Genomic DNA, 72,089 nt, shown 5'->3' with positions numbered 1-72,089 from the left:
TCTAACTAGCTCTTTTGGCCGTTATTAAAGCAAATGCAAATATATTGAGTTCCGAAAATATGACCAGTCGGTGAGGACATTTCCTCTTAGCGCCTGTAATGTAAAAATAATTAATGGAATGATTGTGACATGAACATAATATTCCATAGCTTTGGACAGAAACTCACTTAAAAGCTTGTGTAGCCATATGATAACAGGCCATAATTGAAATGATACAGAAAATAATTACCGTAAGTAATCATTAAAAATGAAATTTAAGGGTTACCAAGTCTTCAAATTTGATTGTGAAATAAGGATCTGAGTAAGATCCCTTAAACCTAATTACTCTCAGAAGGGGTTCTTATCATAATTCATGAGTGTATACCTAGTGTTTGAAATCTTAACACGAAAGCAGATATATTAATGTTACTCGTGAGAAAGCCCACCTTTCCCTCTTCCACAGCCCTCAACAACTGCAATTCTATTTGCAGGGCTTGCATTCCTCCTATACTGACTATAGGCAAGCCATTTTCTAACCTCTAGGCCTAATTGTGAATATAATCGTTGGACCCCAAATGACCTTCAGGGAGACCTTGTAAGGAAAAGTTGACATCAGACCATAAAAACAACTTCAGAATCGAATTCCTTGACCAATAAAACCTCTAAAGCTGACTTTTCAAATAATTGTAACACTTTAAGGGTTTTTGTTATTGACTGGCCTTTAATCGTAGGTGGCAGCCATATTGGATTTTGCAAATATGCCGCCCCTGAGGGCGCCCTTCACAAGAAATACGCCTTTTTTCAGCCGTCGACAACTGCAATTCTACTACTAAGGCTGGCATTCCTGGAATATTGACCATGGGCAAGCCATTTTTTCAATAAACAGTTATGAATACAATGGTTTGACCCCTAAATGACCTTAAGGTGACCTTATAAGGAAAAATTGACTTCAGACCATAAAAACAACTTCGGATTCGAATTCCTTGACCCAGAAAACCTCTTAACCTGACACTTTAAATGATTGTAACCCTTTTATGTTTTCAAATGCAAGTGACCTTTAAACCTATATGGCGGCCATATTGGATTTTGCCAATATGGCCGCCCCAGAGGGCGCCCTTCTTGGCGCCCATCAAAAATCAAAATAGTATGGTTTGGGCTACATGTGTGCCAAATTTTGGTGCTTTTGGAAAAATTTGAACCAAAAATCCCTTGCGCCCCCCACTAATACCATTGTGACAGTCATTTTGGATGCCATTAATTGTTGGCTGATTTGACAAATTTGCTCTATCGACTTGAATTCAAGAATACGGATTATTGCTTTTAATCCCTCGCTTCACGTTATAGCACAATATTTCACAATTTATAAGAAAATATCAAGGAATTTCCGTTTATACAGGACATTTGTAAATATCTCAAAAACTCTAGCACCCTCGAAATAGGGTGAGACCATCAATTCATTTTCAAGTTTGCACTATTTAGAAAAAATATTAACATTGGAATGTCAATTTCTGCCAATTATTTTGGCGGTCATCTTGGACATCTCAAAACCCTTATGCAAAAATGGCAACAACAAAATCTCGAGGGTGCTTAATAGGGTCTCAAAATTTTCAATAGTGACAGTTATTTTGGCGGTCGTCTTGGAATTCTCAGAACCCCCCAAAACACAAGAGTTGCATCAACCAGGTTCGGATTCAGCACCCTAAAAATAGGGTAAAACCACCAATTGTTTTCAATTTTACACCATTTAGAACAAATTAGGGGGCCTACATGAGAATTTCCGTTTTTGACGGCCATTTGGGGCCATTTTGGCGGCCGTCTTTATTATCTCAAAACCATTAAGGATGCATGAACTGTATCCTTCATCTTCAAATTTAGCAAACTCAAAATAGGGTAAAACCATCAATTTGTTTTCAATTTTACACCATTTAGAAGGAAAACATGTGAGTTTCCATTTTTTATGGTCATTTTGGTGGCCATCTTTATCATCTCAGAACCCTTAACCCTAAAAAGACTGGGGGGCCTAAAAGCCCCCCTCCCCCCTCGACATTTCGCGCGATTACTCTGCAACACGCAACTCTGCTCTCGCCCCGAAATAGGGTAAAACCATCAAAAAACATTGGGTGGACGGTAAAACATGGTTCAGCCTTTGGCACCCAGACTAATTGCGTTCCTACTTTGCGCAGTCAACTTAACGAGGAAAATGGAGTAGACATTTTCAAGAAAGGAGAAAGGGCATACAAAACCAATGAAGGCTTGCATATGAGAGTGTAATCATGATTGTTTAAGGTTCTATATTGTTCTATGTTCATGATATTTGTATTCTTTGTTTTTCATCTCAATAGATTGTAAATTGTAAAGTCCAATCAGCAGTGCATCCAAACAACTTAATGCCAATCTAATCACATTTCTTGACTATACTGCATGCTGACAACACCCCAACACTAACGACATAATTACAATGCATCAATTTAAAGACAAACTGACACACAATGATCTCACATAGTTCCGCAAAAGTAAACCAACAAGATAGCAATAAACAACAAACAAGACGTATACAATGTTCATGTTATCAGTTTCAATGTAGTCGAAATTGTTTTTTTCCCCGAAGATGTCAATCAACCTTCCGTATTATGCTCGTTTGTATAGCCCTGTACAGTGCCTAATGTTTGTTTGTGTGTTTGCTTGTTTCATTTTTCATCTAAAGAAGATGGTAAGATAGCCCATATTCAGCTGCAATAGCTGGTTTTAACTCCTATGGAGTCCAGTTGGTTGTAAGATGGGACCACTTCACCAGGTTAAACACCATAATGAATAAATGAAATGGAATCTTTTACGTGCATGAGTTGTGAATCTCTCACACATGGGACCTCATTTTTTATGTCCTATCCGAGTGACATGTGCCTGTGTATTCCTTTTCGTGAAGCCCGAGTTAAATTTTTTCAATGAACAGGTAAACTTCTACCGCAAAATAAACAATCTTCATCATAAATCCTAATTTATTCAAAGCTAATGATAATGAAATGATATGATAAGGTCCATGGTACCATCTTCAGGGTTGACACTGATCTACCAGAGGGCCCTGCCATCATTATTACCCTAGCGTTGCCAGGTACCCATTTATACACCTGGGTCGAGAGGGACATGGTGGGCAAAAACAGCTTGTCCAAGGACGTAAGCACTGGGCGGGATTCGAACTCGTGTCCTCCGATCGAGAGTCGGGATTCTTATCCACTATGCCCCCTAACATGCTAAAATGGAAAAGATACACATACACGCCCGCAAACTAACTAAATTCAGGACTTCTTTTATGAATGCAGTTATTTGGAACATGGTTGCCTATTCACGAATATTAATGACCGACGAGATTCCGTCACCAGCTTGACATGAATTTGAATGCTCATTGCTGAAATGCGTGCTTCTCTCTTAAATTTGAATGCTCCGGTAGTGAATTTTGATTAATGCTCCGACAGTGAATGTTATTCTAATGACCGGATTTTGAATTTGATTGCTGATTCATTGCTGCGAGCGTGGAATGCGTGAAATTGAATGTTCGGAATAGGAACTTGAATGACAAAAGCATGAAAAATTAACGGGGAAAACCTATGAATAAAGAAGAGAGAAAAGCAAATGTAAAGATGGGGATCGCTTAGGAATGCTCTGCAGACTTATCAAAGAAAATATGTTGTATTTAATTTCTCTCAGAATGTCTTTACTGCAATAAAGCAAGGTTAATTCTGGCTGGTGTGACCTCCATGACGGCTAACAGCCATAATGATTATGAGAAAAAAATTTAAAGTTGCATTTTCCCTTTAAAGTCCGTATTTTAAAGCATCTAACTTGCTGCGTTGTCGGGAAGTCATCCCTATTGTCCTAGTTCTTGATTTTACCACTCCTGGTGTGATCCCAGGTGTGCCTGCATGCGTTGTTCGGCTATTGCCTATTCCGAGGCATTTCGCGCCCTTCCAGAGTGATTTCTAGGACACTCAAATATGGGATGTCTTCAGTCAGTTTACGGAGATTTCTAGGAATGTCCCAGGACTAGCCGATTCTAAAGGCCGTGTCACACCATTCCGGGCAAGCTACGCGGGCTTGTGGCGAGTAGGTAGTTTCCAGCACGTAGAAGATTTTCAGCGGGCGAACAAGAATGTTTGAAATTTTCATTCATGCCTTGTCATACCGTACGGGGGATTTTCTGCGGCTTGACTTGCGGGGAAACAAATTTACTCCCCGGAGCTCTCCGCAGTTGGTCCGCACCTGACAGTATCTAGCGCGTTGTTGCCCGGAGGTGCTCACGCAAGTCCGATTTAACCGCAGCCAAGTTTTGAGCATGACCAAAACTTTTTCTGGGTGAGTCGCGGGAATGCCTGTAGAGGTCCACGCAGAACGCCAGTAGGAGACCCTTAGACAGAATTTTCTTCCGCAACCCTTCCTAGTCCCATCAGGGCTGTAGTGGACGTCGGGCTGTAGTGGACGTCAGCCTGTGAGTCTTCTGTTTGTCTAAAAATATTTTATTTTTGTTTGTTTTTGGGTTTTTTTCACATCGGATCCCTGTCAGTAGAGTGAGCAATATTAGGAGTAATATGAGGTGGACCTTTCCAACAGTCATCATTCTGACCCTTGTGTGGTTTTGTCATACCATAGAAAATGTTTCCCTCTTTTGATGCTGATCATTCATTGTCACAATGTGGTGGCTTATTTTACCCTTGCAAAAGTTTCTAATGATTTTTTTTTAACCATTTTTATAATCTATCGCCATCTTCTTCACTGTTACTGAAAGCAGCACCGTCACCATTATAGTCCTTTGTTATGTGCACACACATTCACCTCTGTTCACACCTGAAATCATAATCTATCTATTCATTTTTTCTTTTGATCAGGCAATGTCGAAACACTCCCTGTAATAGCTGGCGTGATTGGATCTACCGTCCAGCTACCATGTGACGTTCCCGGGGAATTTACAGCCATATATTGGTATCGCTACAGCTTCCTAGGGGATACGGTCGTCGACAACGCCGAGCTTCTGGTCTACGAGACTGAAGGTCGGGCGCATAATGAGGGCGGTAAAAGATTTAGCTTGACGCAGACGTACTCTTTGGCGGTTGAGAACTTATCAGTAGAAGACGAAACCACGTATTCATGTCACGCGGCCCTGAAAACTGCCGGAGGATATGATCGTTACATAAACTTGACGGTAATCGGTGAGTAAAACAGAACAATTAAGCATACAAGCAAAATAATCTAAGGTTTCAAGAGGAAATATTGTTCAAAACTGGAAAAAAAATTATGTGCTTCAAAATAAGAGCTACAAGTCACCCACCTGCGCATGTTTAAACATGCGCAGTTGGGTGACTTGTAGCTCTTATATTTGAAGCACATAATGAATTTATTTGTCTTTTCATTGATTTTTGCCCCCCCCCCCCTAAGCTGGTGACGAACAAAGAGAGGTGCAACTCCTGAGAAGTGACGACTGTAAGGAGCTTATGTAAATGTCTGTCACCCTCTCCAATAGGAGTGCTGATTTAAATAGGAATTCACTTGTTAACCCTATAAAGCCCATGGGGGAGGGACACATTGTGCCCCTACTATCATTTCGTTTTCCACTCCTACATCGTCGACCCAATTTCAACCAAATTTGGCTGCTTTTCCTAAAATGTTAGTGGGAACAGTTTATTACATAATTTTACTACGTCCGATATTGCTGGTAGCCAAAGCAACCACAAACTAACAATCATGTCCTTCACATTTATTTTGCATACAGGTGTTTTACGTTCCACTTTCAGTTAGTAATATAGTAGATGAAATGGAATTGTCTTAGCTGTGATTTGGTGAAGGACCAAAATATTATGAATTATAATTGTGAATTATCCTGACATGATCTTCTTATGAATATCATTTTTCATGTGACGTAGGCATGAAACAATAGATATATTAGACATAATTGAAAATACAGTATTTTTCAAACACTACACTTTTATTTTGTGTCATTATGAATCTTTATACCCCCGCATTATTTATAGGAATCAGCGTATGGTCGGTCGGGCGGTCCATTGCAAATCTCTTGTCGCGAACTCCTTCTACAGTTTTGAAGCAATTGTGATGAAACTTGGAGTACCTTATTACATTAAGGTGTAGATGTGCAAGACATTTTTTTTTTTGTGTGTGTGTTTGTCGGAGAAAACGCTGCCATGGTAACCAACATTTTCTCAAACCTTGTGCAGTAGGCCTATACCACTCCCACAGTATCGAAGCAATTTATTTCAAATTTGGTATGTGTAATGATCTTTTGGTGTAGTTATGCAAAACACACTCTGTGTTTGTACCTGACAAGGCGTTTCCATGGTAACGACATGTTTTCTTAGAAATCTTGTGGAGTGAACTACTTCTACAATTTTGAAGCAATTGAAATAAAACATGGCATACATGGTGACATTGAAGTGTAGATGTGTAAGATGTTATATATATATATATATATATATATTTATGTGACCCTGCACCTCAAAACAAACAAAAAGTCGCCAGACATGAATTTTTATTTAAGACCACATTCTGAAAGAACAGACTTTAAGCTTTAAAATGATGTATAACTCAAATCAAATGGACTCTCCTAACCTATCTAAATATTGGAAAGAAAGTACAAACTCAGGAAAAATGTGAACTGTGAAAAGAGGCTCTGAAGTACAGTGTCTATTCAAGCGCTTAATCTTTACCAAACCGTGCTGGCTGTGCGATGAATGGGACAAAAAAAAAAAAACAGGAAGTAAACCACCAGAGTATCAACAATGAAGGGATTATCAGATTAAACTGAAATTAAGCATACCTCATTAACGCATTCTGTCCATAATTAACGCCAAGTTTCAAAGCAGTAGCACTATCCTTTCAAAAGTTATTAGAGTTGAAAGTGAAGAGTGTGGACAAGGTTTTTCAGAAATGAAAAAGGGATTCTATAAAGACACACCTAATCACACTATATTCTACCAAAAATGTTCGAGATAAACTTCTAAAAAAAAAACACTTTCCTAACCGTTTTATGATACCAAATTTTAGCATAATGTAAAAGAAGACCCGCTCTTTCAGAAAATGTGAAAACGTCAAGTTCGGCTAGGTTGACCCATTTCACTTATTTTCAGTCCTGACGCAAAATCAGTGTGTGCGACTTTATGTTCGTTTTGAGGTGCACGGTCACACACACATATATATATATATATATATATATATATATATATATATATTACGTGTATTTGATGGAGAAAGCGTTGCCAATGTAACCACAATTTACCCAAAACCTTGTAGAGCATCCCCCATTTCACATTTGGCATGTATAATTATCTATGGCTGTAGTTATGCAAGACACTCTGAGTTTGTACCCAACAAGGTGTTGCCATGATAACTGCATATCGCACTGTATCTTGAAATTCTTGCGTCGCGACCTCCTTCTACAGTTTTAAAGCAATTTTTTTTTTTTGGGGGGGGGGGAATTAAGTTTTATTGATTTTCATGATTACAAACAATATAGATTACACAATAATTATGAACATATGGAACAAAAATATAAATAACAATGAAAATAAGATCATCAATAAGACATAAAACGCAGTATCATTTTGTTCAATAAACAAATCTTTGTGGTAGTTACCAGTACCCTAACAAATGAGTATCTGAATAAAAGAACGACCCAAGTCCATGGGAGACCGTTTCGAGTAAACTTTAAAAAAAGTCATATTTTTTTTTTTTATTTGTCCAATAATATTGTATTTAACTGTGATGGGAAGGCAACATTATATATACAAATGAGAAAATATATGACCCTGCACCACAAAACAAACAAAAAGTCGCCAGACATGAATTTTTAGTTAAACGCATATTCTGAAAAAGCAGACTTTAAGCTTTAAAATGATGTATAACTCAAATCAAATGGACTCTCTTAACCTATCTAAATGTTGGAAAGAAAGCACAAACTCAGGAAAAGTGTGAACTGAGAAAAGAGGCTCTGAAGTACAGTGTCTATTCAAGGGCTTAATCTTCACCAAGCCGTGCTGGCTGTTAGATGAATGGGACAAAAAACAGGAAGTAAACCACTGGAGTTACAACAATGTAGGGATTATCAGATTAAAGTGAAAGTGAGCATGCCTCATTAACACATTCTGTTAATAATTCATGCCAACTTTCACAGCAGTAGCATTATCCATCCAAAAGGTGTTAGAGTTGGAAGTGAAGAGTGTTTACAAGGTTTTTTTTCAGAAATGAAAAGGGGACTTTAAAGACACACCTAATCACACTATTCTACCAAAAATGTTCGAGATAAACTGCTAAAAAATGAAGAGTTTGTTCGCAAAAACCGATAAGTCCATATTTACCAAATGGAGATATATGCGATTAATGGTCAAGAAAAATAAAGAGAATAATAAGAAAATTTTTGCTTCTTCTGACCATAACTTCAAAAATGTACCTTTATATGTAGTGACCACTATATCATTTAAAATGTATTATTTTGTACTTTATGACAGAGACCGTACTTCAAAATCTCCAAAAATGGACTTATCGGTTTTTTCAAACAAACTCTTCAAATACACTTTCCTGCACATTTTATGATCCAAATTTTAGCATAATGTAAAAGAAGACTTGGTCTTTCAGAAAATATCAAAAAGTCAAGATCGGCTAGTTTGACCCATTTCACTTATTTTAAGTCGTCACGTAAAATCAGTGTGTGCGACTTTTTGTTCGTTTTTTTGATGCACGGTCACATATATTTTTATGACAATTAACATTTACATTAATTGTGGAGAGGCCATTTTGTGTGATGGACTTGGGTATTTCTTTGAATCATATACATGATATTCAGCTATAGAGATGAGAGAAGGATGAGAGAGGGCGATATAATATGAATGTAAGAATGACCCAAGTCCTTCATTCTTACATTCATATAAGTTTTAATTCATTCATTTCAGGCACTTCCGGGGGTAATTAGGATTTATCATTTATACACAAGATGAGTCCATGCATAAGCTACAATTCCCCATGTCAATCTGAATTTGGCCAAAAATTTGACTTGGCTCGTTCTTATATTCAGGTCTTCAAATACAGTCTATGTTAAATCTTTACTGGGTTTTACAAATCAAATTTCCATTTCTTACAGTGAAGATGAAGTTTACCTCGTTTCTTATCCACATAATACTCTGTTTCTTTATTAATTTTCAAGTATAACTTAAAAGATTCAAAATTGGGTCTAATGTTTTTAGATTTACATATACAAATGAAATATTTTAACGACCAAACATTTTCTTGAAATTATCAACAATTATCAACAATCATACCAACAACATCATAGTCAGTATTTTCTACATTAGTGGATTCCAACCAAGAATTTGGTATACTATTCAACAAAAATGTATATTTCCTTCTATCTTTACGAAAAACATCAAAGTCTAAAATTTATTCTTCAAATAATTTGCGTCCAGGGAGAGGTGGGTTCAATACTGAAACCTTACGAACATTTTTTACATACCATTCATCATAATACAGATATTGTTTTAATTTGGATCTTATCTTTTTATTGAACCACAGTGACTGACAAGTCCCAATATCAGAGAAAGTCTTCCCTAAGATTTCCATAGAAGCCCCTTCCCTAAAAAATATACCAAGTCCGGAGGGAATCTGCCAACTAGATGTTATTAAGAGGTTTCAGAATGGATTCCGGAGCATGAGAAATCCACGAAATATCTATGTTTGCATGATTTTTTTTTAATGTGAGTTCAATTCTCTTCCACACACTGTCATAATTTTTTTGTCTAATAAGCATTTAACACATGTCATTTTTTGAGCAAGGGAATAATGTATAAGGATCAATCATACGAAGACCACATTGCGTATAATCATTACACGTTAATTTTCTTTTCACCCTATCCCTACCACCATTCCAAATAAAACTGTATTTTTTTTTCAATTCTTTGAAAAATAACAGAAGGGATTTGGATACCTAACTCCAAAAAAAGATACAGAAATTGTGGCTATACAAGAGTTTTTATCACACATATTTTCCCAATCAGTGAAAGATTTCTCATACGCCAACATTTAACAGTAAGTTCAACTTGTCTTAACTTTTTCTTATGATTAAGATCAAATGATATATATATTTTTTTCAAATGAAAAATGTATACTCAAAGATTTAAACTGAGTAGTTTTTCAAAATACTCCAAGCCCAGAAGCAGGGATATCCCTACTACCTCTTTTGGAAGCAATCCAAACAGCTTCTGTTTTACTCATATTAATTTTACATCCAGAAAGTTCACGGAAACAATTTAATGTCTTTAACAAATTATCAAAAGATTCTGAGGAAAGATCCAAAAAAACAAACTGTATCGTCAGCTACCAGGGACGTTTTGATTTCCTGATTATCAACATCAAATCCTTTAATATCTTTATTCTGACGGATTGAAGACGCCATCATTTCGATTACAAATAAAAATAAGTAAGGAGAAATAGGGCATCCTAGAATGATACCCCTTTCCATGTGTGTACGATCAGTCTTAAAACCATTATTCATGACATAACTAATTCTATTCGAATAAATAACTGTAATCCAATCTATAAATGCTTTCCCAAAATTAGAATGTTTCAATGCCCGGAATAAAAAATCATGTTTGACACTATCAAAAGTTTTCTCAATGTTAAGTAATACAATAGAACCTGGAAGATAATTTTCACTGACATATTCAATAACTTCTAAAATAATGCGAATGTTGGTACCAATAAATCTGCCTTTGAGAAAGCCGGACTGATCAGAATGGATAAGTTGACCTATAAGACGCTTTAAACGATTAGCAAGGCATTTGGCTACAATTTCATAATCTGATAGTTACGAGGGTATTGGGTCTGTAATTTTTTATATACATTGGATCTTTATCCTTTTTAGGGAGTAAAGTAATAATACCATTTCTTTGAGATTGGGAAAGCATTCCATGTTGCAATGAAAAATTGTAGGCATTAATCAGCAAGTCACTTAAATCAGACCAGAAAGAAATATGAAATTCAACTGGCAAACCATGATACCCAAGGGTCTTATTTGTTTTCATAGTCTTAAGAACATCATGCAACTCTTGTTTTGAAAGTGGCTGTTCAAAATCAAAATGCTATTTTCACATTCAGTAAGTTTGGGAGACTCCAATGAATTAAAGAATGTTTCAAAATCATTTGATCAATCATCTTGTCCTGAAGTATTTTGAACAGAATATAATTTACTGTAAAATTTATGAATATTTTTCAGAATAAGAGATTGGTCTGATATAACCTTTTCATCATCATCTATTATAGAAAAAAAATATGCTTTTTCTGCCCAGTTATATTTTCTAAATTACAAAAGTATTTAGAACCTTTTCCTCCTTCTTCCAACCAACGAGCTCTGGAACGAATTATTACGCCCTTGGTTTCAAAATCATGTATGTTATTTACGTTCTCTTCCAATTTTGCAAAGCCAAAATAAGTGTATTATCTTTATCATTGCTAATTTATTCTTTAATTTTATCTATTTCCAATAATAATCTCCTTTTTTCCTCTATTTCTTTCCTTCTTTTTTTTTCTAGATGTATATTCCATACAAATACCAGTAATTACACATTTTAAGTATCCCACAATATATTAGGATTGCATTTTACATCTTTGTGCAGTTCTTTAAATTCTTTTATTTTACCCTTAATGATATTTACAAAATCAGCATCATGTGTAAATAATGGCAATCTAATTTCTAAAATCATCTACCCTTTAATGGCTGGTTATCATTGAAATCTGAGGAAACCCTTGAATGGTCTGATTGTATTTCAGGTAGAATTTTGGATTTCACACAATTATTTACAAAATTATTTGAAACCAAAATAAAATCCAACCTGGACAAAACTTTTGGATTTTTCTGGTGTCTGGTATATCGTCTCAATGTTGGGCGGAAATTTCTCCAAATATCAGTCAAACAAAAATCTTCTATTTAAACAGATAACATTTCACTAGCTTTAATATTGGAATGATGAGGTCTGTTACCCTGGTAATCAACATTTCTTATAACTGTACTGAAATCTCTTCCAACAATTATAGATGAACCACTTTGTTTATCAATCTCACCAAATACTTCAATGAAGAAATCAGGATTATCGTTATTTGGGGCATACAAATCAACAAGAATAATAGGAATATCATTTAAACCGGATTCGTTATCAAATATCTACCATTTCGATCCTTAACAATATATTTTACTTGAATAGAAATTAAATTTCTAATCAAGATGGCCACTTCTCTACTATTAGATGTATAACTTGTAAACCAGGCTGATTCCCCCATTGAGTTTTCAAAAAAAAAATCATCACATACATCCGAGTGTGTTTCTTGCAAAAATATAATATTAGATTCAATATTTCTCATATATTAAAATACTTTTCTCCTCTTTACAGGGTCTTGTAATCTACGACAATTAAATGTACAAATTGTTAACATCATAATGAATGAAAAGTAAAAAAAAAAAAATACAAATAGATCAACCTCAAGAATGAAGATAATACATGTATTCAAATTAACCACGTAACTTATCAACAAACAATTGGCATAGACTGCATCTGTCAGGGCAAGTTCTTCAGAGACTCCAACTCTCCCATTTTCGACGGGAGATATCCGGCCGAAAACCCATTTTTGCAAAATCTCCCGTTCTCCCACCCTGGCTCTGTGTCTCCCGGTGGAAAGGATTTCTTACTTATTGCTATCGTATGTTGAAAAAAATAAGCCTTAGATAGCACCAGAGAGCATTTATAAGTTATAGAACCCTAGGAACTTCGCGCTTCGCACACATCAACTTGGAGTCTCCCGTTTGCTAGGGGTTTCGGGCAGGAGAATCTCCAGATCAGAAGGTGCTTGGGGTTTGGGTCTCTGGTTCTTTGTTGAACTTGATAGTGATACTACCACATTCACGAACAATTCTTTAGTATCATTGAATTCATGATGTGTTGCAAAACAATTGATTTGTATCAATAATTCATCGAATATACCTTGATGATCATTTAGGGAATGATGGATGTGTAAATCTCTCATATATAGTTATTTGTATTTTGAACATTGTTCTAAAAAAGTTAGCAGTAGTATACATTCCATAATATCAGCTCAAAACTAATGTTCCAATTCCCTGTGTATTTCTGCGCTAAAAAAAAAAAACACCTCTCGAATTCACAGTTGAATTCCAGCGCAAAACTAACGCTCGAATTCACTTTGTATTTCTGCGCTAAACTTATGCTCGAATTCACAGCGATTTCTGCACTGAACTGACGCTCGAACTCCCTGTGTATTTCAGCGCTCAACTAACGCTCGAATTCACAGTTGAATTTCAGCGCAAAACTAACGCTTGAATTCACTTTGTATTTCTGCGCTAAACTAATGCTCGAATTCACAACGATTTTCTGCACTGAACTGACGCTCGAACTCCCTGTGTATTTCAGCGCTCAACTAACGCTCGAATTCACAGTTGAATTTCAGCGCAAAACTAACGCTCGAATTCACTTTGTATTTCTGCGCTAAACTAATGCTCGAATTCACAGCGATTTTCTGCACTGAACTAACGCTCGAAATCCCTGTGTATTTCTGCGCTCAACTAACGCTCGAATTCACAGGGATTTACAGCACTGAACTAACGCTCGAATTCCCTGTGTATTTCTGCGCTCAAGTAACGCTCGAATTCCCTGTGAATTAACGATATCACATATTCGAATTTGTGATATTAATAATTCAATTTGTGATATCAGAAATTAGCATTTGATACGGTGAACTTGAAACTATTGAGCAGCAGTTGGGACACTCCCTACGCAAGACACAGTGGACGTCTGGTCATACTTTACTTCTGACATGATAATGCAATTTCGCCAGTATTTATATGAACATGGGCTCAACCATGATTACGAGTAAATTGGTATGATGCTTCACTCGTAAAAAAAAGGGTGTCGTTCATTCATGTCAAGGCATCAATAACATACATAACGGTTGAAAGAGGACTGAAGGAGTTGATTTATCAGCTCTTGCTTTGCTCATAGGACAGGTAGATATTATTCTAGAAACTATACAACCTGAAGAGTCAACTTATGAAAAGTGGGAATACGTGCGGCGCCACTATGCATGCTTTATTGAGGAAGCATTACGCTGGTAGTATTGTAGAAAGACAAAAACTTGACTTTGTTTATGATATTATGCTTCATTGTAAAATATGCGGGTACAAAGCTATTTCATACGGAATACCTAAAGGTAATACATGTATACCGTGACAAACAAAAATTTGTAAGGTGGTTGTGAAAGTCGATCATAATTACATTTCGGAAATTTTCATTCAGACTCTAAATATGAAGACCCGGTCACACTGCCCAAAAGTCGCGTAAACGCATGGATCACGTAAGAAATTCGAGCCTTACGTAATACATGCGCGATTTGCGCATTTCATTAGTTTGTCTGAAGTGGAACCTTCTTAGTTGTCCGCCGATGTGCGCCGGGTCGGTGCACCGCTTCACGCGATTCCAGGTTTTGAACTGCTCAAAACTCGGCTTCGCGTGAAGTTTACGCAATATTACGTAGTTTCACGTAATTTTTGCGTAGTTTGCGTAGTTCTGACGCGAATAATTCGCGAAATATGCGTGGAATATTTTAGTGATCGTCCGCGAAAATGTTGCCGCTATCGTGTTCATGCGCGAATGTGCAGATTATGCGTGATTATTGCGCTGTTTCACGGAATTTTTTGCGTATTTTGCGTAGTTCTGGCGCAAATGCGCGAAATATGCGTGGAATATCAGTGATCATTCGCGAAAATGTTGTCGCTATCGTGTTCATGCGCGAATCCTGTGCCATTTATAGGCAGTTCACTAGACATAATGTGCAGCTAGATTATGCGTGATTATTGCGCTGTTTCACCTAATTTTTGCGTATTTTTCGTAGTTATGACGCAAATGCGCGAAATATGCGAGGAATATCAGTGATCGTTCGCGAAAATGTTGCCGCTATCGTGTTCATGCGCGAATCCTGTGCGATTCATACGCAGTTCACAAGTGATAATGTGCCGATTATGCGTGGTTTACCGTGTACCTCAGTCGTCGCGCACAACCACGAATTCGCCCTATTTGGGGCCTTTGCGTGCCTATGCGCTGAAAGTGCGTGGTTTGTTAGTGATTTTTGCGTGATCTTTCCGTTATTCTTGCGCAATTCATCGATGATTTCCTTCGCGTAAATCAGCGAAAATTCTCGACGGACATGCACGCACAAAATTTCTTGCGTGTTTCATGCGTTACGCAACTTTTTGGGGAGTGTCACCCGGCCTTTAGCGGTGATCTATAGATGACGTCCCTTGATTTTATTTAAAAGAATGCTGTTGCTGGCACCATGGAGTAATATTGCAATTTCTTGCCAATCTGCCTTGTCCTTTTTTTAATTTTGATTTATGATGTGAAACACACTCACACACTCACACGCATACACATTACCAAAACGAAAAAAAAAAAACAAAACAAAACAAAACACGAGAAAGTAGGCCCTACTTGTATATATAACAATCACTTTTTTTATTACAAATTATATATATATTTTATAATTTATAAACCTCATGTCTTGTTTTGGCAGTATGGTAGGGGTTCCTACGTAGTTTAGGCTCTTCTTATATGAAAACGACATTTTCATCTTCTTTACTCTCCTGTGAATACTCATTGTATAGAATTGCATTCCATTTTTATTGTTATCATTATTATTAAATTCATCATGCTTTGATTGTAATACAAAGCATTTCCAAAATGATTATCACTGTTCTCTGTATGTTAAGCATTATCTTCATTTTGCGTTGTCATGAAACAGTATCATACCGCGATTTACGTGAAGTCAATAAATTACATGTTTCAAAGTCCTTCCACTCTCAGATTCAAGTATTACTCGATAGCCTAGTTCAATATTCGTGTTATATTCAGGTATGGAGCAACTTCGCGCCCTGGCTTGAAAACCAAGATCTCGGCCAGTGCAGGTCCCAAGCCCGGATAAAGGAGGAGAGTTGGGCGTCATAATCAACAGCCCCATACAGTAAAAAACCCTACAGGTGCGGAAAGAAAAAAAAAATCAACAATCAATCTGGACATGGGAGAGGATGGTTCTCAAGCTGGAGAGCTTATGGTGCCGCGTGGGGAAAGCCGATTTCCGGAACCCTCTCGGCCGATAACCGTTGTATCTTCCAGGTCTATACCAGGTGCTCTAACCTATGAGAACTACGCTTGAAGCAAAAAAGACAAAACAAGTTGCAGCAGAGATGAGGAAGTATCCAGATGTGATCAGCAATCAGGAGCTATGGGAAATGGCATGGAACACGAAACAGTAGAAAGCCGCTGGCGATGGCTAGGACACAACCTCTAAAACCAACCGAAAATATCATAAGAGCAGTATTCGGCTGGAGCCCGCAGGGCAAAAGTGATTGATGAACATTTTCTTTTTTTTTTCATAACTAACATTGCAAAAGACATCTACACTTTATGAGACAACCGCAATAATTGAGATTGCATTACTCACTATAGCATATCGACCTGCTGGAAAGAACAGTGTCCAACAGTGTGTAATAATTTTGGTTGAAATCGGGTGAATTATACGGAAGTTATGACATTTCGAAGCTTCACTAATTGTTCGGGAAACAGTTCTTGAACGGTCAATATGGATGTGCAAATGTCAAAGTTAGCATGTCATTCCCTCACAACTTGTCATACATAAAATTTGAAATTTCCAGTTTTTCATTCAAACGCAAATATATCCTAGTCTCAAATCCCGGTGTGTCTAATTGATCACTATTCTAAAGTTATTAAACCAGGAATAACAATAACAAAACTATGTTTCAGACTTTTATGACAGAAACATTGAATTTTCGGGTTTTTTTGACACGATCAATGGAAAATTGTGAGTGTATGGCATTGGTACCTCACTCATTTGCATATTCATATCCACAAAACTTCAAAATTTCATAACTTCTTTATTTTTCATCCCATTTCAGTCAAGATTTTACCGTTGAACTCGTCATATTTTAGTTTTTTATCAGACTAACTAATATTTTGACTGGATATCCCCTTGTAATACTATGGAAAAACCCTTAAGGAACTTGAGGTAGTCATCACACGAATATTATATATATATATATATATATATATATATATATATATATATATATACATTCATAAAACAAAGTGCATTTTATATTACTGGAAAGATTATAACCTTCCAGAAATGTATAATTCACATTCCTAGAGACTTATAAGTGTCTAGGAATATGAATGATTAAGTTTCAGAAATAAAAGACGAATGGTGGAGAGATGGTATTTTGAGACCCCTTTCTGATTCGATCTTTTAGGGGCCCGAAATTATGACGTCACGAAAAAAAAAAAAAAAGAATCAGCCCTGCGCTGATGAGCTGGTGTTACGTAGCACCGTTGTTCAAAGCGTAAATTCCACATGATCTGCGTAGGAGGTAAAGTGTCATCTTCACAGAATCAGGTACAAGGGTCGGTTAGAATTTTTGCAATTTTTTGCTTATTGAAGCAATCTTGCCTAGAATTACAAGTAAGTATGCCAATGTTATTTTTTTAGAGTTCTACTTGCTACTCGGAGACATATACCTCTGCTTTGACACGTTTCTCAAAGAATGATTTTCTTGATTTAAATATTTTTTTTCTTTGTCCTTTAAAGTCAAACTTATTAATACATTATTTTTGGTTTCTTTTGTTCCAGATCATATTTTCTCTCACTTCTTATTCTTTGCATTCTTGTTTTTTTTTCTTTTCTTTTCTTTTACTTCTACTTCCCTTTGCACCTTGATATTTTAGCTTACATATTGTTTCGTCATTAGTACTCTGTGTCCTATCTCCATTGCATGACAAATTTACATTGGTATTTTTTTTCCTATAGAACCTGCGTTTACAAGCTTTGCTTTTGCCGTTCCATCATATTTCACATTTTAAAGAGAATAGTCTTATGTACATGATGTATGCTGACACACATTCTATCCATGACTCGCGAACATAATTTTATATTCTTGAAAGTAAATGTGCTGGAACTGATCACTGTGTCTCGAGTGTAAGACCAGTGCAGTTTCAGTTGTTCTATTCTATTTTGTCTTTTTGGGTAATATGCATATTATGCTATTTGCATAAACACAGTTTGTCTCATTAGATGAATCATGATATGCACTCCAAATGCAGTGCTTGTGAAATAGAAAGTCTTTCAAAAATATGAAGTGAGCTCATACTCACATGCCAAATCATGTAATCATTATGCATATTTTGCTAAGATATGGAATGAAATTTGTGCATAGATTTTGATTTTTGCCAGATGTTCTTGGAATATTCCTACTATTTTTGGTGCTGTTATATCTGTTGATAGTATGGATACACGAAGGGTTCCATTGTGTGATTTATTCAGAAATGTATGTATTTCTCACAATAGAGGTTTGTGTGCTAATCTTTTACGTAATCATGTAACCCACCATGAACTGCATAACTGTTAACCCGTTCCATACGGGAACCTGGTGGCCTGTGTACTAAAGTCTATGGGGATTTCAGAATTCAGTATGGAACGGGTTAACTGATCCAGGTGAACTAACTTTGTACAAACATTTAGTGAAAGCAGACAGACCTCCCCTTTCCTCCTTTTCTTTCTTCTATCTCATCTCTACGCAAATCATTCATCTCTTTTTTTCTTCCGATGTGTATTATTAACGAGAGCTGCATGCTAATCAATGCACGCTTAAGCTGTAGCCCTTCTACATCATGCATTGTATTGCTGATACGTTTTGCTGTACATTGTATATAGACAGTTAAGAAAAAAAAAGTGTTTATCTTTATGTATAGCACAAAAAATGTACGTATGGATAAATGTGCATGTGCACGTACACTTTTTCAAGGATTTGTTCACTGTGTCTCGAGTGTAAGACCAGTGCAGTTTCAGTTATTCTATTCTATTTTGTCTATTTGATAAGTATTACATGCTTTTAATAATAATGATAATAATAGTAGTCGTAGTAGTAGTAACAATGATAATAATACTGATAGTAATTACAGATGTACTTAATTGCCTCATGTAACACCTGAGCATGAATATGCATGGCCATGAACATGTATGAGCTCAAGCTGCTACTTCCATGCACGCGCGACGCACATGTACATACGCAATAAGCATCAGAGGCTCATTAGTTATGGTCTGTCGGACAGGTAGATGTCGCCACCAGTGTGTCTCTATTGTGTCAACAATAAGTTTGGTTTGACGGTGTCCAGCCCTCGGACAATGCCATCAAAACAACCTGTGCCAAGTGAAACGTTTGTACTAAAAATGCAATTCCCCCTTCAGCAAGCCTGTTCATAATTATGCAGAATGGAATTCATGAACTTTGATGTGGATATTGATTTCAAGTTCAAACAAAATGAGATGTGTGATATATACGTTGTGTTACACGAAGAATCGTTAGCCCAGACAGAAATTGATTTTTAGTGTGCTTTAAGACTTTAATAGTATTTTTAACGATTTATCACCTGTTGTATACGCGCTTCAAATTGTTTGATAGTAATTTTAATTTAGCTTTTTTATGATAGAGAACTGTAAACGTGTAAACATATGATAAATGTTGTTACTCAGAGAAACGAAGATCGTAAATCCACTACAAGCTATTATAAAAAAAAAATCTGAAAGTTCTATGAAAAGTAATCAAAATCTGACAACAGTTTAAATGGAAATTCATTAAATCGTGAAGTTTCGCTCATTTCCGCAAAACAGTTCTCGTACAGTTGATATGAATTTTACACAAAGTTAATTAGTGAGCCAACGATGATACACTGTATCATGTAATGCGTGCATCAATGTGAATGTATACTGCAAATTGGGGGGAAAAGGTTTTTAATCCGTGTTAGCTCTTTGGGGTGGATGAAATCTGGTTAATGTACTGAGAACTGATGAGCCGCAGGTCCTGTGAGCCTGACAAAATGATTCAGAATAATAGCATACTTGAGCGAAATGGAAAATATATACAACAGTAGCGAGTAATGTAGAAACCATTCGAAACTGATTTGTAAATAAATGCAGAATTACCTTTTGGTTCCACGTTAACGAAGACCGTGACTACGGCATGTTATGTTTTGTTTTGGTTTTTTTTTTTTTTGCTTTTTTGTGTTTTTTCATATAGGCCTATTTTGATATTGGATCATTGTAGCGTGTTAGATGTTAGTAATTTTTAAAATGAGTTTTACACTTTCACCTTAATGAAAATTACTTGAGAATTCCATTGCAAAACAAATTAATTCCATTCTTGCCCATTAGATTAAACAAATGAAGCAAAGAATACGATATGGAATATGTCCATTATATATCTGCAAGAATATTCTTCAGTATGCAACAAGAAGTGACATGCTATTGGAGAGGATATATTTTTCACTAACTGATGACGGCCTTAATCAATACACAGGGACGCCAGTTTGTAGGCAAAAGCCTGAATTCAGGTCCTGATAGTATCAAAGGAACTTCATTTTCAAGGTGTAATTTAGGCCCCTTTTTCCATTTTGATAGGCATCCCTGTATACATTAAAATGTTAAACAATGCCACAACCTGTTTTGCAATTAAACTCTCTATTCACTATGACCAAGATGACAATGTCTTTTAGTGTATGGTGGTATATTATTGAATAAATCACGACTATGAATATGTTTTTGTAATTGTACTTGTGTATTTTGTGATAATTGTTTAAAATTGTCCAATGCATGTTGTTACGGTCAGGTTCACACAAATGAATGCAAGGCGATCTCAGTGAATTGAAATGAACAAATCTTCGGGAGCTTTATTAGGAATTTACTTAACAATCAGTTTCCAACCGGAATAGTGATAATTGTTCAAAACATTACAGCGAAATTAACCATAACAATTGAATGTTAGATCGGATCGTTTCAACAAAAGATAACTTGATTAACTTTAAGTTAATCAAAGACAGATTATGTGATACCTGGCCAGGGTTTTACCCTAACAGAACCAACGTCGGGGCCCAACTCATCTGCGACGTGACGGGGAGGCGACGCAAGACGCTATCACGTCGAGAGCGCGTCGATGCACGGGGAGGTCGTCGAACCAGCGGGCGACGCTATCTCGGTAAGGCTTGCCGCTCCGCGACTACGCCGGGCAGATGGGCGTTGGCTGCCAGGTGCGCGCTGCCACTTACACAGTCTCGACGCCCTGGATCGACCTCGGCGTGGCTCCCACTAGTTGCCGTGTAGCAATCACAGGAATCACAGGTTCGCCTGGCCAAGTCAGCGAAAACTTATCGACGCTGTCGTCGTCGAAGGGAAACGGGCTAGAAGCAGGTTGGCATCTCCTGGATTATCCTGCTGTTTAGCACTTTAACTCAGTTCGCAGAACACTTGTCCTAGGGAAAGCTATTTCTCCCAAGACCATGGACGGGACGTTGAGAAATATATAACGGTCCTCTCTAACCGGAGTCTGATTGTCGACTGACGCGACCAATGCGTTTTTAACATGAGCATTATTACATACATGGAAAATTCCGTCAGGCACGCCCAGCTTAATATATTCATAACATTAAACTCAACCTGGGCGAAGTGTGTAAGGCTGCGATTCGAAACGAATGACTCAAAAGGAGATTACGTAACCGGTGGTGTTTACAAACATTCGCGATCGTGCACGTGTGATCGCATACACATGATCATAAAACATGAAGACCACATTGTTAAGTGATTACATGGGCAAATTCGTAACAATGTCTTGTTTACTGTCATGATAATTAGTGCATGTATACTGCTGTCTACACATTCAGTCATATTCATTGTAATTTGTTTTGTAAATTCGTACTGCATTCTAATTCCTCTGCGAAGTTCTAACTGCCCATTATCCTACAAATGTATCCGATGGTACGTAAGTTATGATAATTTGTTATATCAAATGATTCAATGTTTCACTTTCTATACTTAGACCATTGCGTAATGGTTCTCTCATACGGTCCTTTTACATTTGAATTCTGTGACATGTGTGTTTCATTTTGATATGTTTTTGCAGTTTGGAGTTTCCGTTGATACTGTATCCCGACATGCAGTTTGAGTCCTGTCCACTAGATCATAATGGGATAATTTTTTTTTTGTTATATTGTGCCTTTTCAATAAAATGCCATTGCTATACTTTACTTTCACTGATCTCCCGAAGTCCTCCTTTCCAACGAGATCTATCTTTAGTGATCCTACCCATCAGTCATTTGTTTCTTGGTGGCTCGTTAGCGATCCACCTTACATATTCATTGATCTTGCGATTTATCACTTCGCTTTATGCTACACTTTACAGTCTGAGGCGTCTTTGTGGAAGTAGAGCCTAAGTATCTCATCGCTCAGTGAATGGCGCTTACAGAAATTCGCTAAATACTAGATTGGACTCCACCTCCTTCATCCATGCCATTCCTTCTCCTCCTTGAACAAATCAGATGGACTGGTAAAGAATAATTATTGCTCTGTAAAAGTTTCAGAAGCATGCCATTCTCGTCTGTGGCTCAGTATCTTCCAAGCCACCAGAGATCAGGAAGGAGATTAAAGATTATGAACTTAAGAAGGCATATCATGATAGAAAGAACATCTGCACCAATAGCGACCTGCTTCAAAGCATCCTACAAGCTAGACAGCCAGGAGTCATACTGCTCACGAGCTAGACAGCAAGTAAAACAGTCCCAAGACCTAGACCCTGTCAAAGGGGAAATCCAGTCCGAATATAGGTTAGTCTGATAAGAAAAAAAATCGCCAATTTTCAAGAAGCAGTTCTTGAGCGGTCAATATGAAGATGCAAATGGAAAAGTGAGCATGTCATCCACTCGCAACTTGTGATATATAGTTTGGACAAATAATTTTGGCTTTTCCAGTTTTTCATTCAAACACAATTATCAGCCCCCCCCCCCCCCCCCCGGCTCAAATCCTGGTATATCTATATTAAACTCTTTATGTGCCATGGGAGAAACCCGCCGTGCGCCACATTATTCTGATATATCAATGTAGTCATACGTTTAGAAAATAATGTGTTTTTCAACTCAATATAACATTTATGAATTTCTGTTAAATTGTAGACAAAGTTAGCAAAGTTGAAGAGAAAATGCCAAGCTTTGCATTGATGTAAATACCATTACGAATCTATAATTGCTTTTCTTTCAAATGCCCGGAGGGTAGATATATTCCTGTAAATGTATGACTTTTGCATACAAAGCAGTAACAGAAACTTATATTTGCATGCAAATCCAGTATGAAACACTGCTTGTTAGTCATTCACCACATAAAGTGCAAGCTACAAACGAGATTTTGGCCCTCTCAATTCCAACAAGTTTGTTTTTGCATTTTTTCCTCGCCAATGAGGTATGAAAATGTGAATGAAGCCTTATCTTACTCAGCAACATTACTGAGACCTTCACACAATCATAGAGAAGAGTTATTACTTATTGAACCAAGGGTAAGTTACCCTTATAATCCTTTCATGGTGTTGGGTCTTATTTCTTAATTGCACATATCATAAAAGATGATTCCATGACAATAGTATATAAACTCTACTGCAAACCACCATTTAAAAAAAATATATATATCTTCTGCATGTTATACTATTTCTTACTTCAGAAGCCTATTGAATATTGGTACAGGTGTATAAAAGCAATACATCATTTAACAAAATAACATGATTTAATTAAACAAATCACTAATGAATTCTGATATCGTACAGATACGCAATGAGTAAGGACCTATTGCACTACAGGACCGTATTCCGGTCCTTCTTATAGTTGGATGTATTTGATTGTTTATACCGCCTATATTTTAATGATCATTACGTTTCTTAAGGACGAAACTCGAATTCATAATTTAACATTGATTTGAGTACCAATCACATTGACTTGAATTATTATTGAGTTTATCAGCTGAATGACTATTCTGAACACTTGACAGGCAGTAGCCATCTGCGATGGTCAAATACCAGGTACGGTTTAAATAAAATGCTGATGACGTAACTAACGATTGAAGTAATTGGGTGTGAACAAAAGTGACGGAAATCAAAGAGAGAATGAAACCAGAACCTGTTGAAAGCCGGTGAATAGTAAAATAACAGTATCCATAGAGTTTAAATCATGTTTAAATTGCTTTATTTCAAGTTAAAACATAGGAACAACTTAAAGGGACATGACAATTTAGAATGAGGTAAGGATTAAGCTTTGACTTTTTTTTTCTTTTTCTTTTTTTGCTGGATATTTAGTAACCACTCAATGAAATGTTGCATTTCAAACAATGCTAAGAGGAAATAAAATTCTATTCAATTCCAAATCAATTCTAAAAGTAAATGTTTATTTGATGAAAATAGGTTTTGAGATAGCTGATATTTCCAATAGCAAAGGAAAAACAAAGTGATCGTAGTAAAAGGTAGGTCCCACATTTCATAGGGATCGCTTTGTTTAGGACATCTCAGTTATTAAAAAAAAGAAACAATTTTCATCCAGTAAACTTTGAATTCCTCAAGGAATTATTTGCTGAAGAAGACCCCCCCCCCCCCAAAAAAAAAAAAGAAGAAAGAGTAGATGGTAACTGACAATGCAAGCTGGTATATATGTACATTTTACCCATATGCACTATCATAAAGCACATTTGGATCATAAAGATGGTTTGTGAACAATAACTTTGTTCCTTTGTCAAAACTGCTAAGATGAAAAAATCATAAATGAAAAATTGGAAAAAGTATGTGCTTTTAATAGTTTCATTAGTCACAAAACTCCAAATTGATTTTAAGGGAACTTTCTTTCTTTTTTAAGTAAATCTAAAAAACAAGCATGTGATGAACAATTCTGAAATTTGTAAAAACAGAATACAGCAAAGACATTTTTAGCTCCATAATGGAAATTTCTTCATAGAAATGCACCATAAATGCTGAGTTTTTAGGGTAAATTCAGTAGCGGAATAAAGGGAGCTATTAACTCAAAATTAAGCAAAATCAACTACTCTCAGAATTCATGCTTTGAATTCCGCTTTGAATGCTTTCAACGTTTATTGAATTACATTGAGAAACCGCAGAGCTATCCACAATGTGGAACTTTGACTTTCATATGACAGCATTATATTTTATTCAGATTTGAAAAATAACATGTGAATTTATATTTTAAAGGTAACATCCTTTCCAGGATGTTTAACATATAGGGCCTATTGATCCAGTATATTTGTCTCTGTCATGTAAGAAACTACCTGGAAGCACTGCTGCATTGACAGCGGCGGGGATTGCATTAGAAATGTTTGGTTTTTTTTTTTTGTTTTTTTTTGGTCCATTTTCTGCTGTCAGTACTCAATCCCCGAAAATATGGCTGTGGAAATAGAAAATGGCATTTAGTTAAAAAAAAAGATATAGTTACAAATAGATTAATGGCAATTGAAGACCTGAATATAAGAGCGACCAAAGTCCAATTTTTGGCCAAATTCAGTTTGACATGGGAAATTGTAGCTTATGCATGGACTCATCTTGTGTATAAATGATAAAGCCTAATTACCCCCGGAAGTGCCTGAAATGAATGAGTTAAATCTTATATGAATGTAAGAATGAAGGACTTAGGTCATTCTTACATTCATATCATAGCGCCCTCTCTCGTCCTTCTCTCATCTCTATAGCAGAATATCATGTATAGGATTCAAGGAACGACCCAAGTCCATATGATTCAAAGAACGACCCAAGTCCATCACACAAAATGGCCTCTCCACAATTAATGTAAATGTTGATTTTCATTACAATATATGTTCTAATTTGAATATACAATGTTGCCTTCCCATCACAGTTAAATAGAATATTATTGGACAAATAAAAAAGATATGAAGCTTTTTTAAGTTTACTCGAAATGGTCTTCCATGGACTTGGGTCGTTCTTATATGCAGATACTCAATTTCAAATTTTGTTCCACTACTAATCTTATCCTGTATAAGATTCACTGAGAGAAATGGCACATGTCCCAATATTCAGCCATCCGTACATTTATTTTTACCCATATGAACATTTTCAGATCACACTTATAACAGAAAGAAAAAATTAGAGACAATACTCTCATTACAATAGGCCATTTCGACAATAAAATCACACATAGCAAATGAAAATCTATATTTTCAATATGTTTCATCAATCGTTTGACTACCAATCAATTTTAAGGAAGCTTTTCTTTTGAAGCGAAATGTCAGCATGAATAAAGTGCTAACCCACTCATGAAACTTTAAGGTGCTGGTGCAGACTATGAACGTTGCTTAATATTCTTATTGGTCATAAGGCACAATGCTTAAATGCTCCGAAAACCAATGATTGTAAAAGTGAAGAAACTGGTGAAAAATGTCATGATCTGTAGAATTAGCATGAAAATAATGCTAACCCCAACAGTACAAAAATAACAAAAATTGAGTATTAATTGCTTCAAAATTAATTCATGTTTAGCTCATATCCACTTTCATAACTTCCAGAAGAGTACGGGTTATATGATGAATCAGAATCACTCATTTTTTTTAGATGAAATAGTCTGCTTACTGTCCTTTTTTTAGGTCTTTTTCAGACACCCTTCTGTCTGCTACCATGGTGGTCGTCATCTTGAAAAGTGTGGCTTAGCACTATATTCCTGCTTATAAGATGTGATTATTTTTCGGGGCAAAAAGGAGCCTGCATTAATTGACCCGCTTATTGATTAAATTTTAAGATGATATTTTTATGGATTATAGAGGAGTGTTTCAGGACGATGTAAATGAATGTAACTCATTTTTTACAAAAGTGTGGGTTAGCACTATATTATTGTACCGGCCAAAAGTATTTACAAAAGATTGCCACTTTATCATCCTCCCAGAGCCCTTCGGAGGAGATTTAAACTGTTGATCCGTGGTTGCTTTCATCAATTATTTCATACAGTAGAAATATCGGTCTTTACTGGGGCTTCCTTCAAAGCACTCTGCATCTGTACTCTTACACGGGCTGAATAAACAAAATGAAGAAACAGAGAAATGAACATATTTATGCAAAACAAACAGAAATTAACAGACTCTCTTATCCGGCTCCAGCAAGTTGGCGGCTGACTGCACGAGGTAGGTCACGATCGAGAGTTCTTTCTCGACTAGGTCCCACTTCTTAGGATCGGGGTTGTTGGCGATGTCAAACATGGCGTCAACGATGGCGGCAAACTTCTCTCCGGCGTATGCGTTTTTGCTGCTGGGTGCGAACACCACGTGCCTGGCGATATGGATAGGAAGTCATAGATCCGGTTTAGCAATTAGAAACTGACACGAACACATCTGTCAAAGTTATTTTCAAAGGGAAATGAAAGAAAAAAAGACATCTGATACGTTGTTGTGTTAACACACATTGTTGTGTTAATACACATTATCTGGACATTATCTGCGCTTGTAAAACTGAGAAGAGAAGGAATGTCTATCCTTCTCCTTGTATTTCTTTCTTTATTTTTGGAGAGCCAGCAGTATAGTTTAACATGTCTATTATTACCAAATGCCAAATTTCAATGCTTTCCTTTTTTTTTAATTACCTCCAAAAAATTGTACACTAATCAGCTTTAGCGCATATCAATGCCAGTGTTATCTGATATATAATTTTTTTTTCAAATATTAAGGATCAAAAGTAGGATGTGGGTATGCATATATAAATGCGTGTGGGGGATCATACTAGCTATGATGCTATTTGAGATCTGACGTACTTGGTAGTTGGTCGTCCTGTGAGGCCCATGGGATCGATGAATGATCTCTCCAGATACATCAGTTGATCGTTCATTCTCCGAACAGCCAATATGCTGACAGAGGGAACACATTTTAACACTCCAAACATTCAGTTCTCTGAGATATGTTCTGAGGCAGCTGGCAACGTACTTCTACAAATAATTTCCTTTTGGGTAACTGTGAACCTCGGGTTAGTAAAATGAACCATATAAAAGAATGGTCAAAAATTATAAGCACAACAAAAGAAGCCCACTCAGTCACCATTAGAATATAAAGAGATAAAAAGTATTGTTACTGATTATTTAAATTCCGATGCTCGGTTAGAAGCTACCCAAATATGTATTTAAGGACAACCTGAATCAATAGCAAGGGTGAAAATTGATAAAAGTATCTAACCTTTTATTATCTTTTTAAATACATTGAAATCACAATATACACATTTTTTTTTGTGGGGGGGGGGAGGGATTCACTCATACTTAAGCTCACAAATCCTGGGTGTTTGCATTCAAGAGTGGCATCAGTGTAATTATTGGATATTTGTTAAAATTTTCCTTGACAATTTGTAATGACAACGAGGAGGTTTAATTACATCAGGGAAATCATCTGTTGTTTTTGTTCTTGTTGAAATCGTACTGAAGGGAAAGTTTGTCATATTAAAGTTAAGATTATACGTAAGAAAGTGCCACAATTTGATGTCTGTGTAAATCGGAGATGATTATTAGCTTATCTGTTCGAAATTGAAGTCCAAAATATATTAATGTCATGCACTCTTTGTGTCCTGATTTAAAAAAAAAGAACAGAAGTAATAACTTAAACCTTGGTTATCATTCCACAAAAAACAAACAAACAAAAACACGGAATGCATTTAGTACTCACTCATTTGTATCCAATTGTTCTAACCGTGTGTTGAATTTCTCGGCGGCAGAGCTGAAGTTTGAAATCGCAGAATCCATATAATCTACGATTTGGTAAGATAATCGAGTAAATCCAATGGTATCATTGGCATATATCATCACTATACCCATTACGAACCCTCAAACTGAGCAATGTCATTGAATTTGTGGTGTTCTTATTTTTGTTTATGATATAATACACATATTATATATCTATTTGTCTCTATATATTTATATATACATGTACATACACACACATATATATATATAATATGCATATACATAATATATGCATATATACATATATATATATATATATATATATGTATATATATATATATATATATATATATATATATAGATGTATATACACTTTAAAGTTATGGACCACCAAATAATTTAGACGTGCTCTTTATAGACAAATGTATTTTCAGTAACCAGTGCATTGTCGTGAAAAAACAACAACCATATTTTGTTTGTGTTGGATTAAACGACCAGATAATGTTTTTGCATTCATATTCTTCATATAACTATAAAGGAAAAAGCCCTGGAGCTATCAAAATAAAATAAAAAAAAATATCAGACGGAATGCGGTGTCTTTCCTTTTTCTTTACTTTCTTAACTTTCTGAGGGTAAAACTGTTGTGTTTCGGTTTTCTTTTTCGTTGTGGTTTTATGGGTACTGGTGGCCAAGCCAGGCAGGTTTGTAGCTCTTCGCTCGCGTGTGAGCTTGAAGTGGCACACCCCCCCCCCCCCCCCACCCTCCCGCCCCCGTTAGCATTATATTCTCTGACAGCTGCTTACCGAAGCTTATTCCTCCAGCGGCCATCTCACTCCCGATGTCGCCATCACGAAGGCTCGCCCAGTAACCCTCAACGGCGGTGGCATAGCCGACCACGTCCAACGGCAGGACGATGTCGTCGGATAGCCTCCGGAGGATCTCGGCGTAAAGACGGCCTGCGGCGAGAATGTACTTGAAGGCGTTCGGGTAGAGTTCGTCCACGAGGTAAAACGTCTCGTACACCGAGTGATATGTCGGATATGAGGCAATAGGGGTTTTCACCTGCGTAGCAAGCCCAAGAAATATAAGAGTAAGAATGAAACAGAATGAAGAACGAGAGCAGAAGAACGGAGAATCTAGGTGGAGGAGGAATAACGCTAGTATCTCCAGTGACTTTGTAATGGTGCAATGGTTTGTCTTCACGCTCAACCGAACTGACTTTGTAGATATTTCGTACCTCTAATACAAAAAAAAAAAAAAAATAGTTTTTGCAGTCACAACGACGGTTCTGCTGTCAGCCGCATTGATAGTTGTTGTTGGTTTATTGTGTCTTTGCGGTTAACTGCTGCTGGTGGACATTCATATTTTTGTCCTTTTCTTAGCGTGTAAAAAATAGTTTTCGCTTGAGAGGATGAAAGAGTGTAAGTTCATAAAGTTTCTCTCATAACAGCGTTTTCTTTTCTGCTCCTCCTTAGACGTTAAGCCTTCCCCCCAACAAAAAAATAAAATAATGGGATAAACGGTTATTTTCTACATTATCTTTAGTATCTCTAACATAATAAACAAAATTCATATTCTCCATAAATAGTCTACCAACATTTAATATTTCTTTGCCTCTAATATTACATCACGCGTGTGATGTGGCCTTTTTTCAGTTTCTATTTAAATGCATTCGCGTTGATAACATTTTGCTTCTATTTTAATTGTATTAATACACTTATTTTCTAACATAAACACAATCATCCAAAAAGCTTTTTTCAAACAACGTGACATACATCGGATGCATGATTGAGTTCAAGAAATACAATGTACAAAACAAACAAAAAGTCGCCAGATATGAATTTTTAGTTAAGACCGTATTCTGAAAGAGCAGACTTTAAGCTTTAAAATGATGTATAACTCAATCAAATGGACTCTCCTATACTATCTAAATATTGGAAAGAAAGCACATACTCAGGAAAAGTGTGAACTGAGAAAAGAGGCTCTGAAGTACAGTGTCTATTCAAGCGCTTAATCTTTACCAAACCGTGCTGGCTGTGCGATGAATGGGACAAAAAACAGGAAGTAAACCACCAGAGTAACAACAATGAAGGGATTATCAGATTAAACTGAAATTAAACATGCCTCATTAACACATTCTGTCCATAATTAATGCTAACTTTCAAAGCAGTAGCACTATCCTTTCAAAAGTTAGTAGAGTTGAAAGTGAAGAGTGTGGACAAGGTTTCTCAGAAATGAAAAAGGGATTCTAAAGACACACCTTATCACACTATTCTACCAAAAATGTTCGAGATAAACTGTAAAAAAACACACTTTCCTTTTATGATACCCAATTTTAGCATAATGTAAAAGAAGACCCGCTTTTTCAGAAAATATGAAAAAGTCAAGTTCGGCTAGGTTGAGCCATTTCACTTATTTTCAGTCCTCACGCAAAATCTTCCTGTCCCTGTCCTGTCCCTCTGTCTTCCTGTCCCTTTCTATCTCCTTTTTATCCTTTCCACGTGTATGTAAGAGAGCTGCTTTGTTACTGTGTTATATGTGTGTGCGTTTGAGTGCGTACTCGTTTTGTGTTCTGGTTCCCGTGGATTATGTTAAAATGTCTCGTGTATTACTATTATAAAGCGACTCCGAGGGGACTGCATTCTACAAGCTTGGCTTTTTAGCAGTCCCCTCCATTTCCGACCTTTTCTTTGTTATGATTCAGTCACATTTTGTCCTTGTACTTCTTCTACCAAAATATGTTTTTGTTTCATGTAAACAAATGACGTGTATTTAAATTTCATTTGGACATGTAAAAGTTACTTTGTACTGACTTTGTGTATATGCAATCTCATATTATATGGTTTGGCCGGAAATGAAATAAAAAATGAATGAAAAATAAAAAAAAAAAATCAGTGTGTGCGACTTTATGTTCGTTTTGAGGTGCACGGTCACATTTAATCTTATTTGACGAAGTGCAAAAGCAATGATGATTACTGTGACCTGTATGCCTTTAAAACGAGTAATATTTTCCTGCAATCATGTGACTAATTTGTCAGAAACAACTAAAAAATCCATGAAACCGCCATCATAATCAACAGTTGCCGATTTTGATGGCGGTAATAGGAAATGTTAAAAGATGTACTCATGAAGGGGAGGATACGTGGTGCCAAAAACGCACGCTTTGGTAAGTGGTTAAGAGAAAGCAAAAAAATATATAGATGAAATAAAGAATTAAAGGGGTTCCCTTCTGTCATCAGCACCCCCCCCCCCCCCCCATCACCACCAGCAAAATACCAAAGCCACTTCGTAAAATACGATAACATTAAAAAGGACGAGTCCACCTTCATATACATTTGGATTGAGTGAATGCTGCAATATTAGTAGAACTCATCATTGAAAGTTTTGGGGAAAATCGGACAATCTGTTCGAAATTTATTTTTTTCAAGCATTTGCGCAGTCACTGCTGGATGATAAGACTACTTCAGTGTATGATGTCATATGCGTACAACGTTTTACGGGAAATGTACCGAGAATTTCACAAAATTTTATTTCTTTTTAAAAAGTGCACATTTCATCGACTTGTCACTGACGTATGTTAAGGGTAATATTATTTTCTCTACCTTCTGAAAGAGGAATGTCAAGTGTTCTTTCATTCTGCGAGAAAAATGAAAGCATGTTGAATTTTATTCATATTTTCTTTATGTCGTTCTACATGACAGGTCTTACCATGTGTGGTAGTCTTCTAATCCAGCAGTGACTGAGCAGAACTTCCAAAATGTATAACTTTTGAACGGATTGTCTGAATTTCCTTAAACTCTCACTAATGTGTTCTACTAATATTGCTCCATTCACCCGATCAACATGTTTATGAACAGGGGCGGATCCAGGAATTCTGTTAAGGGGGGGGGGGGGGGGGGGGGGGGGGGGCGTGACTAATATTTCTGGTGCCATTTCCGGGTTTTGTTTCATTTTTTTATTTTTATTTCTTTTGTTTTTAACGAAAAATAAAGGGGGGGGGCGTGCGCCGGTTGCGCCCCCCTCTGGATCCGCCACTGATGAAGGTGAACATGTTCTCAAAAGTGCAGAGCAGCAAGTTTTAAACATAATGAATTGCCTTACGTTGTCGTATGTGTACACGAAATCGATGACGGAAATCCCCGCAATCTGTAAAAATGGTCGGAAGTCCGAGCCCGACCCAAGGGTGACAATTCTGCATTGAGAGAAAGAAAACAAACCAAATATTGTCAGGTTTCTCCCTTATTTCACTGGAATTTTAAAGATTTTACAACATATAATGTTACGTTATTAGTATACTCCTTCAATGATGCATCTTTTCAGCAGTCTTTCCAGGATACAAAATAGATCCTTAATTTCAAAGGCGTGTCGCTTAGGGTGTAGTTCCATTTGATTTTTGTAAAGACTATTGGAGTAAACAGTAGTCAACTTTACAGTAACTAAACAGGGCATACACATCCTCCCTCTTTTCTATCAATCTGACCAATGACAGAGAGCTTTTGCAAATAAGGGCATTAACCTTTAACGACTCCTCTAAAACATTTGAGGAGAGAACAAAATATCAAATTGTTCATGTAGCATCTCCCCCTCTCTCTCTCCCTCTCTTCTTTGTCTCTGGCAGTCGTAAATATTCCTGTTTCCAACATGTAGCATTAGTTTGTTGTTTGACCTCCTGCTTTCTCATCTTAAGTTGCAGATTTATTATTTTTTATTTACATCTGGTATATGGAGTGGAGTGTTCTAAAATGAAACAAAAAAAAAAACATGTGATATGAACATAATCAAATACCCAGTACAACACAATTTGTTGATGTTTGTTAATGTTTGTATTATGAGATGAATTTTGTTTATCTGATGGAAATGAATTCTACACGAAAACGCTCTATGATAAGTCTATGCTACATCAGTCTCATGGACCAGTGCGCGTAAGATGCCGAGCTTTCAGTGCACCGTAGTCAAGCAGTGATTTTCGATTTACGTTGGATCTTCTTCAGCCGGGACGGTGGGTCTCTGCCGGGCCTTCCACGTATCGTAGAGAGTTTCTTCCCCATTTTCATGTGTCGGATCCGGGTTAGGGATCTAGGTGCAATATCATAATCAGAGTTATGTGCCTTATCAACACTTTGAGCATTATACTCTCTTGCTTTCATCTATTTGTTGTCTGTCTATCCGAAGGTACACACAGATGAATCAACAGTAAATTTTAGATAATTTCCTTTATATCGTAACTTAAGGTAATTGGAAATGCAAAGCTTTTGCAAGTCTTGCTAGATTTGACCGGTGAGGGGCCATTGTTTTCCAAGCTCAATTTACTTGAAAGCATTGAATGGTATGCCATTAACACGCATGAATAGAATATGACGTATTTCCAGAAAGTTTACGCCAAGTGTTTCATTTTGTAAAGGTTTGTTCTTTCCCATTAGTGTGAATGCTTTCCGTAAACAGTGTTAAAAGTTGATATGACTATCTGCATTTATCAACTAATAAGATCAAAGCAATAGTTTATGTATCATGATTATCTGATCACATAGCATATAATTATCATAGTGATTACCTTTTTGGCCGCGTCGTAAATGAGTGTGTTCAAATTGGGTGTGGCTCCAATATCTGGGACGTAAGTACCTAGAGGAAAAACATCGTTTCAAATCCTTGAAAGAAAATACTAATAAATGAAAGGGAAGATAATTCGTTCATTTTTTCAGTGTGCTGATAGGGGCGCCGGAATTAACTTTATTTTTTAGTTTATATTAGTTTGTAATTCAAATTTCAATAAAATCGTGATTGGAAATTGATTTTATGATTTACACTGTCTTGAAATTCTGAAATGTGCGTTTTTTCCGCTCTTATCTTGTTACAGTGTTTTGTGATATTAAAGGACAAGTTCACCTTCATAAACATGAGGATTGAGAGAATGTAGCAATATTAGTAGCACACATCATTGAAAGTTTGAGGAAAATCAGACAATCCGTTCAAAAGTTATGAATTTTTGAAGTTTTTTTGCAGTACCCGCTGGATGAGAAGACTACTGCAGTGTATGAATAACTTAGATGTCACATGCGTACAACAATATAAGGAAAATATAAAGAGAATTTCACAAAATTCCATCTTTTGAAAAAAGTACACATTCCCCTGACTCGTTACCGATAAATGTTATGGGTAATATTATTCCCCCTGCCTTTAGAAAGAGGCAAGTCAATTGCTCTTTTATTATGCGAAAAAAAAATGAAAATATGTTGAATTTTCTTTTATATTTTCTTTATACTGTTGTACGCATATGACTCACAAGCTGTAGTAGTCTCCTCATCCAGCGGTTCCAACACAAAAATTTAAAAAATTCATAACTTTTGCATCGATTGTCCAATTTTCCTCAAACTTTCACTGATGTGTTCTACTAATATTGTTGCATTTTCTCAATCCTTATGTTTATGAAGGTGAACTTGTCTTTTAATTACATAGTTATTTTTAATGAATGTTACTGGGACACAAGTTGGATGCTTGGAAAGGTGTAAAAGTATAACTGATGATGTAATAATGAGAATATCAATGTTCTTAGTCTTATTAAAGCTTTCGAGGTGATGACACAAACGCACACATATACTCACACAACACTCACAAACACACGCATACACACACATACACACACATGGAGAGAGGGGGAGGGAGAGAGAGAGAGATAGATAGATAGATAGATAGACATAGTTTGTGTGTATAATGTATGTATTACATTTCGAGATTTACTGAGAACGAAATTCAAACCTCATCTGCATTGCAACTCACCATAAATTGCACTATCTAAATTGAGATACGCTACGGCTCGAACTCCAAGTATCTTTGCAAATTCCTGTTATGATATATTGAACAACGTAAAAGGTTATTATTACACACATATAATGAAATATGAATGTAACATATCATTCAAAAGTAATTTTCGAGTCAAATATACACAGATATTTCTCTTAGTGGCATAAAAAACAGAAGTAGTTGACTTGAAGAGTATGACATGTAATTCCTCCCGTTATTTTAAAAGAATCTGGCTCAGTCATTTCAACAGAACAGAATATTCAACAGAATTAAAAAAAAACGACAATATGCGTGATATATTTTGAAAGCATTGTATGGATCAACAATTAAAGAAAAAGAAATGACAGGTGCATTCACGACGAATGGTGTGTCAAATACACTTATTAATAGTGACCTGTAGAAAAAAGAAAAAGAAAAGAAAGGTCGATGATATTATAAGATGTAAAATCAATCGTTGCATTCAGGATCTGGATAACTGGAAGGATAATTGCAAGGGCGTCACATCTTACAAAAGACTAATGAAGTTCATCCCCAAGTGGTTGTGGTTCATACAGTAACTTAAAAATGAGACAAGTCTCACCTCGACCCATTCAGTTGATCCAATCAATCCGTGCTCTTCACCTCCCCAGCTACAAAACATGATGCTTCGTCGCGGCCGCCAGCCTAAATTGGAATATGGTTTCCAGTGGTGAAAACAAAGAAGCAAAGGTTGAAGACAACACAACTTTCTTTTCTGCATCCTTCATCAGATTGATACATAGCAAGCTATGATCATCTGATACGATTGGTTTCAAGACGTAAGTTATTCCATTCATTTCGTTTCGTTGGAAAGGTTATTCTGTAGCATGCTGTCATCACCTAACTTGCCAAATAAAAACTTGTTCATGTTATTACAATTACTTCTCACTTTTAATATTACTAATTTCTAATCAATACATTTTCATAATTATTATCGCACGATTTATCACATGATTCACTGATAGTACGTCGTCGCAGAATATTTTGTTTTGTTTATATTCTACTATGCAATTTTAAATTTGGTGAATCGTGATATGCAAAAATCATCATAATCATTACAAGAGTTGTCTTTCTTTCCGTTTGAATGAAGACCATTGTCGCTGATTGTCATTGGGATTAATCATTTCAATGCGCTTTTCTGATATTGACGCTGACCTCACGTGTGATAGAATTAGCTGCATAACATTTAAATCATTTCAAGTCAATTCAGTTTATATTTTCCATCCAACAAAGAGAGAAATGAAAATGGGGATATTTGTATGATATAAAGCATGCGTAAAACAATGACATAATTTGATTAATTTCAATCAAGGAGATAAATAAACACTGTTTGTGTCTTTGATAAATATCTTACCTATATCAAGTTGTAGGTTTAGGTTGATTGCTATAGTATATAATATGGAGACAGGTTAAATGCGACTAAGGTAATAGAAATATAATATGAAATATGAAAAGAGTACCATTCATCATCTGCACAGACATAGCCCTGCTGATTTCCAGCATGGCCGCCGACCCCGAGCCAGGATCCATGGCCCCGAAAGCCCAGGCGTCCCGATGGTTTCCGATCAGAACATAGCGGTCTGTTTGAAGATGGGAAGAATTGAGGAGTTAAAGACAAAAATTATGAATACCAAACTAATTTAAGAATTGTATATGAATATGTATATAGCAAATGTACGTGGACACTTAACGAAGTCGCTCTTATATTTCGCTATATCTATTGTATAAGTAAATTTGTTAAGTGTCTTTCCCATGTAATTTCATGATAAGACGCCTTAAAGTATATTTTCGTTTCTGTGTGTTATCGTATGTGTACATTATGTGTGTATCATAACAATGTATGTGTATATCTCTTTATTATATATAGCATATCTACCTCTACAAGTCATTTAATTCGGTATGGATCTATTGCTTTATTGATGCATGACAAATCGATTTCAAAAGAACGATCTTAGACACTTAGACTACTATGCTCTCGTATGACAGTTGTAGTTTTGCAAAATTTAGAAAGAAGACATCCTCCAGATATGACAATTTAAAAAAGCAAAACAACAACAACAACAACAAATGCAACTGTTCTGTATTAAGGAGTAACCTATACAAAGCCAAACCCAAGCTGTTTTTTTTAACACTTAGAAAGGAATATTGCAATGTGGGCTTTAATGGGAAGATACGTGACTTGCTCTATTATGCCAACGTAGTAAGCCATTATGGACGGATTTTCACACCGTTACGAAATTGGACTATTAAAGTTAACTCCGACAAATCATGATAATTTCATAATTATGCTATAGCTGACACTTTCCAAATGCGTTTTCGTGAAGCTCAAAGTGAACATGGGAGAAAAACTTTATCAGACCGAGAAAATAGCTCCTTAAAAACTTGGGAAAGCACAATTTTCTCACGCAGTACACTGTCGGGGATACATTTCCAGACGTCTAAACTGCGTGTACATTTGTTTACTTTCGTATAAATGCATTAGAGAATACATCAATGCATATCCGAGTACATAATGTATATTGATGTTTTCCTGCTTTCAGTTTCGACATTTTTTTTTTCAAATCGTGTATCGGTTAACAATAAAACTAATTACTGACAAGCATTAACATCTCGCAAGCCTATAAAATGGATGAAATTCAAGTTTGAGGACGAAGGAAAAGGTGAGTGAATATTCCAATTACGATAATAACTCTGAAACGCTCATTCATACCTGGCTCGATTGCTCCTCTTATCACCCCAATAACATTCCATATGTCCGCCATCTGATTTTTCGTGTATACTGCCATTTTCACCGTCCTGCAGGATACAGGAGGTGTGTCGAGGGGAAAAAACAATGAATGAGCAGTAGTTAACATAACTCTGGGAAAACATAAAGCATCTGATTGAATCCGTTTTCATGCACCCTCTGCCCGGATACATTCGAAACCGCAAATAACGTCCGACAACTACGTGTCGGCGAAAACGTCTTTCGAATGTACGCTCGTTCGTATAACTTTCGCCTCAAGTTCACATTCTCCGCCAGTGATAAATCTTTATGCACAATTTGTTACAGGGATTCTCGAAAATATGCAACCGGTGTAGCCTTTGGGCTGGCCCGGTTCGGATACATTTCAGCTCCATTAATCCATACCCTGCTGCGTCTTTTAAACAATCATGAAAACGCATTTCTTAGTTGCACAAAGAGAAAAGCCGCTATATAATAAGGCGTGGTGGTGCGTGTGTTCTTGTTTCCAGCTGAACGGAACTATACTTCCAAGCAGCTTACATGTTTTTGAAGGTATCGCCGAAGCCAGGACCGTATCTGTAGGTTAAGTTCAGATCGCCTCTCCAAGCACGTGGCACTTCATCTCCTTCCATTTTACTGCCAAAAAAAAAAGAAGGAAAGTATAACCAGAGAGGGGAAGGCAGAGAGAACGGTTAAGAAAACAGCAAATAATCAATGGAACACGACAGCATTATAGCGACGTACAAGAGAATGATATTACGTCAACCTGAACAGAAAGATTTGTCAGAGAATTTCAAACTAAATTTGTAGCTTTACCCGATATCCTTTTACTTTTCCAAGAATAAAAGAGTAGCTAAACTTTACTATAAATGTGTACTGCAATCATTAAAGGGTCACATCACCGTACGAAAAAAAAAAGTGTTCACCCTCAGACTTGAGTGATGTATTTCATGTTTCCAATCCCTTGTAAATTTCATGTGGAGAATAGCCGGCACCTGTTTCGTATTATAAATGCAACAACACACAGAGCATTGGCCACTCGTTTTTTTTTTTTTTTTGCATATTCTTGGCAGAAAGGCCAACATAATATATCTGCAAGGATTCTGATTCTAACGGTCAGTGATGCTGCCTGTCACATCAATTCTTATCCAGTCATCGTCATGTTTGCCGGTTAATCTGCTTAGATAGCGAAAACAGTGTGCTGGTTCAGCCAGTCATTCGAGCTAACCTCAGTAGCTGAGCGGCGTCATCGTAACCAATTGGGTGGATAGGGATCGTAGGAAGCATGGTAGACTCCTCCACGGGTAGACGGTAGGCACTCGCTGGAAAGGGAACCACATGAAGAGTTTGTTCGCAAAAACAGATTAAGTCCATGTTATTTGCCAGATGGAGAAATTTGCGATTAAAGGTCAAGAAAAATAAAGAGGATATAAGAAAATTTTGGCTTCTTTTGACCATAACTTCAAAAATGTACCTTTATATGTAGTGACCAATATATCATTTAAAAGGTATTATTTTGTACTTTATGACAGAGACCATACTTCAAAATCTTCAAAAATGGACTTATCGGTTTTTGCGAACAAACTCTTCACATATCCACTTCAAAATATTCATGCGAGAGGATGACCTACTTCTATAAAGAGGTAAATTTTTACTCATTTCCTTCAATGAGAAGCACAAACATAATTACATAAACAAGTGGGCCTGTAGTTTTGTGTTCCTTCATTTTTCTTCCATGAGAAGCACAAACGTAATTACATAAACAAGTAGGCCGATGATTTTACATTATCGTAAACAGTTTGGAGAGGTTTCCTCTCTTTCTAGTGAGAAAGTCATCTTAGATACAGATGTACTTGTTTAGTTCTGAGCTTAGAATACCTTTGTTAGAATTTTACCCATGCAGGTGTGAAATATTGTAACATTTCATGACCTGAAAAATACAATCCATGGCACATTCCTTCCTCACCAACAGAAGGGTAGACCTGCGTGAGCGGGTCTCCGTTGCCATCCATGCAGCTTCCCCGCTGCGTCCCCGAACCTGGAAGGAAGATACCGTTGGGATACGTCTCGATCGGACCATCCGACTTGGCGTAGTCTGCCGGATCGGAGTACAGGATCAAGCCCAGAGCTCCGTATTGGGCGGCGAACTTAGCCTTAAAGAAGAGCAACGGAAATATTATTTCTACTTTATTTCGGCTTGTGATACGTCATAATATATCAAAACGTTGACTGCACAAGACGATGTTTGAGACAAATCATCAAACAAAACATTCTGTAAAACGGCTAATTAATACAACCCACTTCAAGAATAAAGCTCAACAAGACAAAGGAAAAGTTTCAAATTTGTTCCTTTGGAATTTTCTCTGTTGCATTCTGATGCAAGCTGAAATGAAATGCATTATGCCCCCCCCCCCCCTCCCTCAGGCAGTCAACCATACACATACAATGTATGCTTGTTCCAGATTCCTAGAAATACCCCCTACTACCCAGTATTCGGAGGGGGATGGGGTTAGGATTTTGACCCCTATCACAGGCTTTTGGAAGGGGAGCCATCAAAAATTACCCCCTATTTTAGGGTTTTGGAAGGGAGGCCGGCAGAATTGCCTCCCTATCACATGCTTTTGGAAGGGAACTAACGAAATTACCCCCCTCAATGAAGGTAGTGCAGAGGTAAAGAGTGTCAACAATTTCAGCACTTGCATGCTGGGAATATATTTAGAGACGTTTTCATGCTAAATGTACCAGAGAAGAGAAGATGTACTTCTTTCAGCACTTTTAGGAGTTCACTCAGGGTCCAGGCTGGGATTTCTACAGATGGACATGTCTGAAAAATGTTGGAGATTTGTAAACTACCCTTAAATAAGAAATATTTCGGGGGAAATGATAAAAATGATAAAAGACCCCCTATTTTAAAGAATTTTCGGGGATTTTTCCCCCCGAGCTGAGCCCCGAAAATATACCCCTTTCGCGATAAATCGGGAACGCGCATGCGGTATGGATGACCACCCGAGTGTGTGTGTGTGGGTGTGTGGGGGGGGGGGGGCAGGGCATTATGTGATTATTTCTGTTACGTCATTAAATGAATGAAGCCATCTATAGTTTCTAGATACAAAATGACTACCGAGACAGACTATTAATACCCAGGCTTCATCGTCATCTAGTCTTGACCCAGGATTTTTCCCTGGTAATAGGGATGGTCGGATTTACCTTACTGTAACGTCAATCGTTTTCACACCCGCTCACTATCTTGTTCGATTTGGAGCGTAATCCTTTCCAAGCTCTATCTCTACACGTCTCTGTCAATTCTACTTCGATAATCTTCATGTTCTTGGTTTGTTCACTTTCTAAAATCCAGCACTTCCTTCCGTACGTGACGATCAACCTTCTTCAAAACATTCCATACCCGTCCACCCACTTTCCATTCGCCCTTGCCGGCTGTTCTACTCATTCCTTCGACATGAACATCTTTGGGGAGCACCTCCATCAGTTCCTCCTCAAAATTACCATTCTCTTTTCCCACAAAACATCACGTAAAAACAGCTTTGCAGATCTCAAGCAACTCCAGTATTCAAAGTCCTTCCTGTCATCTTTAAGGAGCAGCTTACCTCATAAAAACCTCTGCGTTCGCCGAATCCTATATTCAAGTAAGTCTTGATCTTGCTGACACAGCTCTTTCACATCCATCGCTTGCATTTTCCATATCCCCTGAGTAGCAAAACCCAACGTTTCGATAGATTCGCCAAGCTTTCTATCTTCTCAGATATTCAGCACTGAGTGCAAAATCTTGGTCTGTCTTGGAGTCCCGTAAAAGCGTCTTCTCATTTGCACATAATTCTGTCATGAATCCATCTCCCACTCTTCGTGCAGACGTAATCATCTCCATTTAATAGCAATTCTTCCCTTGCATCCTTTGTCACAAAATCGATTTCTATTAATTGTGTTGCCACAAACGGCTGACAACACGCATCCTTGATGACCGCCAACTGTTGTCTCTGATCATGGATACAAAACTCATCACTTCCCTCGCCATTTTCTCTGGTACATCTCTCTTTTTCAGAGCCAACTCAACTACCTTCTTCGGATCCCTACCAAATGCCTTCTCCAGGTCAACGAAGCACAAGATAAACACTGTATCTATCAGTCCATCTTCCATCACTCCCTCTCATACACCTTCCTCCAACACCTACTGCATCCTTTTCCATTGACTTCATATACCGCTGTACCTATAAAACTCTGTGTGGGTTATCATCCAACCTCCCCAACTCATCCATAGCATCTTTCCTCATAGATTTCACAACCACCTTCTTCGCACAATTCTTCATGTTCTTATACATGTACATCGAACCGTCATTTGCTGTAATAATACTATACATTATACTAAATACAAATTAGTCAGCCTCCTTATTCCTCTCTAATGCATCGTTCGATCACCTCCTCGTCACATCACCATCTATCTCTTCGATCTATCCTCGCTTTTTTCAAATCTCTTCTCTTTGTCTTCCCCTCCTCTCTTTATGTGCCACGTTCGCACGTCCGCCTCAGTCGACGGCGTGCCAACTTTGCATATTCTGCTCAACAAACAAAGCCGCCAAAACCGATCTATAAATTGCTAATCCCGCGGTACAATCAAAGCGTTTCTCGCGCTTTTGTTCCTCTCACATACGGTTTGCATTCTACGTGGTGAATGCCTATCAAGCGGTGTTCCCAACTAGATTTTGCATGTACACTTTAAGTTTCTGTCACTATTTTATGTGCAAAAGCCATTCCTTTACAGTAATGTAGCAACTGGTAATTCAAAAGAAAAATGGAAAATAGAATTGTCATACATTGTATATGGAAGTAAAATTCCTCTTTAACTTTGCTCACTATTATGTCCAGCTTAACAGAAACTTGTCGAAGTTATACAGATTGGAAAAACAGAATTCTTTCTCTAAGCATGACTATCTTCGTGTCTCAGAATAACGTGGCACACAGGGGGTTTCTACCATGGCACATAAAGAGTTAAATTGCCGCACCTTTCTTCTTTCGACAGAACCGTTTCTCAAAAACCTCTGGAGTTTCTTCTCATTCAGACTAACGGCCACCAACCCGTGCTGTAACTCCCCTGGCACTATCTTCTTTACTCAGATACTTTCTGTTTTCCTTACCAGCCAACACAAAAACAATTTCCGTCTCATTTTCTCCTGCACTGAACATTACCTTCCTTCCTTCCTTCCTTCTCAGAGATTTTTTTCTTAACCATGATTGCATTCGCCACACAACTCCTATTCCTCGCATCCCTCTTTCTTATTTCCCTCCCACATTCCGTTTCCTCCATGCACACCCTCAAAGCCCTGGATTCATTTCCTAACGTGTCCATCAAAATCATCAGTGCACAGAACTGATTCATCCATGGAAAATATCCCTGTACTTACTCGCCATTTTATTTTTTTTTAAAAACACAAAAAAGTTCTTTCTTAGTGTTGTTCTTCCACTTTACTGCCCATAGCCCCAAATCATATCCTATAAACTTTATTTTATTTTGTGACCATATGAATGACAAAGTTCAGATTTTCCATAACACTGAGTGCGTGTACATATTCTGAGTACCTCAACCCAACTAATCGTTACGATATTATAATGTATTATGCTGATCATCAGTGGAGGAAAAATAGCCTACTGATTATGAAGCAGATATTTACCTTATCACCTCGAAAGATCTTGCCATACCGTGCAATTGCAATACGGCCAGTCAAATTGTAGCCAAGGCTTTCCAACTCTTGAAAATCCTCTACTCTGGCATAGTTGACATACATCAAGTCTCCCTGTTGTGAAATGATGATCTGCTATTATTCTTTTAATACGGAAGGAAAATTATGTTTGGAATGCCGACGCGAACGTCAAAAGAGTAGTGTTAGTTGCGCCCATTAAAAAAAAAAACACACACAAAAAAAAACAAAACGTTTGCTTCTCACTTTCAGGTAGAAAACTACAGGTGTCACAAGTTCAAACAATATATTAGTCTGATCCAAGTTTGATCACTTTGCAAAAGGTATCGCACATTTAATCATTATAGTGATGCTCAATTTCTTTTCAGCTCGTAAAGGCATAACCACAAGAAACAGTTCCTAGAAAAAGGACTCTGATATCGTCAGAAATACGTAAGACGCATAAATGAAACAGCTTGTACATACATCGTACTTTATTAAATGTTCCTGAGAGGCTTTTCGTTCGATTTTGTCCAATTCTTGTCAATATTGGCTCTTTTTTTTTCTGAGATGGTTTGGCATCTCTTCGTATTCTCCTCCTGTTTTAGGAATAAACATTACAAATTCCGCAGGTAATAGTCAAGTAATATGCGGGTTATCTGGAAAGCTACAGAACCAGGAAAGTTATCCAACCTGGCCTTACTGCGGGGTCACAGTATATTCAAGCATGCACACAGGTTTCTGATTGATGTTAACCTTTGGAATATTTGTTTTTTTATTGCGTGATTTCTTGATTGTCTGGAAATAATCTAATGATTTAACTAGTTTATTATATATGGTATACGACTAAAAATAAATGCGTTAAGAATTTTATGAAAAGAATTTACCTCCTTTTGGAAAAGAGATTATTTGATATGACTCATAAGTCATTCATTAGTGGAACTGGCAATTCTTTATCCTCGTGTTCGATGCAGTCAGGTGAGTAGTTAACCCTTTCTGCGCCAACGAGTCAAATGAACACAAATTGCATATGCTAATATACGTACTAGAAATGTATGTGGCACACAGAGATTAAACAACGAACTTACGGTGAAGATTCCCGCGGCTGAGTAAGCATTGAATGGAGGGAGGATGTCGGCCGACTTCTCCCTTGATATATCGTCCAACCGCTCTTCGTAAAGCTGACTGGTAAACACGGCAGTGCCGTTCGGTGATAATATCTGGACCTGGTACAAATTTTATGCAATTCAGACCAGCGTTGAGTCTGCCACCATACATAAAAGATTTTAACAAAAATGCACATTGGCGTGTATTTACAACACCATGATCTTCACTTTTATGCAGTCAAAAGAATAACAAAGTATGTGTCGTATGTTTTGTAAAACCTTTTTCTCCCATTTTTCTTCCGATTACTTGCATACGGCCTGAAAACAAACACACACACAACTGCCACTGGGGAACCAAGATTCTGTCAAAGACAGCATCTCTCAATTATCGCTCAAGTATGAATTTCTTTAATAAAAGACATCGGAATTCAGTTTCCCATAGACTTAGCATAAGTTGCATGATTTCATGTCTCTAATCGCGATGTATTTTAATCTTTATTCAAAGTGATAACTGAGGCAAGCGTATAACGCTATATCAAACCAGGGTCAGAGGTTTAAAAAAAAAATCTAGGGAACACCCTATACCTTGCATGCACCCAAAAGGGATGGTATAGTATTTTGATTTGATTTGATTTGATTTGATTTATTTCTGCTTAATTCCGTTACATCAGATATGATTATGTACATGTCATTTATGACAAACAGTATATCGACGCATAGTTTTTAGTACAATTATACAAGACAAATACAAACAGCTTATGGAACTTAAGCAGAAGGGTCTCCAAAATAAGCCGAGGCTTGACGGTATGGAGACTATAATCGTGCTTACCTACTCTGAATAGAATAGGGAATAGAGAAAGAGAGAAATAGGGAAGGGTAGGGGTCGAGATGAGGATTGGGCTTTTAACTTTCTGTGAGGTACCAGGAAACCACTTATGAAATAGTACAGAGCATACAATTCTAAGGGGAAGCGGAAAGTTAATTTGATGAAAATTGGTTTTGGCATGGCTGAGACATCCAATAACAGAGTAAAGCAAAGCGATCGTAATAAAAGGTGGGTCCCACATTTTATTAAGATTACCCTGTATATCTCAGCTATTTCAAAAGCACATCAAAAAAAAAATGTTAGAAACCTGAAGTTAGGTTTCAACCAAAACTAAACGATTAGTAGAACTAATCATTTCATGAAAGCACTTTCTTTTCTCTGAAATAACTTCTTGATCAAACACCATCTTGATAAACTAGGGTCAAAGGCCTAAAAACTTGATTCACAATCTTGACGAAACCCATGCCCTATTATACCTCCATCGGTCCATATGCTGCACACATTTTAATTTCAATTTCAATTTCAATTCATTTATTTTTTCATTCTTCTTTTTTTTTCAACAAAACATAACGCATAATATATTTGGAATTACATCATAATTATTACATTACATATTACATTATACCCTGCCAAGCGATCTTTCAATAAAGTAATCACAAGGCGCCATTTTCGCCATGAAAATGAGGATCAAATGCCAAATGCTCTTATTCGATGCTATTTTATGTACTACATGTCCTATTGCTTCTACATTTCACTCTTATGTTGACAATGCCAGATGAACAATTTTCTAACGTAAAATCCTGATCAGAAGCTCTGTTGGCTCTTTGAATTTGAGTCAATTTCAGTATGCAAAGAAATAATAAACTACAATGCTGAAAAAAAAAACCTAGTAAAATTTCACCATTTTAAGTGGTATGCCTATGGCATTGAATCAATTTTAATGTCATTAAATGACCTTGTTCAATTATTAAACCAGCAGCTCATTTATGCTCGGTCGATATTTGCATCATTATTATTTTTTAGCTTGTCATATGTATCCTGTGCTAGCGATCTCATCTTAATGCAGTAAATGAATCGGCTTATCTGTCTTCATTTCTCAGTGTGGTTGCATTTTTTATATTACATTTCATTTACAGTCGGTATCATAACTATTTAAGTTAAAAGTTATTTCATTTTGGGTCAATATTACACTCAGTGTAGAAGTCATAACGATTTAGGTCAAAATAATTTTAGGTATAACTTGTATTGAGGGTTCGTAGTTATTATTGATGGAGGGTCGGTCTTACATTTAGGGTTAAAACGCGAACGCTCTAAAAAAAGGTAGATATTATATTGTATGGCTAAAAGTTATAACCTTTGGGGTCAATGTCACATTCAGGATTAAAAGTCCTTACAGTTGGGATTTTCTCAAGATATTATCTTAGGATTGAAAATTGTTACATTTGGCGTTGCTATCGCAGTTAGGGGTTGTACATACCGTGTTGTTTTCGCCTTGTTTCGTTGAGGGAAAGGACAGCAGAACATGGTAGGTGTGCATTGTCGTTTCAAAACCGTATGCCTTCCAGTCGGCCTCAATATCCTTTGCTAATTCAAAGTTCTGCGGTGTTCCCGCAACATGCGGATTTCTCGTGAGTTGCCTAGAAGAAAAGATGAAGATGAAGTGAAGAATAAGATTATTTTCAGTAAAGTTGTTGCAGTTCTTCGAGTTCATGGAGGCTTTGTTGTCTCAAAGGAGAAAAAATTGGGAACGCCTACTATGACAAATTTTGTGAGAAACAACTGATTTTATTTGCATTCTTTGTAAAAATCTATCCTGTCAGTCCGCTCGAGAAATAAAGAAAAAAAGATAGTCCCTCTTCTCATTCACATCCTCCACTATGGTAATGAGATATTGCAAAATAAATAATCTTCATCATCAATCCCAATATATTCAAAGCTTAATCAAAAAGACATACGTTCATATACAAATTCACTCATATACATTCACATACAAATTGAATGCAGTTATTTTGAACTTGGTTGCCTATTCAACGAATTTGAATGACCGACTAGATTCCGTCGCCAGCTTGAGATGAATTTGAATTCTCATCCCTGATTTCAAATGCTCCAATAGTAAATTTGAATGATCCAATATTGAATTCGAATGACCGGATTTTGAATTTGATTGCTGATTCATTGAATGCGCGGAATAGGAACTTGAATGACAAAAGTATGAAATTAACCGGGAAAACCTATATATGTGACCCTGCACCTCAAAACAAACAAAAAGTCGCCAGACATGAATTTTTAGATAAGACCATTATTCTGAAAGAGCAGACTTTAAGCTTTAAAATGATGTATAATTCTCAAATCAAAAGGACTCTCCTAACCTATCTAAATATTGGAAAGAAAACACAAACTCAGGAAAAGTGTGAACTGAGAAAAGAGGCTTTGAAGTACAGTGTCTATTCAAGCGCTTAATCTTTACCAAACCGTGCTGGCTGTGCGATGAACGGGACAAAAAACAGGAAGTAAACCACCTGAGTAACAACAATGAAGAGATTATCAAATTAGACTGAAATTAAGCATGCCTCATTAACACAATCTGTCCATAAATAATGCCAACTTTCAAAGCAGTAGCACTATCCTTTCAAAAGTTATTAGAGTTGAAAGTGAAGAGTGTGGCAAGGTTTTTCAGAAATGAAAAAGGGATTCTAAAGACACACCTAATCACTCTATTCTACCAAAATGTCCGTTTTATGACACCAAATTTTAGCATAATGTAAAAGAAGACCCGCTCTTTCAGAGAATATGAAAAAGTCAAGTTCGGCTAGGTTGACCCATTTCACTTATTTTCAGTCCTCACACAAAATCAGTGTGTGCGATTTTATGTTCGTTTTGAGGTGCACGGTCACATATAGGATTCTTTTATTACCCACGCCGATGAAAATCGGCAGGGGGTTATGTGAAGGGTTCCGTATGTTTGTTTGTTTGTTTGTTTGTTTGTTTGTTTGTTTGTTTGTTTTTGTTTGTTTGTTTATTTGTTTGTTTGTTTGTTTGTGTACAAGATAACAAGAGAACGGGTAAACGGATTTGCACGAAATGTTATGGGGATGTTTGGATAATGGCAGGAAAGAATCGATTAGATTTTGGTGATAATCGGTTGACCCTTGCAAATTCTGTGTGACCTTGAAGTTTTGACCCCATGGAATAGTGACCACTCCGAAAATTTCCCGTTTCTCACTTTGCGATTTTCCGCTACCATACGAAAACATAAACTCCCAAACGATCCGACTTCGCTGCTCAAATGTTCGTAAGAATTCCGAAATTTACGTTTAGGCCTATTTGAGGGACTATGTCCTTCTAGATTTATGAAAGTTCGTTCTCCGTCATCACAAACTGGCCCGTATTTTGATGATTTTTCAAATTAACATTGATTGTTTTTTTCGTTGGAGGAGCATTTGCTCGGTCGCAGTCACACTGCACGATATGCGCGCTCAATGTCAATGCGTGTGCAAGACCGCTGAAAATGCATGGCGCTCTACACTGTTGGTGCAAAATTGCATCGGGGACGTTGCGGCGCTCGTTGGTGGCCGAATACTGGTGCAGTAGACATTGCATTCAACCCTTGCATTGAATAATTCCCGTAGACACTAATCATAGGGGTAATTGCCTAGGGGGTACTGGTGTACGTAAATTTTGTTTTTCTTTTGCGCTTTTGTGGATACCATCAAAGATCGTACACTCATACGACCTTTGAAATCATCACACTCTCGGCTTGCTATAATCAAAATATCCCGCAAGAAAACGGCGTATTTCTCGATTTTTAGCGCTTTTTCGACGACCCGTCGCGTATACAATACTCTTAAAACTGGACTTAATTCGCGCGCGCTTGGAAAAGTTCCGATTCTGCACTTTTGACGGTGGAATTTGGGATTTTCGATGGATTTTTGGAGGAGACTTAAGGACTTTCCTGTACGTGAATGAGTGTTAATACCGTATGTGTAATGATGTGATTTGCGTGTGATGTGACTGTAGAACCAAAGATCGTACACTTCAGTGTACGATCTTTGGTAGAACTCACTGGCTGGTGATAAAGCACACTGGCAATTAAGTGGCCGAATTCTGGTAGATGACCGAATGCACATTATGTTTACCCCGACTTTGTACTTATAGGCGTGGGTCTGCCGCCTTTGACGGCCCCTCTCTAGTTTATTTTGCTTTTGGATATCTTAGTCATTTCAAAACTGATTTTCATCATATGAACGTTGAATTGATTTTGAAATTGTAGGCTTCTTAACATTTTATATAGTGGTTCACTAAATATCTCGCAAAAAGTTAATAGCTGAAATTTCATCTCAACCAATTATTAAACCATACCTCTAAATGAAGTTTCTCTAACAATAACGACAGTATTTTTCAACAACATTAATGCAAGCAAACAACATACCAAACAAATCCCCAAAGGATTCCATGTTTTCTTCTCTCTTTAATTAGAGACCAAACTACTATAATTATCTGCTTTATCTTTTTTTTTTATTTATGTGTGTTTAGCTTTCCTGCACACTACCCGGGCATAAACCCGGGCTTGAATGTACTGTATACCAATGGGCTGTTTGTAGCAGTGATTTTTATGAACAAAAAAAATCAATGTATCACATAATATGACGCATAATTATAAGTAGGCCAGTTGTATCACAAAACATTCTACCCTATAATGTATATACATATATATATATATATATATATATATATATATATATATCAATAAAGCCTAGAATATAAGGAGTTATCACTATTTTTTCTCGCTAAACCATAACTGTAGTAGGTTTAGTCTACCTAGAAACATTTCTATTGCAACAGTTACTATTGTTCACACTTTGAATATTTAACAAACCTAACATTGATTATATATACTGATTCAAATGTTTACATTGGTTGTTTCTATCTCTAACTCGCATTTTAGATCTAATTTGAAGTACTAAAGCTGGGTATTGGTTTCATCTGCAAATGGCAAATAGTGCGTTTAAAGGATTGAATCCCCTTTAGGTTTTATTGAACAAACAACATGAAATGTACATAAAAGGATACATCTGTGATAGCATACCGCAAAATCTCTCGGATACTTTCTTCATTCATCTCGTTCAATAGGGCCGTCGAGACCATCTCGTCGGGAGCTTTCCGTGCCCTGTCGTAGGAGTTCGGCACCCGATCGGGACCCGAGTACCAGCCCATAAGAACGCCAAATCCGATGCCAATGAAAAGAGATACACTCGCTGATATTGAAATCAGCACTCGTTGGTTGGACATGGCTCGTTTCTTAGTCATAATCAATGATAGATACGAAAAAAAGGAAAATAAAAAATACACTGCGAGGGGAATTTAAAAAATTTGAAGAAACAAGGTACTTTCAAATAATATATTATAGAATGTATTTTCTTCTTCTGTTCTTTTTTTTTTTCTTTCACCTTACGCACTCAGTCATTGCACATTAGGGCACATAAACACACGCGTATAGACACATATACGTACAAGCAATCCACAGATATTTGTACATAATGAACCTCGCATAAGGTTACATCGCTTTAGTTGACATATCACGTCATTTCTCATAATTTACTGCGATGTTAAATCATGCTCATGAACTAACAAGTTTAAGTGTGATCTTATTTTATTCAAATGTATGTGTGTGTCTGTGTGTGAAAAAAGAGTTTTTCATGTGCGTAAGTGTGCGTGTGTGTGTGTGTGTGTGTGTGTTTGTGTGTATGTGTGTGTTATGCTTCTTGTCATGCTTGGTTGGACGTTTCTGACACTTCCGAAACTTGCAAACTAGAGTGTCGGGGGAAAGTTAAAAAAAAAAAGAAGAAATGTGATAGTTTAGCCGGATAAAGTCTATGGTTGGAGTGATTCCATTGATTTCAGACCGGAATGTCATTGACCGAAGAGACCTGTTGCTGCTGTGTTGCGGATGTGCTGTCTATACATTATCTAGGTCGTACCAAATCTTCGTTTCATGCGAATCGTTTGGACAGATTTAAACTGCAACATGAGAGGCTATCTTTCCAGTTCTGCCTTTCAATGCGGTTTATTTCTGGTACAATCGTTAAGATTTTAGCACGTAATGATTTGTAAAAAAGTTATAGGCCCACATCCTCACTTTATGGTTTTGGACAATATCATGTCTCCAGTTCTGGGTATTAAAATATGAAGAAATCTGATAAAACATTGATTACCGAAGGGATAAATCTGGACGAAAAAAAAAAATCAGTTGTAATGGCATAATCGTATTGAAGGAAAAAAAATCATTGTCGATAAAACTTGTTTTTATTCCTTCAGTGGAAAAGTTAGAACGCAAGATAAGAGGATGATAAAAACAAGTTGACCCGAGTAAAATATTGCTTTATTGAGCATTGTTGAGTGTGTACTTCGACCCATGAAGCTACAAGTGCTTAAATTGCATGATTAACTGACCATGGTTCCATAGCTGACGCAATAATTACAGGCATCCTCTATTCTGTCATGGCACTTTAAAACATTAAATCCTTAATTGTCATCACAACTGCTTAGTAGTTCAGATGTTAAAATCAATTCATTCATTTTTATTCTTTTGTTTCCAGCAAAACATAACACATAATAAATGAGAAATTTTAACATAACATAGGCATACATTAAACTGTGCAAAAGATACATTTTAGTTAACAAATAAAGATATAACAGTTGTACATGCATACCAGCAAAAAACTAACATTGCGATTATCTACTCACAGAACGGCGATCGTGGTCTCAAACGCGTTTCAAAACGCCCTTTGAAAGGCGTTTCAAAACGGCGTTTCTAAACGCGTTTGAAAACACGGTTGCGTTTATCTAACCCCTGAAAATGCCTCAAACGCGTTTAGGATCGTGATTCTACCTCAGAAAATTTTTAGATAAACGCAGCCTAAGTTATGTTTCGAGAAAAAGAAAAAGAATTGAAAGGTCCACTAAAAAGCATGTTTGTATACACTGGGCCACTCAAAGGATTCTTATGAAAATACTTGTTTTCAAAGACAGCCGGAACAAGACAAGAGAAACACAACAACATGACATCCTTTTTTTTCTTTAAATACACCTTTGTGTAACTTTAAAGAGAAATGCGCAGATTTTTGAAGTAACAAGCGACATTCTACATAATGCTCAGGTGGCGCACAGAGTATTGTTAGTCCAATGCTTTTGGACCAAAATTCTGTTACACCGATTTTCTTTTACAGAGGCTTCACTGACTATGTGGGAATACCAATCGAATGATGAAATACGGGCAGGCAACAGAAATTCCAGTGAAAGAGGGAAAGGTACAAAACAGTCCATTGCCACCAACTATCAAGTGATTTCAATGTCTCATCTACGTTTCACATATTTCATAGACATATAACAATTCACGAACAAATTCTGATTTACTGATAAAGTAATATCAAGACATACCTACATTGATGGACACCTCCAAAACACGAATGTGTAAAAGGTTGCTTCGTTGGCTAACGTGAGCAGTCAAACGTTCAGCTTGTAGCAATTACTTACACATAGGCCATGGGGTGAAGCTGAAAAAGAGGCTTAGAAAATGGGTTTCGTTCCAGCAACACTGGCACTACTTTCTGAATGCGGAAATGTGATGTTTTGTACATCCTAAATATACTGTAAAAAGTTCTCCTCGAAATATCCTGTAGTTTTTGCGAAAATCCATATTTTATAAACTGCGACCAGCAGCCAAATACACATATCGTAATGGGGCTGTGAACTGTAGCATACAGGATCATGACGGAAGTTTTATCGCGGACAAATATCAACTTAAAATCGGGAAAAAATCTTCAATTTGAAGACTTATTAATAAATTTGAAGTATTGGTAACAGCGTTCGTGCAAGGTTTGCTTCTGCAAATAGTTCCTTTCTGTTCAAATTGATGACTAAATGTGACTCGGTCGAGAGGAAACTGGGAGAACTACGCTGAATTGACGGTCAGCGCAGGCGCACACATCACTGCGCACAAATTTCGAATCCATTGACTGGATATTAGATGTCTGTGTGTGCATGCGCTGGCCGTCAATTCAGTGTAGTTCTCCCAGTTTCCTCTCGACCGAGTCACATTTAGTCATCAATTTGAACAGAAAGGAACTATTTGCAGAAGCAAACCTTGCACGAACTCTGTTATCAATACTTCAAATTTATTGATAAGTCTTCAAATTGAAGATTTTTTCCCGATTTAAGTTGATATTTGTCCGCGATAAAACTTCCGTCATGATCCTGTATGCTACAGTTCACAGCCCCATGACGCTATGCGTATGGGGCTGCTGGCCGCAGTTATGCGTATGGGGCTGCTAGCCGCAGTATAGTTCCCATAGTGTTTCTAAGCTGAAATACGTGTACATATACACATTTGTAAAGCACTGCTTTTAGCCATATACCTAGAAAAAAAGTGAAGTTTTGGTTTAATAGTTGCATTATATCTCATGTTTCAGCTTTTCCTGATGCTGGCTATGCAAAGGAAGACAAGAGCAAAGTGGTTCGAGACCATTGAAGAGAGAGAGCACTGACTGACCGTCAGAGGTCAAGGCAAATGCCTTATGTGACAGTGCACCTCAAAACGAACAAAAAGTCACCAGACATGAATTTTTAGTTAAGTCCATGTTCTGAAATAGCAGACTTTATCCTTTGAAATGATGTATAAATCAAATCAAATGGACTCTCCTAACCTATCTAAATATTGGAAAGAAAGCACAAACTCAGGAAAAGTGTGAACTGAGAAAAGAGGCTCTGAAGTACAGTGTCTATTCAAGCGCTTAATCTTTACTAAACCATGCTGTCTGTGCGATGAATGGGGCAAAAAACAGGAAGTAAACCACCAGAGTAACAACAATGAAGGAATTATCAGATTAAACTGAAATTAAGCATGCCTCATTAAAACATTCTGTCCATAATCAATGCCAACTTTCAAAGCAGTAGCACTATCCTTTCAAAGGTTACTAGAGTTGAAAGTGAAGAGTGTGGACAAGGTTTTTCAGAAATGAAAAAAGGATTCTAAAGACACACATAATCACACTATTCTACCAAAAATGTTCGAGATAAACTGCTAAAAAAACACATTTTCCTGCCCGTTTTATGATACCAAATTTTTGCATAATGTAAAAGAAGACCTGTTCTTTCAGAAAATATGAAAAAGTCAAGTTCGGCTAGGTTGACCCATTTCACTTATTTTCAGTCCTCACGCAAAATCAGTGTGTGCGACTTTATGTTCGTTTTGAGGTGCACGGTCACATATTCTGTTCAAAGACATGTTATTAATCAAATGACTAATCATTCAACGCAAAAAAAGAAAAAAATTCAGTGCGTTTGTTTGTGTGTGTCCGCGTGCATGTGGGAGAATCTTATTGTACACACACACACACACACCCTCACATGCACACACACATACGCACACACATAGTTATGAAGATTCAATATACCCAAGTGTATTAAAATATTATTCTACATGCCTTGGCCATTAATCACATCAGCATCATAAAAAAGATTATCATAAACATGAACACACACAATGATATAATACATGTATTGATCAGTGCATTACACATACACAGGTGCATAAAAACGCTGACATATCATATACACTCACACGCACACATACAAACTCATTTACACACATGAGACATTACTATTAAACAGATCATATTGTTTATCAGTAAACATGTTTTTCTTTTCTTCTTCTTCTTCTTCTTAAGAAGCTTTAATATACTTAGAACACATAGCAATCACGTTGTTCATGAAATATTATACAGTACTTTAGAAAATTTAATCTTCATAAAATTTCCTGAAGTTTTCATTGCTATTATTAGGTTACAACATGGTGGGACACTACCTCCTTTCATGTAAGATAGCTCAAAATGATAATCAGTCAAATTTTCTAGTTTTAATAAATTTCCTGGAACATTCCATGGTCCAAATATCCTTGAAAGGGTGTAAAAGTTTTGAAAAATGCCAATATATAAAATAAAGGCAAAATTATAGTTTACCCATTCATGAGTGAAAACTGTTGGACTCTGTATTGGAGGCAGTGTGTACCTGAAAATCTCGGAGAGAATAAAACAGGTTTGGCATTAAAGGTCCAGTTTACCTTTGGGAGCAGTGATGTGAAAAATGTTCAAGATATCGCCTTTCATGCATATGTGTAGGTCTGTTGTACCACAAAACACCCTCCCATACAAAATTTCCACAATAAAGCCTAAAATATAAGGAGATATCAGTGTTTTTCTCAATAAACCGTAACTGTAGACGGTTTAGTCTGGAAACATTTTTATTATAACTATTGTTCACATTTTGTGTATTTAACAACACTTACCATCGATTATACGCATTCAAATTTTTACAGTGGTTGTTTCTATCCCTAACTCACATTTTAGAACTATTTTAAAGCACTAATGCTTGGTTTTGTTTCATCTGCAAATGGTAAATTATGCCTTTAAAAATTATGATAACATTGCAATTAACTTCCAATATCAGAGGATCAGTGCAAACCTGACTCCACTTATGCACAATTTTCATTTGGCTGGTGTGTATTAGTTTTAGCAAACTGATTTTGTACTCACACCTACATTGTACTGACCTTTCTACATGAACATTCTGTTTCAGTATTGATAATATTTACATATTTTTTTTTCCCAGAGTGGGAGAAACAAATTTTAATTGTAGTCATTCAGTTTTATGGAAAAAAAAACACACTTAGGAAAACATCTTTGTTCTTAGAATAATTCAACCCTAATCAAATCATAATACATGTAGTGGGCAGAAATGTTTGCTAAAGGGCAAACAATCACTTACTGAGGCAAGGAGTCAAAACATGTTGCATAAACATTGGCATTCAAAATACAGGAAGCAATCTGTATTACAAAGACATTTTATCATGCACAACTTTGGTAAGATGTCAATTCTTGAATATCAATCACATTGACCAAAGCATTGGTGCATATACAGTACATTCTGTTGTTTCTGGTTCTTTGTGTATGTGTGTGAATGTTTCAGTGGTGTATATATATTGCTCCATTTTATCAAGGACAACTTATAGTAACATGACAATGTTTTCATGCTTCAATATCAATCATATTAACCTATTTCCCTTGGCAAGTAAATGAGCAGGTTGACTCTGTTGCAAATGATGCATTTTACAGGCAACACAGCAGAACCTGAAGAGCTTCCAGAAGAAAATCTTGATCTTGATGTGAGCGTCTTAGGGGAGGAAACAGATGCTCCTGCTGACGGACCAGGCTCCTCCTTCAGCTTTCGTTTCCTAGCGAGATTCAGGCGTTTGCTATCTATAAACCTCTTGTAGCACGTTTCATGGAATCCTATTTAATACAATGGAGAAATGAACAGCAATGATTAGCCGTTGGATTTTGTTAGGGGGAAAAAGGCTAAACGCTATCGAGGGAGGGGTTGAACATTACACTCAATATCATTAAATGTACGGTAGACTATTGACTGCCAATATTTGAATCTTGTAGTTACCAATAGGCCCTAGTACTATGCCAGGTAATCATTACAACCTCATGATCATTGTCATCATCAACTACTTCAACTTGTACTTGCAGTGCAATTACTGATTTTAAATTACATCTACAGCTTTCAGCACCTGATCACATGCAATATCAATTATCATAATTATGAATACAACTGCCTTATCATCATTAATACTAGTAATCCTTGGCCTTTCACTATCGCCACCACCCACTGCTTTATAGTTTGGCACAACATAATGGTAATCATATGTTTTAGGGAGTTTAATTGTTGAAATTATGTTACTGTCATTGTTGGTTTTTTAGACCTATTTATAGCAAATATTAATAAGTCAATTTAATGAGATGCCAAATGTGTGTTTTGAGGGGGGATTCGCCAATTTCGGTGTGGGAGAAACAGGATGGATTTTTAATATTAATACTCCATGGCCATGATTATGAAAATATAAATTTACATGCAGTTTAGACCTTTTTCAATCCAGTCCTGTGTGTCAAGATTTTTACAAAACAGTATCACCAATCAGCCACATCATTCTAACCTGGGCTGTACATAGAACAACATGTAAAATTACATCTAACGGTTAAGGCTACATTATAACGGCGCTATGCCATGCCAAGGTGAAATTCTTATCTAAAATGTAACAGACACGCTAACGGCTAAGCTACTGCATTAGCGCCCATTATAACATACACAAGCAACGTTCATAACATAGCTAACGTTGTACTTGTATGTAGTCATCATGGTCATTAACTGACATTACGCATATAACATTGACATGAGAGAGACTGCACTGCAGTGTCGACTGCTACGACTGTACGCACGTAAACTAACCTGTAAATTATCCTACGGCTACGTAGGTTGCAGTTGAGTCAGTCCCCCGAGCAGCTGAATCACTTCGTTCTGGTCTGCGATTTCACGGTCTCCCCCACTCAATTTGATCCACTCTTTGGCACACAAAATAGGTTTCGTCTATCTTAGGTTTCTCATAGCCGTGAAATTTTCAAACTTCATCGATGTTACATGCATAATAACGCATCTTAAAAGTTTCGGCAGAGCAGACGACGTAGACGCGTCGACAGGCTCACAGGGGCGGCCATTTTGACTCGTAAACGATAATTCTCGATTCGGATTGGATAACATACATCACATGATCGTTCGCGAATGAATATCGTACACGGCAAAGTGTACATATTGAGCTCCTCAGTGACAAAAAAGTTCACTGTTTCCCCCTAAATTACCAAAATACTACAGGAGGGTTTGTGTCGAACTTTTTCCTGTAGCCTTTTTGGGTATTTTTTTACACGTAGCTGTGGAGAAATTTTAGTGCCGCAGTTGTCGGAACGAAACAAGCGAAAAAACCAGCTCACCCCATGGCCTAACACGCATGTCCGCTTTACGATATCTTTGCGAGGGTAGACGTTCAGCAAAGCGTTCTGTCCTGAACTCTTCGGTGAATGCTTCTAGTACGCAGTGAGCAATATTCTTCCACCGACTGATAGGGGTAAAGACTACTTTCCGGTACTTCGCCTGTTTGTTAGGTCACGTAGGGCCTACCTCTCAATTGATTTCCATCACCTGCTCTAATCAAAGTTTCGATTGAAAATAACACCATTATTTAAAATCCTCGAGCTTCACGAGTACACACACATAAAGTATTTATTCTGGCAGCTATCTCTGCGTGGGTACACCTTGGTTGAGGAATTCATTACCACGACATTCAAGTTCATGTCATTTGCTCCAATCTTTGTGTTTCAATAGCCCTGATGCTACCCCTCCTTCTACAGCCGAATACAGGTTGCTGCATGACCGCACAATCTCTTAGATGTGGAAAGAAGGTGGAGTCTCGGCAGCATATGGGTACAGAGTTCGACCCCTTTGCCCTCGAGGCTACACGTATCGAGCTAATTGAATCATAATTGTTTTCGTAATCGTTAATACAGCCAGGGTGCAAGCAAATGTACTGAATTGAGCAAGAACGTTAACATTTGCCTGCCCCCAATTGGTAGTTCAATCCTAGAGAAACAGAAGTCGCCTGTTTCTGTGATTACTGAAATTAGTCAGAGATGTCCAGAACCGCTTGCCACTCAGTATATCTTAATCCCGGCTACCGTTTCTTTTTTTTTAAATTTCTGTCTGCTTTTATTCTCACATAACCATGATAACGATTAGAATAGGAAACATAGATATAAAGCAATGTAAAGGAATTTATTAATCCCCTTCATTTCATACTTGGCGATGCTTATAAAATCCGCATCGAGTATCTCCTATTTTTTCATTCTTTAACTTTGACTAGTACTAGGACTGGTTGTACAACGTGATACTATAGATATCAAGTCGTTCAAGTTATAACCTTGGTTTGTGCTTGAGATAAAAGTAAAAGACAAGTAATGGATATTTCTTAAACCCGACGGTGCAACTGATTTGCCATATATCGTGATATGATGTCTTTTGCCTCTCTGGTCGATGCAATATACAAAGCTGGTTGAAGCCATCCATTCATACCACCAAGAACCAGAGACAGATCCTTCACTAAGAAATCCGGTAAGAGGTCATAAAAGCTGTAGAGGGCCCAGCAAAGGCAGAACGAGCACGTCATCAGTAGCATCGTGGTGACGCCTTTCGTCTGAAATCGACGCCGCATCTTTCGAGACAGTGATCTAAATGGATTTCGAGGACCTTCGACTGGTGTCTCAGAATGGAGGTTGCGACTTCCTGGAGGTACGGTTGGCAATTCTGCGACGTCGATTCGAGCATGGCGGTGGGCGATGCGCAGGAGGGCCCCGTTGATTCCCAGCATGGTCGTCCCTGTGACAAAAGCCGTAACGCCGATACATGTTCGTTCAAAGACGGGCACCCAGACGGGATAATCGTGAACGGACCGCACTCCCGAGCACCGATCCTTGAAGAATGGATAAAACGGTAAATGGGGCCACGGGAGTTGGACCAAACCAAAGGGCGTCCACGCTGTCAGCATGATTCCAAAACTCAACTTCATCTTGCCAACCGAAATCAGATTATGATATCTGAGTGGACGCGAGACTTGAATGTATTTATCGAGGCTTATCAGCAAAAGAGAAAACATCGTGCCGATGAATGATACTCGATGCATAGAAGGCAGAAAACTGTTAGTTATGGCACACATCTTTTCACTTCGCGTTTCGTACCAGAATACTAGCCACAGACACCACACGACATTGAGTATCATGTTAAACCATGCGAAAGTTATGTAAAGCCATTTCGTGGCATCTTCGATTATCCGTTGCTTTCTCAGGATAGAGAACATCAGTACAGCGACTGGAAGAGTGAGGGCGAGGTTAATGATAGACGCAAACGTTACAGGGTGCCAAGGCCCATTGCTGGAACTCAAATCAGGATTCGCACTTGGTATCGGCATGTCAATACGCGACCCAGAGATCGGACTGCAGAAAGCAACAATTTTTGCCACTGCCGTGCGTTTGTCAATTTTCACGGTATCAACAAGGTAGACTAGGATAAGACTCTCAGCGAAATTATAACGACGGATTAACGTTTAATAATCGAAACCTTTCCAAAAAGGTATTGTCAAGGTTGTAGGTGCTCGTCATACATGCGACATTACATTTTAGCAGAGTTGACACACAAGTAGCTTTCCTGGCCAGTTTTACAAGTTTTCACAATGCAGTTGTCATTATACCAGGAGAGTTGTTACAAATTTTATAGATCCATCGTCTCCTCACAGCTACATGACAAAATGATACAGAAATTGACGCACACACATGTCATGCTTGGTTTTCAAAATCTGTCTCTCTACATGTACTTCCTATCATTTCAATGTTCACTTCGTTCCAGATATCATTTTCTACTTAAGCTATCTTTACCAGAGCAGCTTACCGGTATGCTCTCAAACCTACTTCTGCTACGGGATATGAAGTTGTCATAAATCCTTTCAATTTTATGATATCAATAGCGGTTTTTCGGCTTTGTCTGTGCCTAACAAACTATAACAATGATAAGGGTTTTTGCGGACTTACTTTGCATGGAAAAAAATATGACATTTGAAACTTTTTTTACTTTTCTTCTTTTCACTGCACAGTGTGTGATCTCTTGCTTTTCATGGTAACCCAGATATTTTTTCATGCACAATTTCCCTCAAAATCGATTACCTGTCAAAAAATGATATCCCTTTCTTATTCCAAAGTGAATGATAGCAAATCAGCTCTTCCCAATGCATCGGTCAAATGAACATCAGCAACAACAAACTCTCGCTGATGATACCACGATGATAAAGTATTGTGTGTTTTTGTTGTTGTTGTTGTTAATGAAACTTCATAGGACTATTGGTGTAGGAACCTAGTTGCATTCTCATACAATGGCAAGACGCCTTTTACAGATTTTGGTTCATTTTGCGTTGAATAGGTCGGATAGTTTGAACGCAGCACAGCTGCCGTTATGATCATATTATGACATAAATGTGGGTTGACTGTTCAGTCATGCCTGAGTGAGGGTACATTGAAGACAAAATTGTCACTTTCCAATGCCATAAGAGTCAGTGTTTTGGGCGTGGGTTTAATTGCAATTGTTTTATCATCCATTGTTTGATTAACCGTGCATTTTATTGTTCATTCATTGTATTGTTTGTTTGTTTGTTTGTTTGTTTGTTTAAGGTCGGTCATCAGCTCAGATGGTGGCTGTTTTGGATCAATTCAGAATGACAGTAGCGGCGCCCTTCTTTACCTGTTCAAAAATGAACAATAATTTAAAAAGGATGGCATATAATTGTGACATTTGGGTCTAATTTGATGCCTTTAGCAGAATATGGAGAAAATAAACATACGAACATAGCGTCGTGGACTTCAAAGTATTTTGTTGTTTTTTTAATCAAAAGTCACTATGAGAGACAAAATGGTCGCATTTACAGATTTGAGCAGAGAAGTGAGCGAAAAGCACGTACGAGAGAGTATTCAATAGGTATAAGTTCATATTACAAGAAAGCATCAAATAGATAATACATTGCCAGTGATCACGTCTATGCTAATATACTCGATATTAGCAATGCTGTTCAAATCATGGTTAAAGGGATGGTAAAGTTTTGGTTGAGACCTAATTTCTGGTTTCTATTATATAACGTTTTTTGGTGAGATAATGAGAAATATCTTATGAAATATGAAGGAGCATGTAATTTCATGAGGAATTCAACGTTTATTTGATGAAAATTGGTTTTGAAATGGCTGAGATATCCAAAAAAGAGCGACTCTAATAAAGTGTGGGACCCACCTTTTATTACGATCGCTTTGTTTTACTTTGTTTTTGGCTGTTTCAGTCATTCGAAACCCGATTTTCATCAAATAAACTTTGGATTCCTCTTAAAATGGTATGCTCTGTACTATTTCATAAGTGTTTTCTTGGTATCTCGCAAAAGGTTAAAAGCCCAATTCTCATCTCAACCAATACTGTATCATCCCTTTAACTTCAATTCCCCTCGTAAACTATTTTTAAAGGTCCTTTCGTATATAGCCGAACCGTTTGTGCATTTTTGTGATTACACGAGTATTGAAGGGAGGGGGGAATACTCGTAATTGATAACAATTTCTCAAGAATATGTTATGACGAAAGTCAGCCAAAAGAATTTAGAACCATTTTGAATAATATCCTTTGACCATTAAATTAGAAACTATAGTTCGATTTTTTTTTTCCGTTGATGACTTTTTCACAGACAGAATAATACGATTTATAAGTGTATGCATTGACCTTCATTTATTTTGTTGTCTTTTTTTTTCAAAATAAATTGCTTTCAAAAGACTTTCAAGCAAGAACACGAGAAAAAATAAAACTCACCTACTCGGCCGGGATCAATATTGCGGACATTGTTGCTGAGCCTTGACCGGAGTGACTATAAATAGATTGTACACATATTGTTTGGCCAGTCGATGGATTTGGAACCTTTTTAGACATAAACGTCACTGCTTCAAAGTTGCAGTTTGATATAGGCCTACTCATTGGACACTTTTCTCTTCAATTGACCAGAATCTAAAAGCAGCGCTAGAGGTTGGGGGGGGGGGGGGGGGGGAGACAGAAATAAGAAAGGAGATAGCCCTTTAAGGAGTGTTTGTTTATCAACATCGAAAATGTAACAAGGGATTGGTTGAATGAAATTATCGAGTTAACGATAATAGTTACTTGCAATATTTGCAATTACTTAACGATTCCGATCAATATATTATATCACCTTATCGTTTATCAGGACTTCCGATTGAAAAAAAAAAAACCTTGTTTGTATAATATACATGCAGAAACTCAACGAAAGTAGGTCTACTTGATTTGAACATATTTTTCCTTTTTTGTTATTATATGAATACGCTTTGTGACGAACGATCATTAGAATGAAGTTATCTAGGCCATGTTTGTCCCATTTCCAAGTGTTCAAACAAGATCTTGTGGTGATTGTTAACGTATCAGTCTGTGTCCGGTCTTTATGACGCTCGATTACACTGTTCAAAGCACCCTGCTCAAAACGGAGTGCGTAAAGATTGTTTTATCGAGGAATCTCATCGATGTATCTATTCTCCAAAGTGGGTTCTGTTTGTATACCCATAAGCAAACGCGCGTGGTTCCATTGGTCTGTTCAGAAATCCCGTACAAAGGTTAAATTTACAATCGAGGCTATCACAACGGATTTTATATCAAAGGTGATTAAATTCCCCGTCCACTAGATAGCCCATACCTTTCTTCTGGTGTAGTTCCTACAGGTCACTGGCATCTCCGCGGCAAGCAAGGATCACGTGTGTACTCATCTGTGAAAAAGGTAAGAATGATTTTTAGCCAGTAATTTCATTTGAGAATGATGGTTGACTGTGTGACTGCCGTGTACAAGATACGGATCATGACCTCGCCCGTACCCCCTTATTATAGATCTCATACGGGTCATTATAAATATGCTATTATCCGGCGAAATTGATATTTTGAAAAGATATATTGAAAGCTTACCGAGGATAAATAATGTAAAGGCGAAGCGGGTCTAAATGCCAAATTTGCAATCGAGGTTAGAAATAAGATCTCATATCATGTTTAAGTTTGCTGCAACTACTTGCGTGAAAACAAAATAATCATGATGACAGATTTGTCAAGATTTGACTTTAACGACGACTCTGCTTGGTAATCTATTCTTGACAAATCTATGATATTTGATGTAAACACATACTCAAAATTAGCATTGACTGTTGAGGTGACAGTGTTGTTATATACTTTACAAAATAAATGTCACTGTACACAAATCTCACTTTGCTTCCGTATTTGTCATGAAATCATGAAGAATAAAATGTGTTCTTGGGAATGAAATTGCTGAACTGTTGTAGCAATTTAGCATCAACAATCTTTCAAGGGGAATGGGGTTGCAGTTGATAATTCGTGGAGAGGAAAAAACGAAACAAAACACAGTTTGTACACTATGTTCCAACAATCTACAAGTTGGAGTGTAGCGAGGTGATGTCATATTCGCCCCTTCTAGTCACCATGTTAACTTATTTGGTTGGAAATATAATGTGAAACATTAAAATTTCATTGTTTGTTTTTCCATACTTCAAGACCGTCTATGATGGAATCTGTAAGATTCTTGTTGCTGAGTTAAATTGATTGATAAAGATCTACTTGAACTCGGTGTGGACTTGTCAAGAAGTGTTTGTCATAAGCCCCTACACTCTTCTTATTTTTCTATTGTGTACAGTAAGTACAAGACAAACTGTGCAAGTATGCTATGAAGACAGTCTACCATTTCCCCGGAAGCAGCTGGTGTGCACACAGCAGCCGCTAGTACTATTATGATCTGATTGAACTTTACTATACTGCGCATGCGTGAGCAGACGGGTAGGCCATCAAGCAACTCCTTGAAAATAACGGAAATTTGCCAGCACGAATGTCTTGGCTCTGTTTTCTTTTGCTTTGTGTCGCTTTCCGAAACGATGGACCTATACATTACCTCCCCACTTTTCATATCGTGCAAAAGACATCTGGTCTAGTCATTAGCCTCAAACAGCGAAAGAAAAATCTAATTCCACTGTCTGCCTTGGTATATTGGTCAGGCTGTTTTCAATACTGATTGTTAGATGTTTGACAAAGTTGTGAATTCATTCCACAATTTCTGTTATGGCATTCCATTGAGATACATACATAAATTCATAGTTTTGCGCGTGTGTTTATGTAGATTGTATATTGGTATATGTCGTTACGTGTATCGTCAACGCTTCCCTTTCATTGGGAAATGATGCGTCTTTTGTTTTTGGGGTCTTCGACAAGCCTGCCTTCAAATGGGCAAGAGGGTTTTTAGTGTTGTTGTTTTTGGGGTTCTTTTTTGGTTTTTAAAGGAAAAAATGCTATGTTAACATCTCAGTGACTCTACCGAGCGAAATCAAGAACACTCACTTGACTGTCAGTTCAATAACCTGTTCTGAGTCATATATTGGCACATTGGAACATCTCTCTGTACCTTTTACTTGCAAGCGAAACATCATTCATTGCTGTCATTTGTGTACATTGCTCTCATTGTGTACATACATAGTAAATGCTTTTATAGAGAAGGGCCTAGTCTTTCACAAATGTACATGCCCCCCCCCCCCCCCCCCCCAAAAAAAAAAAAATGAATAAATAAATACAAATAAAGATTACCGATACATATTTCAAAGAAAAAAAAAGGAAAATTGCGAAGAGATTGACACTTCAACAAGGTTAAACGTTCAGCCCTTCTCGAATCCAGACCTGTTTGAAGGTAAATCTACCAGGCGGCAATGCATGTCATGTATGTAGTCATGGTGATTAGTGACTGAATGCAATCTGGATCGTACTTTGGACAATAATTATTTTACCGTGTATATATACATTGGCCCTCGCCCTTCCAGACTCTTTCGAACTTGCATCATTCACGAAGCAACGATTGCTTCCTAATCGGTCCTCATTTACGTCGTTATCAACTCTAGCAAACTCGTAAGTGTTCCATCCAACGTTTGCTGTTTCTTAATTGGTTTCATTGTGTGCGAACCGATAACACGTTCATTACAGAGCATTTGGATCGGCGCTCTGGTTGCGCAAAGACAGGATTTTTAGAACGAGTGCAAGGTTTCCATTACCGACGCGAGTGCGATTACAAGTTAAACAGGGATATAGACTACTGTATGGTATATCATACCGCTTTGCTTAGAAGGACAGGTCGCTTTTTTTTTTGCGAAAAAAACGGCTATACCGCTGCTGTCTCTTCCTTGGACTGAATAGCGAGAACGTGACTGGCTGCCAAGTGCGTTGTGGGATTCAGGGTGTGAGAGTTTTGAGCATTCTGACAAGCCGCAGTGCTGTTGAAGGTATGCTCCCGGATTCCTTTTTGTGTTGGTGTGCTTACGCTTGATTTATGCTTTGATTTGATTTATTTTTTCTTGTTATGTTTTTCATTCGCGAAATTGATAATTTTGCGGAGCGCTGACAGTTCCGCGCTGCATGTGTAGCTCACTGCTTTTTGAGTGTATATCGCATTTCATACGGACTATTACTTTCGTAGCTGATTGCAACACCAGGTAAGTGTATGCCACTCAGCCCTCTTTAATCTTTTCTTTTAATGGTATCTGTTTTAGTTCCCTCTCCAGTAAAATTTCAACTAGATAGAAGAAGGCGATTTTTTTTTTTGACTTCTTCCTCTTCGCACTGCGTCAGTGCTATTGCCGCTAGAACATGTTCAAATATTAGGAAAGGTTTATTTGTATAAGTTCTTGTTAGCTCTTTTCTTCTTAGTGTAACGTGGTATATTGGGGTCTTTTGTACTCTCTGCTCTTGAATGTTAATCCCATGCTTCAACAGTAGGAAAGTCGACAACACTTCCCCTGGGTATGGTGCATGCTTCCTTTAAATTCATCCCATGACTTTCAAGTAGACATTTCTGTATCAAGTTTGCCTATAAAGGAGCTGAGGATATTGACATGTATTGTACCATCTTCTGAGAAAAAAAAAATGAAGGTTGACTTGTCAAAAGATGCCGAATGAAGACCTTGGTTATATCGCAAATCCAATCCGTGATATAAAGGTTACTGTAACTATACATAAATACTATTACAATCATACATCATTATTAACGCAATGGTAGAAGTTACTTAACAAAAAGAAAAAAAAAGAAGAAAGGAGTTATAAAGTTTCACAATTTTTCACAGGAAAAAGGCCTACACATGTAAGATATCGAATGCAGTAACAATACGTCATAACTACATGTAGTTATTACGTCACTATAGTCTCTCACTAACCTCATGTGTACGTTACAACTGCTAGTATTTCTAAACTTGCACCTGAATTTATGTGAAACTTCACCATTGTGATTGGTGATGTAACGATATTGGAGAGTTGTATGTAAAGCGAATCTAGCAGTTTTGAATTGATTATGCGCTATATAAGTGCCAGTTGATAATAATAATGATAATGATAATAATAACAATAATAATAATAATAATAATAATTATTATTATTATTAGTATTATCATTATCATTATTATTATTATTATCATTATCATTGTGCACAATTACTTGTATTATCACGTCGTATATTCACTGTTTAAGAAAACATGTCATCACCCTGTTTTCACGTGAGGCTACTCCATTAACCCAAAGGACCAAAATTATTCGTATATACAGCAATCGCCTTCACATCCCCCCCCCCCCCCCCCTCCTGGAGAACATGCGTGTGCCACGGAACTTCCTTGAAAGCGACTCTTTAGTGTGTAAGAGTTGTTTTGGATATGAAGGCCCTATAGTAAACTATTCCTTTTCCCCTTTGAGAAGAAGATTAAGAACAACTGGCTCTATTTTGTAAACAATGCACCCAGACACACACGAACACAAAGTAAAAGTGAATGAGTCCCTCATGCGTATTTTGATAGGCCAATGTGCCTGATCATGGCCTCCTATTACAAGGTCTGTATTTGGTATCTGTCGGACGTTCCGTTCACTCTGATAATGCAAAATTAGCAGCTTCCTGGGATGGAAAAGAGCGATAAAGAGTGCCAAATATCAGCAGCAGCAGCAACAGCAACAAAATACATTATAGCAACGCTAACAATTGGGCAAATCTCCCTTGATGTGGGCAGCTGTGCCGGATGAATCAAGGGCAGGTTGATGGTCATTCACAGGAGTCATACCAAGTGCTCAGTGGTTTTGATACAATGCGTGAGTAAGTTTACGGTCCGACTCTTGAGGACACACCATGTCAAGTCAATAGTAGGGCAAAATATCCCATGTAGCGCATACACCAATAGCATGGATTTAAAACACTATGTATTTAATATTCTGGTCTTTATGTAGTGTTCTTGTACAGTCTTCCTAATTACGCTTTTCAAGATTTACAATACATTTTCTATTCACTGTAATTCGTGACAATTCATGCCGACAACCATCTTGCCCGCTTTGAATCATCAAGTCCCTTCTTGTAGTTCGATCCAAAGGAAATCTCTATAGCTTGTTGAAGTTAGTACCTTGCTTTGCTTTAACAAAATTGATATAAAGACACACTAGATTACACTATACAATTGATAATGTAACTTGTACTTGTAGACTTTGATAACATTCGAACCTTCGTAATGTTCACAAATCCACCTCTGCTTGCACTTTTATGATAAAGCGTAATTTATCAGGACATGCAGGGGGGGGGGGAGGAGGTGGATAAGGGGGGGGGGGGGAGATAATGAAGTATAAGCCCTGTGTAGGACCTTGTAATACATCTCATGCAAATTTATTACCCATCTAGTAAATTATCCGAAAGACGTAATTGCGATATCATGCACAATGTCCAACCTGTTGCGTCAAACCTTATCGTTGTTTGCTGCCGTAATCAATCACTAAGCTAATTCACGCCACGAGTGCTGAACAATATCCTGATAACAATACTTGTTATCATGTACCTGTAGGGGCCCACTTTGTACATCGCGATGTTTGTGATTAATAATTTTTTGTCTGACTCAGGACAACCCGATAGATGCCATCTTGGAACTGACAATATTATTGTAACTTTCATACAGAAAGATTATTGCCAGAGCAACACAACACATTTTTTACATGGATATTATTGTCTCTTTTTTTTCGTTCGTTGGTTTCCTTATCAAGTATATTTCGGTTCCTGGTCAAGAAAACAAAAATAGGCATTTTCCTGTAATAATGGTTCTTACATTTTTTTTTTTGCCACAGTTGTAGGTACTTCATAACAAACAAGGATGAAGTTGGTTATATAGGAGAACTGTTATTACGTTAACATCGAAAAAGATGTAATATTTTCATCGCATTTTCATCGCGTGAAGCTCAACAGTTTTAATCAGAATAGACGGCATGAAAAGCTGAGATCTTTAGTAAAGCTCCACTGCAATCGTTTTTCCTATTTTTAGACAGAGGTCAGTATGATAGTATATTCATATTGTGTTGTCATCACTGACGACTTCCGTACTGACTGACCATTCCAGGACATAATGATTAATGTTGCCTTGCTCAAAATTTGTCGCTCTTTATTAGAAAAATTTTAGAATAACTTTATTAAGAATATTTCATAACTGACGGGGTTTTTGTGGCTACTGTTGATTTTGTAGTTTTGTCTTGTCTTAAACAACCCGAACTTCATTACCCACACTTTCATTTTGAAAAGCAAACTGTGAGTATGGCTGTTTTTACGATAATCATCAAAATCAGATAAACATGGATTTTCTCTAATCTATGAAAAACAACAATGGAAAACAGCTACTGAACACGTACATGCGAGCGTGTCTCTATGTAGGTTACCAAAAACACATGACCTAGGTTTTTCCAGACGTTCCCCTTTCACAAAAATTGGTGATCTTTACCTTGAGACATTTTGTCTCGTGAAATCAGTGTTCCTCTAATCTCTGTTACATTTAATCTTTGCCCCGCTTCGCACTACATACCGCATTGCCTATACATTGTTTTCAATTTTTTGATAGCAGAAATATTAGAGTTGAACTAATCATGGCGTTTTGTCATCATAGACATACTCCCATGATTCTGTATACAAGACATATCTTCAATTTTCTCTTTTATTCCTCAAGCAGGTGTGGGGCTTATCAGCTGTCCCCAGCTCGTGCTAATACTTGAACTTTATACTTTGCGCTGGGGGAATCGTTATATTGAAACTAATGAGCGTGAAGACGTCAAACTTCGCTAGCAATCCCCCTCCTTGCCAGTTACCGTCTTTGTTCACATTGTTTATCATTGAAACATAAGAGTGATTTATGCTGACGCTGGTATAGCTCTTCGTTACACCAAGACTGGCAAGTATGACCCATAGATGATTAACCATTCCTCTCGAAGATAAGTTACGTATTACTGATCATGAGACAGAGAGGAAGATAAATGAAAAGAAAATAGTTTCTATTTATAAGCATGACCTCTTAGATCATTACATTAATGATATTGCTATTATCGCTAAACAATGAGGGTAAATCAACATCACAGTTAAAATCCAAAGAGCAATAACAATACGAACATCTACGGAGATGGAAAATACATCAGTTTTGATAATAACGTTATCATTACACAGTAACGATGTCAACAACATCAAAAAAATAGTGTTAAAATAGTATATACGCGGTGCATATTTGGGTTTAGAACGTTCGAAACGGCTATTTAGTGACAGGAAAAAGAAAATTTGTACCAAATTGGACGTTCCGAGAAGGCAAGTTTGATTCATTTTATACTACCGAACATTATTTTGCTTGATCACGTGAATCACTTACATCATGGTTTCAAAATCTGTCCAATTTTAAATGGACATTTCTTGCATTTCATTTTTTTTCTGACTCTTCCAGTATGGAACATAACTTCCTCTGTCTACAGAAACATGTGATCGCATTGTACCAAATGTCCTTGTTGTATAGTGATGATCTGTATCATACTAGTTTTATAACAACCTATGCAATACACATAAACAGTCCAAGGTCTTTGTTTAATTATCGAGGGTATGACTTTCAAACAATGTCATGGTGTTCCACTAAATATATGATAAGCTACATGTGACAATGAACGTCTATCTATGGTGATTTTTGAACGCGTAACAAAATGCAACCCGTCGTTTGCACTTTAAAACTTGCCTAACCATCAATGCAGCTGTGCACGTATCTTAACCTGCCATACAATAGTTTAGCTAGGTTTACATTTTTGTCATGGAGCTAGCTCCATGTTTTTATCAAAACATCTGTCTAAGAGAGATACTGTCTCCTCAATACTTTCCTGCAGGTAAATACAGTGATACCCTTTGCATACAGGGCAGCCAAGCTGCAGATTGCTGTGTTCTACAACAAGTAAATACACAAACAAGAAGGACACAAAGACATTTTTTCAGGAATTAAATGAAAAAAAAAACATAAATAGGCCATGGCAGGTTGTGTCCTCTAATCAATTTTACTCTGCCATTTTTTAAGACATTATAAAACGGGGAAGGGGGGGGGGGGGCTTTTCCTTAAAAATACCCCCATAAGCAATAATGATTTTTCCCCTGTTTCACCAAATATCAATATATCGTAATGTTTTCTGAGAGAATGGTTCTTTCATAGTGCGTGTTTTTTTTTTTTTTTTGCTTTTTTCCTTTTTTGTATAGTGTAACTCCACACCATGGTCAAGTTGACTATAAATCAAAACAAAGAGAGGCAATCACACAGCGGATATGAATATGATCGTGCAGACGTGTTTCAAATCAAATCTTTATTGTGTTTTCCTCATATCATACTGTACTCTATTTCTAAATCTTAACATTAAAAATACAGAATTACGCGCAAGTGATGTTTTTTAAAGTGA

General features: G+C 37.1%; 1 protein-coding gene across 1 annotated transcript; it reads right to left on the bottom strand.

Annotated features, from left to right (window-relative positions):
* Positions 1-27,039: 27,039 nt before the first annotated feature.
* LOC139714324 (N-acetylated-alpha-linked acidic dipeptidase 2-like) lies at positions 27,040-51,074 on the bottom strand. The gene is made up of 18 exons (XM_071626038.1): positions 50,872-51,074; positions 47,263-47,422; positions 44,942-45,079; positions 43,848-43,970; positions 40,133-40,319; positions 39,395-39,488; positions 38,707-38,802; positions 38,152-38,237; positions 36,902-37,021; positions 36,004-36,086; positions 35,400-35,463; positions 34,177-34,244; positions 33,601-33,701; positions 32,727-32,817; positions 29,429-29,687; positions 28,609-28,690; positions 27,714-27,806; positions 27,040-27,235 (listed from the first exon to the last, which is right to left on the bottom strand). The coding sequence occupies exons 1-18, from the start codon at positions 51,072-51,074 to the stop codon at positions 27,040-27,042; spliced, it is 2,244 nt and encodes a 747-aa protein (XP_071482139.1).
* Between the last annotated feature and the right edge of the window lie 21,015 nt (positions 51,075-72,089).

This window comes from Diadema antillarum, unplaced genomic scaffold, assembly GCF_040938485.1.
Source record: "Diadema antillarum isolate AM-2024a unplaced genomic scaffold, OU_Dant_1.0 scf00000045, whole genome shotgun sequence".
NCBI lineage: Eukaryota > Metazoa > Echinodermata > Echinoidea > Diadematoida > Diadematidae > Diadema > Diadema antillarum.
The sequence above is the reverse complement of the archived record's forward strand: the minus strand, read 5'-3'. Positions and strand labels throughout refer to the sequence as shown.

What these genes read in the sequence shown, in the direction of transcription:
- LOC139714324 (XM_071626038.1), bottom strand. Translation starts at nt 51,074, where the DNA reads ATGTCCAACCAACGAGTGCTGATTTCAATATCAGCGAGTGTATCTCTT. An exon ending in AACAAGGCGAAAACAACACG is followed by an intron (nt 45,080 to 47,262) that starts GTATGTACAACC and finishes AATTTGTACCAG; the next exon opens with GTCCAGATATTATCACCGAA. An exon ending in GATCAACTGAATGGGTCGAG is followed by an intron (nt 35,464 to 36,003) that starts GTGAGACTTGTC and finishes ATATCATAACAG; the next exon opens with GAATTTGCAAAGATACTTGG.